Source organism: Triticum aestivum, chromosome 5D, assembly GCF_018294505.1.
Source record: "Triticum aestivum cultivar Chinese Spring chromosome 5D, IWGSC CS RefSeq v2.1, whole genome shotgun sequence".
Classification (NCBI taxonomy): Eukaryota; Viridiplantae; Streptophyta; class Magnoliopsida; order Poales; family Poaceae; genus Triticum; species Triticum aestivum.
This window is the reverse complement of record NC_057808.1, coordinates 43468397-43540485: the sequence shown is the minus strand read 5'-3', so window position 1 is coordinate 43540485 and position 72089 is coordinate 43468397. Positions and strand designations below refer to the sequence as shown.

The following is a 72089-nucleotide window of genomic DNA, read 5'->3' as shown; positions in this document are numbered from 1 at the left end:
CTATCATTATCAACTCTGCATCTTTTGGCTTCAACATTATGAATATGTGTATCACTACTATCGAGATTCATCAAAAATAGACCACTCTTCAAGGGTGCATGACCATAAAAGATATTACTCATATAAATAGAACAACCATTATTCTCTGATTTAAATGAATAACCGTCTCGCATCAAACAAGATCCAGATATAATGTTCATGCTCAACGTTGGCACCAAATAACAATTATTTAGGTCTAATACTAATCCCGAAGGTAGATGTAGAGGTAGCGTCCCGACGGCGATCACATCGACTTTGGAACCGTTTCCCACGCGCATCGTCACCTCGTCCTTAGCCAGTGTCCGCTTAATCCGTAGTCCCTGTTTCGAGTTGCAAATATTAGCAACGGAACCAGTATCAAATACCCAGGTGCTACTGCGAGCTCTGGTAAGGTACACATCAATAACATGTATATCACATATACCTTTGTTCACCTCGCCATCCTTCTTATCCGCCAAATACTTGGGGCAGTGCTGCTTCCAGTGACCAGTCTGTTTGCAGTAGAAGCACTCAGTCTCAGGCTTAGGTCCAGACTTGGGTTTCTTCTCTTGAGCAGCAACTTGTTTGCTGTTCTTCTTGAAGTTCCCCTTCTTCTTCTCTTTCCCCTTTTTCTTGAAACTGGTGGTCTTATTGACCATCAACACTTGATGCACCTTCTTGATTTCTACATCCGCAGCCTTTAGCATTGCGAAGAGCTCGGGAATTGTCCTATCCATCCCTTGCATGTTATAGTTCATCACGAAGCTCTTGTAGCTTGGTGGCAGTGATTGAAGAATTCTGTCAATGGCGCTATCATCCGGAAGATTAACTCCCAGTTGAATCAAGTGATTGTTATACCCAGACATTCTGAGTATATGCTCACTGACAGAACTATTCTCCTCCATCTTGCAGTTGTAGAACTTATTGGAGATTTCATATCTCTCAATCCGGGCATTTGCTTGAAATATTAACTTCAACTCCTGGAACATCTCATATGCTCCATGACGTTCAAAACGTTGTTGAAGTCCCGGTTCTAAGTCGTAAATTATGGCACACTAAACTATCGAGTAGTCATCAGCTTTGCTCTGCCAGACGTTCATAACATCTGGTGTTGCTCCTGCAGCAGGTTTGGCACCTAGCGGTGCTTCCAGGACGTAATTCTTCTGTGCAACAATGAGGATAATCCTCAAGTTACGGACCCAGTCCGTGTAATTGCTACCATCATTTTTTAACTTTTCTTTCTCAAGGAACACATTAAAATTCAACGGAACAACAGCACGAGCCATCTATCTACAACAACATAGACATGCAAAATACTATCAGGTACTAAGTTCATGATAAATTTAAGTTCAATTAATCATATTACTTAAGAACTCCCACTTAGATAGACATCCCTCTAATCATCTAAGTGATCACGTGATCCAAATCAACTAAACCATGTCCGATCATCACGTGAGATGGAGTAGTTTTCAATGGTGAACATCACTATGTTGATCATATCTATTATATGATTCACGCTCGACCTTTCGGCCTCAGTGTTCCGAGGCCATATCTGCATATTCTAGGCTCGTCAAGTTTAATCCGAGTATTCTGCGTGTGCAAAACTAGCTTGCACCCGTTGTATGTGAACGTAGAGCTTATCACACCCGATCATCACGTGGTGTCTCGGCACGACGAACTTTCGCAACGGTGTATACTCAGGGAGAACACTTGTACCTTGAAATTTAGTGAGAGATCATCTTATAATGCTACCGCCGAACTAAGCAAAATAAGATGCATAAAGGATAAACATCACATGCAATCAATATAAGTGATATAATATGGCTATCATCATCTTGTGCCTTTGATCTCCATCTCCAAAGCACCGTCATGATCACCATCGTCACCGGCGCGACACCTTGATCTCCATCGTAGCATCGTTGTCGTCTGGCCAACTATAGCTTCTACGACTATCGCTACCGCTTAGTGATAAAGTAAAGCAATTACATGGCGATTGCATTTCATACAATAAAGCGACAACCATATGGCTCCTGCCAGTTGTCGATAACTGTTTTACAAAACATGATCATCTCATACAATAAAATTTAGCATCATGTCTTCACCATATCACATCACAACATGCCCTGCAAAAACAAGTTAGACGTCCTCTACTTTGTTGTTGCAAGTTTTGCGTGCCTGCTACGGGCTGAGCAAGAACCGTTCTTACCTACGCATCAAAACCACAGTGATTTTTCGTCAAGTGTGCTGTTTTAACCTTCAACAAGGACCGGACGTAGTCACACTCGATTCAACTAAAGTTGGAGAAACTGACACCCGCCAGCCACCTGTGTGCAAAGCACGTCGGTAGAACCAGTCTCGCGTAAGCGTATGCGTAATGTCGGTCCGGGCCACTTCATCCAACAATACCGCCGAATCAAAGTATGACATCCTGGTAAGCAGTATGACTATTATCGCCCACAACTCTTTGTGTTCTACTCGTGCATATAACATCTATGCTTAGACCTGGCTCGGATGCCACTGTTGGGGAACGTAGTAATTTCAAAAAAATTCCTATGCACACGCAAGATCCATCTAGGTGATACATAGCAATGAGCGGGGAGAGTGTTGTCCACGTACCCTCGTAGACCGAAAGTGGAAGCGTTATGACAACGCGGTTGATGTAGTCGTACGTCTTCACGGTCCGACCGATCCTAGTACCAAAAGTACGGTACCCCCGCGATCTGCACATGTTCAGCTCGGTGATGTCCCACGAACTCTAGATCCAGCTGAGTGTCGAGGGAGAGCTTCGTCAGCACAACGGCGTGATGACGGTGATGATAAAGTTACCGACGCAGGGCTTCACCTAAGCACTACAACGATATGACCGAGGTGGAAATCTGTGGAGGGGGGCACCGCACACGGCTAAACAATCAACTTGTGTGTCTATGGGGTGCCCCCCTCCCCCGTATATAAAGGAGTGGAGGAGGGGAGGGGCCGTCCCTCTCTATGGCGCGCCCTAGGGGAGTCCTACTCCCACTGGGAGTAGGATCCCCCCTTCCCTAGTTGGAGTACGAGAGGAAGGAAGGAGGAGAGAGGGAGGTAGGAAAGGAGGGCCGGCCCCACCCAATTCGGATTGGGCTTTGGGGGGCGCCCCCTCCTTGGCCTCCTCCTCCTCTCTCCCACTAAGGCCCAATAAGGCCCATATACTCCCCGGGGGTTCAGGTAACCTCCTGGTACTCCGGTAAATGCCCGAACGCACCCGGAACCATTCCGATGTCCAAACATAGCCATCCAATATATCGATCTTTATGTCTCGACCATTTCGAGACTCCTCGTCATGTCCGTGATCACATCCGGAACTCCGAACAACCTTCGGTACATCAAAACACATAAACTCATAATACCGATCGTCAGCGAACGTTAAGCGTGCGGACCCTACGGGTTCGAGAACTATGTAGACATGGCCGAGGCTCATCTCCGGTCATAACCAATAGCGGAACCTGGATTCTCATATTGGTTCCTACATATTCTACGAAGATCTTTATCAGTCAAACCGCATAACAACATACGTTGTTCCCTTTGTCATCGGTATGTTACTTGCCCGAGATTCGATCGTCAGTATCTCAATACCTAGTTCAATCTCGTTACCAGCAAGTCTCTTTACTCGTTCCGTAATGCATCATCCCGCAACTATCTCATTAGTCACATTGCTTGCAAGGCTTATAGTGATGTGCATTACCGAGAGGGCCTAGAGATACCTCTCTGTAACACGGAGTGACAAATCCTAATCTCGATCTATGCCAACCCAACAAACACCATCGGAGACACCTGTAGAGCATCTTTATAATCACCCAGTTACGTTGTGACGTTTGATAGCACACTAAGTGTTCCTCCGGTATTCGGGAGTAGCATAATCTCATAGTCATAGGAACATGTATTAGTCATGAAGAAAGCAATAGCAATAAACTAAAGGATCAAGTGCTAAGCTAACGGAATGGGTCAAGTCAATCACATCATTCTCTAATGATGTGATCCCGTTAATCAAATGAAAACTCATGTCTATGGCTAGGAAACTTAACCATCTTTAATTCGACGAGCTAGTCAAGTAGAGGCATACTAGTGACACTCTGTTTGTCTATGTATTCACACATGTACTAAGTTTCCGGTTAATACAATTCTAGCATGAATAATAAACATTTATCATGATATGAGGAAATATAAATAAAAACTTTAATATTGCCTCTAGCTAGGGCATATTTCCTTTAGTTTTACCCTCCCACGTCCTCACCACAATGGTAGCATTGTTCATTTGTCAAGGATCCCTAGGCTATAAATAGCCTCCATGTGCATGTGACTCATTCAATCCTATTTGAATAGAAATCAAGAGGAAAGTCACTCCCCCCCTCCTTAGAAGCAAGGTTCAAGGGGGCGGGATTTGAAGTCCGAGGGACATTGGAAGGCTCTGACCATCAGGAGTTGTGGGAATTCAGAAGCAGTCATGTTATAAATGTATCATGCACCAATCACTACTCTTCCTCATATAGGAAATAGGTCACGCTCTCACGAGAAAATTGGACCTGTTCCAATGTCGTGCCACTTTGTCTATATATGACAACCTTTGCTATAAGGCCATCAGACATAGACCCGTTTATATTTCATTAACCATGCTACTAAGAATACCCCTAGTTGAAAGTTATTTCCACAACAACAGTAAGGAGGTAGGACGACCATAGGATCAAACAAATTAATTTGTTTGTCTAGTCCGAGCAATATATTTTCATACTTAATTTTCACATTGACTTTACAGAGGTAAACAACACTATGATACAACAATTTGCCACTTGTGAATAACTTGGTACAAAAAAATTAAATTCTCTCATACGGGACACTGACATCGACTTATAGGAGTAAATACGGTTCAAATTAGGTACGTCTATCGCACCACATCCGCCGATGTGGCTCTGGGCGACACTGAAGACATCATGTGAGATCCATGAGATTGATGTTGTGGTTGCCTTCAACCTCTCCTAGACGCAAATCCTTTGGTTCCTCTCTCGACACAAAAATAAATTTTCTCAAAGTTGTCCCACTCAAATCCATTATCCCGCCGCTGAATATAAAACATTCGTCTCGCTGGCATGGACACATCATTCATAACTCCACATAATCTTTTTTTACTATTTACTGTAGGGCAAAAAACCCATAGCCTTGAAATTTTATCAAAATCAATACAATTTAAATTATTTACAAGGGCCAACAGCCCAAAGAAACTGGAAAACTACACTAATACAACTTACCTTTTATGGTGGGAGGTAAGTAACACCGGGATACATCAACTCCACACCGTGTTGTAGGAGGATGAAACCTATTGGAAGCTTGGAGTACAACTGGAGAGTGTCGAAGGTTTACACTTAGCTAACAATGTGTAGGATTATCAAAGGTGTACACTTAGTTAACAATGAGAAACTTTGACGGGGAACTCTACCAGTAGGCTAGTCACACACCTTTGTGATCTTTTTTTAAACGAGGGCAAAAGATTTCATATATTAATTAAAAGGAGAATAGAGTTTGTTTGTGTTACAACACCCCAAGATACAAAAGGCAATTACTCTCACGGCATGATTAAACCCAACTTTGTTTGCACCTGCGGCCACCCATAGAGTTGTTGTCCTTCTTGATATCCTAAAGAATAACCATTGGTGGCGTGCATTTGTGGCCAAAGACACGAGCATTCCGCTCGTTCCAAATGGCCGATGAGGTTAACATTGCAAGAGAGGCCATGGCCTTCCTGTTAGGAACGGAAGCGTCGGAGAACCCAATCCACCAATCCTTGGTGGACCACATAGGTGGAGCCATGTGAAAGAATCAATGTGTTCTAACTGCAGCCAATCCTTGATCATACCCCAAATCTTGACTGTGAACCTGCACTTGAATAGAAGGTGATCCACTGATTCCAACACTTTCTTACAGAGAGGGCAAAGGCACAGTTCGGCCACGCCCTCTTAGCCAACCTATCCGTAGACCACACTCGATTTTGCATAGCTAACCAAGCGAAGAATTTGACCCTAGGTAGTGCCTAGACCTTCCAAACCGTGCATAACATGAGGGCCCGTGTCAAGCCCATTAACTGGATTTTGTACGAGGACATCGCCGAGTAAAGGCCACTAGTGGTGTGCTTCCAAGTGATGTCGTCCTCCATGTCTTCATGAAGCTGAAAATCATGCAGAGTAGCCCAAAGCTCTAGAAACTACCTGAAGTGCATGCTGGTGAAGTTGGCGGACATGTTTACTTTAGATAACCAAATGTCGTGCTTCAAGGCTTGCCTAATTTTCCAGTTTTTCCTCTTGGACACCTTAAAGATTAATGGTTGTCTTTGGGCTTCCGTCCCATCACCCAGGGGGTGTCCTAGAAGAGTGTGCGAGCACCATTGCCAATTGTGATGATTGTGGAGGCATACAAGAAGTCGTGATCAGCCTCATTGCAAGGGTTACCCGACCCAATCCATGCACTACAAAATTTGCTCTATTTTGCGACGTTTCACTTGTGTCACGAAAAAAAGTTTTTCATCATGGAAAATACCATGGTGACATTTTCGCGGCGTCACCCCCACCGTCACTGAAGCACTGTCATAAGAAAATAAAATCTATATGGTACCACTTCCTCCGCCACGCAATATCGTGTCTTAGGTGACGAACCCAAAATTGTCACCGATGGTCATCTTCGGTGATGGACTAGAATGTCACCTATGATAGGCCAATCTGTCGCCTAAGATCATTTTTGGTGACGATAATCTATCAACTGTGATCGGTCTGCGGGTTTGACCAGTCAAAGATTCTGACAAGTGGAGCTAGCAGTCGCTGATGTGGCTGCCTCCATGTAGGTCCGCCGTGGGTTTTATCGCCGACGCTCCCGTTAGTAATAACTCGGCGTCAGTTTTGACTAGTCAACACTACTGGCATATGGGCCCAGAGATGCTAACATGGCTGCTTACATGTGGGACCAAGCATTGTTTTTCGGTGATGATGTGTTGTTTGACCGGTGAACGATTCTGGCATGTGGGCCCATTGTACTGCTGACGTGGATGCTGGCAGGCAGGTCCATACGTGGGTGACGTGGCTTCTTACATTTATGGAAAACAAAGATGAAAAACAAATTAAGGAGTAGTGCGGGTGCAACAAAACGAATCAAGTAAAATGAGTCCCCTTTTAACTTTTTTTTTCATCCAAGCAAGACTGCTTGTCATTTACTGATTATTACTTCATTACTAACTTTCTAGTTGGCAGGAATGGGACTTAACCTTAGTTGGCAAAGCACAAATCATTTTTTGCGAGGACGAAGGAATACCTTTTGTTTATATATAAAAAATACTCAAATGATAAAAGGAAATGTGGTTCTGATATGGAGGAAATCTTCTTATTTTACGTTAAAGTGTCAGCTTATCTTTAGTGAATAGCATGACTGGAAGAAGGCGGGTGCAGGAGCGCTAGATAGATTTGTGAGACATTAGCCGTTTCCTTTTCTAGGTGTTTGGAGTGTTGTTTCTTCTTTAGCTTGTTGTTCTCAACGAGTAGGGATTCTTGTAATTGGACTTCGAATTTGCATAGCAAAAAATGCAATATGTTCATAGTTGATGAAACGCACATCATCCAATTCATGATTTCAAACAAGAGAACGAGATATTGACTTTTTTGACATCTGTAACTACATTCTCAGATTTCCTTTTTTGATCTCATGACTTTTTATGCGGTCGAAAAATGAATGAGATCAGAAAGGTAGGCGGATGACTTGACCATAAGGTCGGATGTTTTCATGAGCAGTAAGCAGCGGATCTCCCCTTTTCGGGGGAAAGCCGGTGGCCCTTTTAGCGTGTTAATTATTTCGACGGGGCGGCCTTCTTCATTCGGTAGATCCGGTTGAGGTGGGTTTCATTTACCAACGCGTAGGTGGTCTAAATTCCTATGACTGAGTCTTTCTGGCCCTGTGAACATATTTTCTTGAGGGCCTCTCTGACCTGTGAAAAGTGGTAGGTATCCACTAACGGCTATTCTTGGCTCGGCTCCGATACCGCAATTCTCGGACGAGTCGGTAGTTGGGCACTAGATCCCTTCGGACTTGGAGAACGTGTGACACTAGGTCGGGGTTTGCTGAACCAATAGGTTGCTCCTTTAGTTGAAGTATCGGGCCCCTTTTTCGTTGCCTAGGTTACACCTTCGAAATACCCCGGGCCGGGATTTCGCCTTTCTTCTATAAAGCAAAGGTACGTACTCCAAAACCATGTGACACATGTGGTAAACAATACAAACTACTCAAAAAGGTACGTACTCTAAAAGGAAAAGCCTAAGCGACGTGCGCTGGTACATGACACAACATGTGTCCAGTGCATCGAAATGTCACGCTTAACTCTCGCACCAAAGTTGCAACTCCATCCGTCTACGTGCATGTGTTTATATGGATGAGTGTACTGTCGTAAAAAAAACTCTCGCCCAAAGTTGCAAGTCCATCCACCCTGCCTTGGCAGAATGGCAGCCACCATATCTCTTTTCTTTTGTAATGCCAGACGACCACGACCCAGCCGCCATTGGTTTGGGCTAGAGTACACGAGGGGAGAAGCTAGCCAGGGAAATAATATTGTAGGCGCCACTCTCCTTGCAAGTCCTTCTTTTCTCTTTCGAAAAGTTATCACAGAATCATTTGTCGTTAGATTTTGTATGTATACAAAGCCAGCCATACAAAATAAGTGCACGTTGGCCCTCTTGTCCGTTTCATTTCAATAAAATTAACCAACCTAACCAAAATGGTAATCAAACCGGAGGCTAACCAGCAGCCGCATGGCCACGGAGCAAACGCCGACCGGAGCGGGTCGCAATGGCGACAAGACCACGGCAAACTCTACCAGACGAAGACCTTGACCTCCAGCAGTCAATATTTAATGGACATGAAAGCTTCGTACGGGTGGCACTACTTGTAGTATCAACTAAAGTTGAGCTGTCAAAAATGGCCAAAAATACATAAAAACACTTACGTAGTAGTATGTTTTATGGGTTTATCGTAATCGCACCGGTGAGTTGACCTGCTTTCACGTGATAGGCTGTTAGAAATCCATAGGAAAACTTAAGTAGATCAACAACAGGGACATAAATCGTTGTTAAGTAGATCATCAAGAGGGGAAAACATTTGTAAAATAGGGCTACTGACTTAGTATCTACCAGGCTGTCACCTCACCTCCCACTTGAATATGGATGACGCCATGATGTAGTACGTACCACCAATCTACATAGGGTAGCGCATATGCATGTACTTCTTGTTGTTTCAAAATTAAATTAAATAATACTTCCTCCAATCTATATTAATTGTTGCCAATATCTGCATATAAGATTACCACAAAACCTCATACGTATGTAAGACTATTTGTGTTTTTTTGGCGGGGAATATATGTATTAGTACTAGACCATGTGATAGTCTTTTCTTCTTGTTATTGTTAAAAACCATATGGTAGCTGTATCTTTTTGTTCTGAGCAATGATTATGGTTGATGACACACATGCTGCCATTCCAAAAGGCACATGTTTTTGTGAAACCGCACAGTAGGACTACAATTTTTAAAATACTTTTGATATTAAACAAGAAGTCATTTATTCTTAAGTCGTTGCTTTTTGTTCTGATCAATGAATATGACACAATGATACCATTCCAAATGGCACAGCAGCGCAACGCTAGTTGTCATGAAACCGTACGGTGAACTACGATATTTTAATTAATTTTTTGATATTGAATAGGGAATCATTTATCCTTAAATTGTTGTACTCTAACCCGCTAACTATTACCTAAGACTACCACAGCGAGAGTAACATAGATGGTAACATCACACTTATCTAGACAAAATAGATGACATGGCAAGTAATTAATGATGAAAGAGAGGCATCTAGAGGGTGCTTGGATCCAAGAGACTTATTTTAGTCTGACTAAAAATAGTCTCTTTAAGAGGCTAAAGTTCCAAGCACCCATGACTAAAGAGGGGCTAAAACTAGTCTTGAGACTAAAATTTTTTAGTCAGGGTACCCCTACTAAAATGTGGATTAGTCCTCTCTCTCCTCATTTAACTCCTCTTTTTTAACATAGGCGAGTTCCGGATTGGAGGGTTTGGAGGATAATAAATGTTCATTAACTTGATTTTAGTCTCTTTAGTATTTGGATCCAAGCATGGGTGAGGCTAGCAAGTTTTAGTCCAACTACTTTTAGTCATGAGACTAAAACGTATCCAAGCACCCTCCTAGTAACATAGCACATACCAAGACAAAATGTGTCTATAACCTAATAAATGATGAGTTGCATGACACCATACTTATGTTACTTCCCATTATAGAGGTAGTAACATAGACTAGTAACATATGCATCCACGTCAAAAGGAATCATGCATATGACCCAGGTCATCAACTTACCGTCTGACTGCCTTATTTTCACATGCATGCCGCCCTTTACCGTCTCACTGCCTATTTTTTTTTTCATGCATGATGCCCTTTCACATCAACAAAATCACGCATGGTCACCACGACTTCAACATGCCATCTCATCAGAATTAGTCCTCATAATTATTACCAGTATCAACCTAATTATATTCTCTCCTTCACTTCTGTTTATATTATGAAACTAAATACATAAATTACGAAAATATATTCTGGCATATATTTTCAAGTGCTCATCACACATTTAAAAATGTTCGCTCAAAATTTAGAAAATGTTTGTACCATTAAAGATTTACCAGAAATTTTAAAAAATGATCATGCATTACAAAAAAAGTGACATATTGAAAAATATTATACAATGTAAGTAAATTTCGTATAGTTCAAAAATATGTTTCATATTATTCAAAAAAGGCACGCCACATTTACAAAAATCATGCATTTAAAAATATGTACATGAAATTTTTGTAAAATTTTATTCATTGTAAAATAATGTTCGTATATTAAAAAATATTTCTCTTACTATTAGAAAAACCACATCACATATCAAAAAAATATTCAGCATTTTTCATAATATATTTGTGATATTAATAAAAAGGTTTGTATAGTTAGATTTTTTTATCAATCAAAGAAATATTTCAACATGTAATCAATTCTTCACACTTATTCTAAAAATGTATTCCAAACATGCGTTTGCAAAAATGTTAATCATGTATTTTAAAAATAATAAACATATGTAAAAAAATGTTCAGATGTATAAAATAATCTATAATGTGTACGAAAAAAAGTAACATAAAAAATATATTTGATGATATATTAATCATGTATTTAACAAATTTTAAATGTGTATAAGAAAAATGTTCCTTTTGAATACCAAAAATATAAAATGTGTATGAAAAAAAAATAAAAATTTGTTCAATAAAAGGAAAAGGAATAAAATAAAATAAAACCTCATAGAAACTGCTGAAAACCAAAATAAACAAATAAAACTGATGAAAAAATAAAAATAAACAGAAGAGGATAAAATGAAAAAGAAAGAAAACCAGAGGAAAACCTAAGAAAACCCGAACAAAGGGGATATAAAACATTGAAAACCCCGATAAAGAAGACCATCAGAAAACTGGCACTCAGCTCAGTATTGTGCCAGTCCACAAGCACCGCGCTGTAGGTGAGACATGTTGTGGCTCATAGTGGTCGAGAAATAGCATTTAGGCTCTTTGGGGAAAACTACTATTCTTCGCTCGTTGCTTCGGTATGAGCTTGCCCAACTGTGTTGGTTCGGGCATCAGCCTGATTCCACCGATTTTTATTTGCTTTTGTTTTTCTTCTTTTAGAGATTATCATCAGATTCATTCCAGTTTTCACTTTTATTTTTCATCTCCCTTTTCACTTTTAATACCTCAATTTTCCTTTTCAGCATTTGAATAAATTTACTGATTTATATAAAATTTATGAAATACCTTTATAATTCATGTTTTTTTTCTCTAAAACGTAAATGTTTATTTGAATTCATGCACAATTTTTATATCAGTTAATATTTTTTTAAATTCACAAAAACAATAATTATATCTTCTTTCTTACCCAAAAAAGGGTACCGATCCATGTTCGTATTTCTTTTGTTAAGCCCTCAGTTTTTCTCAACGAGCCAATACAAGCGATAGATCGATCTCAATCTTTTTTTCCCACTTGCCTAGCGATCGAATTGATTGATCGATCTTAGCTACCAATCGGGCAGCATAAGAAGCACAACAATCAATCCCAGGTGCTAATCGGCGCAGAAAAAGGTTGATCAAGCATTTGAAAATATTATATATGTATAGAGAAAATGTTTAACGTGTATATAAAAAATTTATATAAAACAACTTGATCATCTATTAAAAAACGTTAATCAGACATTCGGAAAAACATTTGAACAAGTATTTGAAAAAATGATAATCATGCATCTAAAAAATGTTAAATGTGTATAAAAAACTTGTTTACCATTTATTAAAAAATAATAAAACTTTTCGATCATGTATATAAAAAATTGGATTCAAACATTTGAAGAAAAATCTTGGACACGAATTTGCCAAATATTAATCAAGCATTTTGAAATGTTAAAATGTGTATAGAACAAATGTTGACTGTGTATTATAAAATGATCAAAACATGTTTCATGTATATAAAAATGTTAATGAAGCATTTAAAAAATATTGAACAAGTAATGGAAAATATTTATCAAGCATTTGGAAAATGTTAAATTTGTATAGAAAAATGTTGACTATTTATTAAGAAATAATGATTTTCTTTACAATGTATATAGTAAAATTAATCAAGCATTTGAATTTTTCTGAATAAATATTTGAAAAATGTTAATCAAGCATTCGAAAAATGTTAAATTTGGATAGAATTTTTTTTGACTATGTATTAAAAATAATAAAAAATTGATCATATATACAATAATATTAATCAAGTATTTGAGAAAATATTGAACAAGTATTTAACAATATTATTCAACTATTTGAAAAATGTTGACCATGTATTCAAAAAACGTTAATCTTGCATTTGAAGAAAAACATTGAAAAAAAAGAAAAACAATCGAAGAATAACAAAGAACAAAATAAAGAAAATTAAAAACAATGATATGAAGAAAACCGAAGAAAGGCAACGGAAAAAGAAAGAAAAGATAAAACACAATAAAAACACAGAAAAAAAATAAAAAAGGAATAAACTAAAACAGGAAGAACCAGCTCTTTTCGCCTCAAGTAGTTCACGCCCAACTACCGAAGCACGAACCTGATGTTAGCTGAGAGGAGTGAACACTATTTCTCGCATTCAGCGAGGTGGAAGGGATTCCTAGCTGAATCATTGTAGTAATCGGGCCGGCCCATTACTCGCACGTAAAGGAGAAAATGTATAAGAAAAAGCGATGATATAGGCGAGTCATCCCACGTTCTCATAGTTGCAAGCGTACATTGCTAGCCACTCTCACGTCAAATTCCATCGCGCTGCTTACTTGATAGGTTTTTCTAGGTATTTTTGTTTTTTGCTTTGTTTAATTCTCTTTTCTTCGGGGTTTTTCTCCTCTTTTTCGTTTCTTTTGTTTCCTTTCCTTTTTCTTCTATTTTTTCTTTTTTTTTCATTTGTTTCCTCGTTTTTTCTTATTTCCTTTTTTCTTGGGTATATTTGGTTTCTTTTTAGGTTTTCACTTTTTTATTTTCTTTGTTTCTTTTAGTTTTTTTCTCCATTCTTTATTTTTTATTTATGTTTTTCTTATATTTGTTTTCATTTTCACTCCACATTTTCCTATATGTCAAAAACATTTTTTTAATAATTGATCACCATTTTTTGTATGCACGTTCAACATTGTACGAACACTTATCCAATATTTTTCAAATACTTGTTTTACATTTTCCCAGTACTCTTTCAACATTTTTAATACTTCTTCAATGTTTTTCAAATACTTGGTCAACATTTTTAATACTTATTCAAATACTCGCGCAACATTTTGTAACACTTATTCAACACTTATTCAACATTTTTCAAATAATTTTGCAATATTTTTTAGATACCCATTTCACATTTTTTTAATATACTTCTTAAACCTTTTTCAAATACTTGTTCAATGTTTCTAATACTTATTCAACATTTTTCATATATTTGTTCAACATTTTTCAAATACTCGTTCAATATTTTTAATACTTATTCAATATTTTTTTTCAAATAATTGCTTAAGATTTTTCAAATACATTTTTTGAAGAGTGTTAATATATTTTAAAGTATAATAAAAAGTACAAAAACAAAAAAATGATAATAGAAAATAGAAAATATATAACAAAATAACAAGTCGTGGCCTCCGCGCGGCTGGGCCGGTCCATCTGGGGTTCCCCAGATGCGAGGCTTCGCCTCTGTCTCACTTAAAGACCTAAATAGGGGCGCCCGCTGAGAGGCTAGGAGCGCCGCACATCATGCTGGACACCAGGGATCGGTCCCTGGGTTACCCCCCATTTCTCGAAATCAGTAATTATAGAGTACTTCTTTCAAAGATCACTCTCACCTTCTTAGGTTGTGACAAGTGGCGCATTGGGAGTTTTCCCTTTTTTCGTACATCCGTTTATTCAAAATGTTTTATCTCTTCAACCGTGCGCCTAAATCTCGAACCGCTTTTACCATTGGATTCCCCGCATAGAGATATTCAAAATTACATCCCATGTTGATAGGTTATGACGAAATTTTTTGTTCATGAAAATAAGCGGACGAAAAAACCGAACGTAAAAACTGAACTGGGAGCATATTTTCTTTTTCCTTTCTGAAAGAGGCACGGGCATGCCCATCGCGATAAGCACAACCACGCGTCTCGCATAAGCAAAATCGTACCTCTCGCTAAAGAAAAAAAACAGAAAACGTGTATTTTTTCGTTTCGGACTCGCGGAAGAAAAACCGCGCCTCTCGTGGAAGGAAAAATAAACAAAAACGTCCTTTTTTTTGTTTCCGAGAGGCACGGCCGTGCCTCTCGCGAAAGCGCAACCGTGCCTCTCACGGAAGGAAAAGAAAGTAGAAAACAAGGTTTTTTCCGTTTCCGAGAAGCACGACCGTGCCTCTCGCGAAGGAAAAAAAAGCAAAAATCGCGTTTTTTTTGTTTTCGAGAGGCACGACTGTGCCTCTAGTGAAAGCAAAACTGTATCTCTCGTGGAGCCAAAAAAATTGTTTTTTGGCGCAAAAAATAAATTTGTTTCAAAACTTTTTTTATCCAAAAACTAAGGAAGACCTGTAAAAAACCAAAAAGTCAAAAAAAAAAACAGTTTAAAAAGACAAAAAATAAGTGTGGCAAAACGAAAATAAATAAATCCGGAGAGAGTGCCCAGAGCACGACATATGGGGGCGGTTAAGAATGCGTCAAGTGACACGCTCTCAACCCATCGTCAAGTGATCATTGTGAAGCTTCCGAAGAAGCACTAGTCAACTAGTTGCTCCCCCATTTCTTTGCTGATTTTAAGTGTGCGTGTGCTAATAAACCGGCCCGATACTACACGAGAGCCTCTTCCATCTCGCTTAATGCGAGATATATCTCTTCTGCAGTAAGCCTAGCTATCGATCGACTATCCAGTGTAGCGATATAAGCCCGGCCAGCATTAGTGCTAACCCACTCTGCGCCACGCATGCCTAAAAAACAAACCAACCACATAAGGTATAATACATAACCTTTTTTTTTTGCATCGAAGGTATAATACATAACCTGATTTTTGTATTTGTGCTAAAAAAGGTACAGATAATTATTTTTCTTGGATACAGAATCGGTATGTGTACGTGGATTCAGGTTCTATACGTGCATGCTACGGAATTAGTGGTTCATATTTGTTTTTTGCTAAAATGTACTTATATAATTTAAAAAAGTGCCTGCATGCTTTACAAAAATGGTAGTGTAATTTAAATGTGTTGGTGCCTTTTGAGAAATATTTACGTAATTTTTTAAAAACTGTACGTGCATTTTAAAATGTTTGTATAATTTTAAAAAGATTTTATGTATTGAAATATTGTTCACATATTAAAAATATCACCCTTTTTAAAAATGTGTTCATGTAATTCTAAATGTGTTTGCATGTTAAACATTTTATAATTTAAAAAAGGTCATGTGATTCAAAAAATGTTCATGTGTTTTGAAATGAATGTTCATGCATTTTGAAGAAAATGCAATTAAAAGCGAGTTGGAATATGAGGGACGGTGTATGAAATAGTTATAGGGTGTAGCTCGTGTAGGGCGGGCTTCACGTCCAGCTCTACTATATTACTTTTAGAAGTTATAAATATTCCTTTGTGTTTACACAGTTTAATGATAAGTCTGTCGTACGGTGGCTAAGATCATCGTCTTGGGATTGACAACATTCAGATTCAGATCAGATGGGCACCTTAACGATTGTTGGTGAGGGCAGAAAAACAGATTAGTGAAGAAGGGTTGCATTCCTTTTCCTGCCAGCAACAAGCTTCGTCGATCGGTTCTCCCCCTCTTCCCACGTCCCTCCACCGATTCTTTGTCTAGCCTTTTTTGTCGCACCACGCTTTTTGTCCGCACCTTCCTCATATGATAATTAATCATCTTAATTTACTTACCTTCTGAACCAATTTCACTACTCATCAAACTACAAGGTAAATCACAAACACGATTTAATAAATATTTATTTACATAATCACATTAATCACATTAATATGGACAGATAAATCTCGGGCTAACATTTAGGATATCTATATCCCGTTGCAACGCACGGACATTATTCTAGTAAATTTTAAAATCATCAAAAGTCGATGGCGGTTGGTTGTACCCTGCACCCAGCGTGCTAGGATTTCTCTTGCCTCTCGCCGGCGCCGCTGCCAGTCTACCTCATCTCCTGTGGTATTAGGACCATGGAGGCACGGTGGATCCCGGCCCTTGCCGGTGGGAGGGCTTCGTTTTTTTGTTAGGGTTTATTGTTGGGGAACGTAGTAATTTAAAATAAATTTCCTACGCACACGCAAAATCATGGTGATGCATAGCAACGAGAGGGGAGAGTGTTGTCCACGTACCCTCGTAGACCGTAAGCGCAAGCGTTATGACAACGCGGTTGATGTGGTCGTACGTCTTCACGATCGATCGATCCTAGTACCGAAAGTACGACACCTCCGCGATCTGCACACGTTCGGCTCGATGACGTCCCACGAACTCACGATCCAGCAGATTGTCGAGGGAGAGCTTCGTCAGCACGACGGCGTGATGACGGTGATGATGAAGCTACCAGCGCAGGGCTTCGCCTAAGCACTGCAATGATATGACCGAGGTGGATTATGGTGGAGGGGGGCACCGCACACGGCTAAGAGATCAATGATCAGCTTGTGTGTCTATGGGGTGCCCCCTCCCCCATATATAAAGGAGTGGAGGAGGGGGAGGGCCGGCCCTCCTATGGCGCGCCCCATGGGGAGTCCTACTCCCAACCGGGAGTAGGATTCCCCCCCCCCTTCCCTAGTTGGACTAGGAGTGGAAGGAAGGGGGAGAGAGGGGGAAGGAAAGGGGGGGCCGCCCCCACCCAGTTCGGATTGGGCTTGGGGGGGCGCGCTCCCTCCTAGGCCTCCCTCTCTTCTCTCCCACTATGGCCCAATAAGGCCCATATACCTCCCGGGGGTTCCGGTAACCTCCCGGTGCTCCGGTATATGTCCGAACTCATCCGGAACCATTCCGATGTCCAAACATAGGCTTCCAATATATCGATCTTTACGTCTCAACCATTTCGAGGCTCCTCGTCATGTCCGTGATCATATCCGGGACTTCAAACTACCTTCGGTACATCAAAACACATAAACTCATAATACCGATCGTCACCGAACGTTAAGCGTGCGGACCCTACGGGTTCGAGAACTATGTAGACATGACCGAGAGTCATCTCCGGTCAATAACCAATAGCGGAACCTGGACGCTCATATTGGTTCCTACATATTCTACGAAGATCTTTATCGGTCAAACCGCATAACAACATACGTTGTTCCCTTTGTCATCGGTATGTTACTTGCCCGAGACTTGATCGTCGGTATCTCAATACCTAGTTCAATCTCGTTACAGGCAAGACTCTTTACTCGTTCCGTAATGTATCATCCCGCAACTAACTCATTAGTTACATTGCTTGCAAGGCTTATAGTGGTGTGCATTACCGAGAGGGCTCAAAGATACCTCTCCTACAATCGGAGTGACAAATCCTAATCTCGATCTATGCCAACTCAACAAGTACCATCGGAGACACCTGTAGAGCACCTTTATAATCACCCAGTTACGTTGTGACGTTTGGTAGCACACAAAGTGTTCCTCCGGTATTCGGGAGTTGCATAATCTCATAGTCATAGGAACATGTATAAGTCATGAAGAAAACAATAGCAATATACTAAACGATCAAGTGCTAAGCTAACGGAATGTTGATTCAACGAGCTAGTCAAGTAGAGGCATACTAATGACACTCTGTTTGTCTATGTATTCACACATGTACTAAGTTTCCGGTTAATACAATTCTAGCATGAATAATAAACATTTATCATGAAATAAGGAAATAAATAATAACTTTATTATTGCCTCTAGGGCATATTTCCTTCAGTCTCCCACTTGCACTAGAGTCAATAATCTAGTTCACATCGCCATGTGATTTAACACCAATAGTTCATATCACCATGTGATTAACACCCATAGTTCACATCGCCATGTGACCAACACTCAAAGGGTTTACTAGAGTCATTAATCTTAGTTCAAATCGCCATGTGATTAACACCCAAAGAGTACTAACGTGTGATCATGTTTTGCTTGTGAGAGAAGTTTAGTCAACGGGTCTGCCATATTCAGATCCATGTGTATTTTTTGCAAATTTCTATGTCAATAATGCTCTGCACGGAGCTACTCTAGCTAATTTCTCCCACTTTCAATATGTATCCAGATTGAGACTTAGAGTCATCTGGATCAGTGTCAAAACTTGCATCGACGTAACCCTTTACGACGAACCTTTTATCACCTCCATAATCGAGAAACATATCCTTATTCCACTAAGGATAATTTTGACCGTTGTCCAGTGATCTACTCGTAGATCACTATTGTACTCCCTTGCCAAACTCAGTGTAGGGTATACAATAGATTTGGTACACAGCATGGTATACTTTATAGAAATTATGGCTGAGGCATAGGGAATGACTTTCATTCTCTTTCTATCTTCTACCGTGGTCGGGCTTTGAGTCTTACTCAATTTCACACCTTGCAATACATGCAAGAACTCCTTTTTTGACTGTTCCATTTTGAACTACTTCAAAAATTTGTCAAGGTATGTACTCATTGAAAAAACTTATCAAGCGTCTTGATCTATCTCTATAAATCTTGATGCTCAATATGTAAGCAGCTTCATCGAGGTCTTTCTTTGAAAAACTTCTTTCAAACACTCCTTTATGCTTTCCAGAAAATTCTACATCATTTCCGATCAAAAATATGTCACTCACATATACTTATCAGAAAGGCTATAGTGCTCCCACTCACTTTCTTGTAAATACAGGCTTCACCGCAAGTCTGTATAAAACCATATGCTTTGATCACACTATCAAAGCGTATATTCCAACTCTGAGAGGCTTGCACCAGTCCATAAATGGATTACTGGAGCTTGCACACTTTGTTAGCACTTTTAGGATCGAAAAAAACTTCTGGTTGCATCATATACAACTCTTCTTTAATAAATCCATTAAGGAAGACAGTTTTGACATCTATTTGCCAGATTTCATAAAATGTGACAATTGCTAACATGATTCAGACAGACTTTAAGCATCGCTACGAGTGAGAAAATCTCATCGTAGTCAACACCTTCAACTTTGTCAAAAACCTTTTTCAACAAGTCTAGCTTTGTAGATAGTAACACTACTATTAGCGTCCGTCTTCCTCTTGAAAATCCATTTATTCTCAATGACTTTCCGATCACCGGGCAAGTCAACCAAAGTCCATACTTTGTTCTCATATATGGATCCCATCTCAGATTTCATGGCCTCAAGCCATTTCGCGGAATCTGGGCTCATCATCGCTTCCTCATAGTTCGTAGGTTCGTCATGGTCTAGTAACATGACTTCCAGAACCGGATTACCGTACCACTCTGGTGCGGAACGTACTCTGGTTGACCTACGAGGTTCGGTAGTAACTTGATCTGAAGTTTCATGATCATCATCATTAACTTCCTCACTAATTGGTGTAGGCATCACTAGAACTGATTTCTGTGATGAACTACTTTCCAATTCGGGAGAAGGTACAATTACCTCGTCAATTTCTACTTTCCTCCCACTCACTTCTTTCGAGAGAAACTCCTTCTCTAGAAAGGATCCATTCTTAGCAACGAATATCTTGCCTTCGGATCTGTGATAGAAGGTGTACCCAACAGTTTCCTTTGGGTATCCTATGAAGACGCATTTCTCCGATTTGGGTTCGAGCTTATTAGGTTGAAACTTTTTCACATAAGCATCGCAACCCCAAACTTTAAGAAACGACAGCTTAGGTTTCTTGCCAAACCATAGTTCATACGGTGTCATCTCAACGGATTTAGATGGTGCCCTATTTAACATGAATGTAGCTGTCTCGAATGCATAACCCCAAAGACGATAGTGGTAAATCGGCAAGAGACATCATAGATTGCACTATATCCAATAAAGTATGGTTATGACGTTCGGACACACCATTACGCTGTGGTGTTCCGGGTGGCGTGAGTTGTGAAACTATTCCACATTGTTTTAAATGAAGGCCAAACTCGTAAATCAAATATTTTCCTCTGCGATCAGATCGTAGAAACTTTTATTTTCCTGTTACGATGATTGTCCACTTCACTCTGAAAATCTTTGAACTTTTCAACTATTTTCAGACTTGTGTTCCATTAAGTAGATATACCCATATTTGCTACAATCATCTGTGAAGGTCAGAAAATAACGATACCCGCTGTCGTGGGATCATCACGGCAGATGTCCTAGTGCGAGGACTTAGTCGTGGAGCCATCACAACGAGATTAGCTTAAAGGGGTTAAACGGGACAAAGGACACGAGGAGTTTATACTGGTTCGGCCGCTTGCGGTGAAGGTAAAGGCCTAATCCAGTTTGAGGTGGTATTGCTAGGGTTTCAATGACCAGGGAGCGAATACGCTTAGCCTGGCTCTCGATCTGTTGTTTCTTGTCCTAAGTCGCCGCCAGGTCGTCCCCTTATATACACGAGTTGACACCCTGCGGCCTACAGAGTCCCGGCCGACTCATAAAACGTGTCCGGCTCGGTGACTTACCTTACATGCCTTACAATACAAGTCTAGATATACATGACGGTTTATACCGTGGGCCTTAAGCCGCCTTCGGGCTTGGGCCCTCTACTAGGCCTATCTATGATCTGCCATTGTTAATATGCTCTTGGGATTCACTGAGATGAACGGCCATTGGGATGACCCGACCCCTCCTGGGCGGGTCATACCCGATAGTCATATCCCCAACATTAGGCCTCAGGTTGATTTGAACTTGTTCATGTCAATCTTCAATACTTAGAAAAATCCTTCCTCATCTTACTGTGAAATATTGTAACCCGCCATGACGTCATCTCCGAAAATTGTGATAACCCGCCATGACGTCACCTGTGATTAATGCTATACAGAATCCAAATCTTAATAAATCTCTTTCTTTACTGACCCTCCGAAAATTGAGGCGCCCGCGCCGTCGCTTATCCATTTTTTGCCTCCTCGATTCTCGCGCCTGTCGTTTGTCCTTCCAGCCTTATAAATAAGACCTTGGGCTCTCCTCTCATTCTCCCCCTTTTCCTTCTCACCTTCTTCTTCTTCCTCTGGTGCACCAACCCGTACGAACTCCGCCGCCGTCGACCTCCGTCTACGAACTCGACTCCGGTCGCTGCATCACCCTGAACGGACCAGAAAATCACGGCGCTTCTCCGCTGTCCCATCAGCATCAGTAAGCCCTCCTTTCCTTCGCCATAGATCTGTCATTAGGGTTTCAGTGTTCGTCGGTGTTCGTCGCCGCCGCCCTTCTTTATCTTTGTTTAGATCCATGGATTAGATCCAAAAACCACATAAATCTTGCGCGGTAGTAATTTTAGCACATGTTTTTGATACTAGAATATATCCTCATCGCGACAGATCCCCTCTGGGGCACCACTGCTTTTCCACTGCCGCCACTGTAGGTTTCGAATTTATCCCCTTTTTCTGAACAGTTGCAGATCCAAATCTATAACTTTAATTTGTGAAACCTGTTTGTCCAACACTTAGTAGAATTTTACTCTTTGCCAGATTTTGAATACCCGTACCTTTCATGGCGGCTTACACGTCAGGCTTACAATTATTCATATACCATTAGTCCTCACTTAAGCCGCCATTCTGAATGTATACTGTCAGCGTTTAACCTGTGATTTTACCAATTGACTTGAACCGGCAATTTTTCTTTCCTTTAGGCTTTCTTTCTTTCACAATGCCGCCCAAAACAGTCTACACATGCAACTGGGTCCCCTCCATCGTCACCGAGGGCACTTTTAAAGACTTTTTCAAAGTCGGGTATCTACCCGCCAAGAGTGTGATGCATTACCGTGCTCCTGACCCGGGCGAAGAAAAACCTTAGCCGAAAGACGACGAAGTCATCGTTTTTACTGACCACATGAACTGGGGCTTCTCACCCCCCGACTCTAAATTCTTCCGAGACGTTCTGCACTTTTTTCAGCTCCACCCTCAAGACATCGGACCCAATTCCGTGTCAAATATCTGCAACTTTCAAGTCTTCTGTGAAGTATACCTTGAAGAAGAGCCCAGTGTTGACCTCTTTAGAGAGTATTTTTACTTAAACCGCCAGACTAAATTCACAAATGGTCCTAGCTTGGAGCTCAGCGGAATATCAATTCAACGCAGAAGAGACGCCATCTTTCCTTATGCCTGCTTGCCGAGTCACCCAAAAGATTGGAACTAGACATGGTTTTACTGCAAAGATACTTCTCCGGCTGACAAGAATCCACTGCCGGGTTATCGTGTTGAGCGCCTGGACCCAAAACATAACCTTCCTGAAAAACTTACCGCTGATGAACGGAAGAAGATTGCACCTACCATTGTGAAAGTCAAAGCTCTGCTAGGAAATGGGCTAACTAGCGTTGATTTAGTCAGGTGTTGGGTTTCTTGGCGGATCATTCCGTTAATCCGCCGCACCGGCTTAGTGTGTACTTACACTGGTGGTGAAAAAGATTCATTGCGCCACAGCTCCGCACCATTAACTGATGAAGCAATAAATGAAATGGTGAAGTCTCTTCTGAATGAAGACCCGGAAGATTGTGTTAAAGTGGGTCTGGCACCTTTCTGCAAGCTTAACCCGCCACCAGATGTAAGCCTCTGAACTTACTTATCTTCACGTCATCATTTGAATACCTTATTAACTCGACCCTTAATAACCTTTGCAGGCTAAGTCTGACTTTTGGAAAGTGGAGTATGATCACGAGGCTGCTAAGAAGGCCAGGGCTGTCAAAAAAGCCGCTAGAAAAACCGCCAAGAAGACCACTAAGAAGAAGAAGAAACCGAGTGCTTCTGACCTGCTCAAACTGGATGACACCTCTGAGTCGGATGTAGCTCTTGACTCTCTTGGCTCATTTTTCAATCATCTTATTGACACTGAGTATTATCAGGCTGACACGGGAGCCAGCCAAGCAGCTGAAGACGAGGTAACTATTATTTCCTCCGGCTCAGGCCCTTTGCCAAGACAGAAACTTCGACAAGTAACCCGGAAAGTAAGGTTTTCACACCCCTTGGCTTATTTAGATCCTCACTTTCTTTTGAAGCAATAGCAACACGAGAATCGCTGCCAGACCCGGACCAGTGGAGGTGACGAGTTATCCTCCGGCTTACGAACACTCCTGCCCCTCGAAAACATCGAAACGAGGTTCCTTTTTAATTACTCTTTTTGTCTCTTTGGCGGATCTTATCTGCATACCTTCTAACCCTGTTGATAACCTTTAATCAGGAATTTTCCAGCTCTTCCTCTGGCGACTCATCGCAAACTGAGTTGCCGGCTTTCAAAACGGCCCCTGGGTAATAGCAATTAATTTTACTCTGTAACTCTTCATACCCTTATATTTACACTAACTTGTCATAATCCGCTTAGTGGACAAGCAAAGACCAACAAGAAAGCAAAGGTGAATAAACCAACTGAAGCACCGAAAACTGCTGAGCTGGAGCCACAAGTCTCTATTTCTGAAGCTTCTGACAAACAGCCGGACGAACCTGTTATTGTCACTCCGCCTGAGATTCTGGATCCCAGTGTTGATGACACTGCTATTAATCCTTCCAATCCTGCACCCTCAAGCTCACTTAAGCCGTCGGAAAGTCATGATGATGATGTGTTGATTACTGGCACCGGCTTTGTAGAGCCGGGAAATCCAATAGCTTTGGCTAAACATACTGCTAAGCAAGAGGTTATTGAAAGGCGAAAGATGAAGTTTGACGTCTCCCATTATGCACAGCTGAGCAGCAGTGAGATCCTCTCTGGTTATCTCAGCCAAGTACACTCCAGCCGCGATCTTGAAGTTGATATGGTGAAACAAATGCACCAAAAGTATGAGGTATGATTTTTAGCTATGAATAATTTATACATATCCTGCCAGCCCCCAAGTCTACTGGGTATGATCAATATTGAATAGGCTGTAGACTTAGAAGAATCCAGAAGTTTCTGTCATAGAACCCGCCAAGTCCGGTTTAAAATTAAGCCGGATAATTGAGTAGTTTAGCTTTGCGTCCGTAGTCCCCAAGGGCCGGTTTAATCAGCATGAATGAGCTGGTCCTACTTATCATTGTATAAGAAGAGAGAGCTTAACTGCATAGCCCCAATGAACCGGTTGGGACTGTGTACAGCACACCAGGTGCCAAGTAGTCTTGCTTGCAAAGTACGTGGGACTTTATTCATAAGAGCCACTGTCTTGAAAAATTCTTTGACAAACATTAGCCCCCAAGTGTCGAGTGTTGTTGCTGGCAAAAGACTTGGGACTTGTATTCTTGTAATCTTGATATAAATGTTGCTAACTCTATACTTCATATAGGCTGCCACTGCTGAACTGGAGTCTCAATTGAAGATGCAAAGACCCGGCTGGCGACTCACGAAACTGAGATCCGGAAAGCTGAGTCAAAATTCCAGTTTAGCGTGGCTGAGTCGAAAAATTGAAGACTAGCTTTGAAGCAGAGAAAAAGACTTGGGCGAAAGAAAAGACGGCTTTAACGCAACGTGCTGAGAAAGCAGAAGCGGCACTTCAAGAGGTGACCACTGAGCTCACTGGTTTAAAACACCGCGTATCTCAGATGGTTTTAGCTATCTTTGGTGAGTTGCCTTGCCAGTCATCAAAAGTGAATTTCTATTATATATCCCGCCATTTAATCAATCTATGATGTATCCAGGTCCCAGGAGCAGCAACCTCAATCAAGACATGCTTGTGAAGCTTAAAGCTGTCTATACACTTGTGGAGCAGCTGTACACCGGAACCCAACGTGCATTAGCCGCCATCTCGCCAACAGGTCAAGCACCAACTATGCTGATAGATGTTTTGAAGAAACTCTTTGTGCTGCGTGTAAGGTTTGATGAGATAAAACGGTCATCTGCAAGAGCCAGCGCTATGACGGCTTTGAGCCGGGCCAAGACATGGGTACCAGAGCTTGACCCGTCCGAGGTAGCCACTGGTTACCCAAGCTTAAAAGAAGATGGTACACCTTTTGATCAAAAAGATTTCTCGGCTTGCGTAAAGGAAATTCGTCCAATGGCCACCCTGATTGCCAATGACTCAGACCTTTCCAAGTATCATCCGACTTATAACCAGGAGAATCAAAAGATGCCGACTCTGGCTTACAAAGTGATGGACTTAATCCCACCAATTCGTAAGCACACATTTGCCCCTGAAGTCGATCCGTCCGAGCTTATAGATGATGAGGCTGAATTTGAAGCTTTATCTGGCATCGATTGGTCATCACCAACTTTTCAGACGACAAAGGAAGACGAAGAGCCGGCAAAGGATGACGCAGAAAACTCCGGGCAGCAAGGCCAAGAAGATTGAACCGCCAGGCGGCTCTAAACACTTGATCTTTTTGTAAAAAAAACACTTTGATCTCATTCGGCCCATGGAGGCCTGTAATAGGATAGTAAAACTTTGAATCTGCCGTGCCATCGTGCACGTTCTGCTTTGCATGAGACTGTTGATCTACCAATTGAAGATCTGCCACTGATGCTTGTAATATCAGCTTTTTGAGTTTGTTCCTGTATGCAAAACAGATCACAAGTGTCCCACGGTTTACCGCAGGACAGGTCATAATGCCCAATATATAATCAATGGAAACTAAAATAGCTTATAACCAAGACTGGCTCAATTAGAACAAAATATGTCATACCTATGATATTTGATCACACTGTTGGTTTACCAAACCAGCAGAGTAAGGGTGATAACCAAAACTTGAATACTGGTAATTATCATATATTGCCGGCTTATGAACAAAGCCAGGCCGGGTTAATAAACACCGGATATTACCTCATACTGGCAACTTATAGTCGAGAGCCAGGCCGGGCTAATAAACACCGGGTAGTTTCATGCATAAAGCATAAGGCATCATGGCTCTCATCAGCTTTTTAACCATGTATTACTATGTCAAAGGAGAAAAACCTTAAAAAATGTTCAAATCAAACAACAAAAAATCAAGGCTTTCATAGGCGGCCAGGCCTAAAACTCAAGTGCTTTCACGGGCCGCACAGCCACTGAGTTAAACCTTATAAGCCGGACCTCACACAACCAATCATCATTTTAACTTTGACAAGTTCAGGGTCTATATAAGATTGACTTGTCAAAAGTACGACGGGTCATTCCAGGATTACCTAGGTGGAGTGGCAGACTTAAAAAGGCAGGATAACCCGGGGTTTTAGGTGAATACACCTGGCTTCCAAGCCTGGCTTTTAAGCCTATTACAAGGGTCATAAAAACTCTTGTTCTTTAGAACAAAGAGCCCCCAAGCAATATTTTTGAGCTGTGCTCAAGGGGCACCTATGTTTGAGTTGTGCTTTTGCAACAGACTCTCTTTTGTCCCTTTGACCTGGGTAGCAAGCCCCCAAGTTTTTTTAATATATGGCCTATAAGCCGGATCAAAGGGTAATCATAACTTCGCTGTATAAAGCAGAAGCCCCAAGTGACCAAAAACTCGTTATTTAAAGAGAAAACGACAGAGGCCCTGCTTTAACAGGGGTGCCGTCTTTATTATATTGATCATAATATATACATTGTCAAAATATGTACATCAGAAGAGCCATGGCTCAGGTGTAGTAAGGCCGAAGATGAGCAATATTCCACGGCCGGTGGGTCTCCTCCTTCGAATTACGTGAGTCTTTGTGCTCTCGAACATCGATAAGGTAGTAGGACCCATTGTTGAGATTCTTACTGACCACAAAAGGTCCTCCCAAGGTGGGGATAACTTGTGCATACCAGTTTGATCCTGGATAAGCCGAAGCACCAGATCACCTTCTTGAAAAGTTCTGGTTTTAACCCGGCGGCTGTGGTAACGGCGCATATCTTGCTGGTAAATCGCCGAACGAGCCACCGCGATGTCGCGCTCCTAATCTAACAGGTCAAGTGCTTCCTGATGTGCTTTTTCATTGTCAGCTTCAACATAAGCCGCCACACGAGGTGAGTCATGACGGATGTCACTAGGGAGAACTGCCTCTGCTCCATAGACCATGAAGAAAGGCGTGTAACCCGTAGATCTGTTGGGGGTAGTATTGATGCTCCATAACACGGAAGGTAATTCCTCCACCCAACAACCAGGCGTCCTCTATAAGGGAACCATAAGCCGGGGCTTGATGCCTCTTAGGATATCTTGATTGGCTCTCTCAGCTTGGCCATTGGATTGGGGTTGAGCCACTGATGATACATCAAGCCGAATATGCTCATGTTGACAAAACTCTTTTCATAGCACCCTTGGAAAGATTAGTGCCATTATCTGTTATAATGCTGTGTGGAAAGCCAAAACGGAAGATCACCTTCTTCATGAATTGAACCGCTGTTGCTGCATCACACTTACTGACCGGCTCTGCCTCGACCCACTTAGTGAACTTATCAACCACCACCAAAAGGTGGGTCTTCTTATCCTTGGACCTCTTAAAAGGTCCAACCATATCAAGCCCCCAAGTCGCAAATGGCCAAGTGATTGGAATCATCCTCAGCTCCTGAGCCGGAACATGAGCTCGACGTGAAAACTTCTAACAACCGTCACATTTTCTGACCAAGTCCTCAGCATCAGCATGAGCTGTCAGCCAATAGAAACCGTGATGAAAAGCCTTGGCTACAAGAGATTTAGAGCCGGCATGATGACCACAATCTCCTTCGTGGATCTCATAAGAATCTCACAACCTTCTTCAGGAGAAACGCAACGCTGAAACGCCCCTGTAACACTGCAATGGTGCAGCTCCCCATTGACAATTGTCATGGACTTGGACCGTCGGGTTATCTGCCTTGCCAAAGTCTCATCCTCCGGTAACTCACCCCGGGTCATGTAAGCCAAATAGGGAACTGTCCAATCAGGAATAGCATGAAGAGCCGCCACCAATTGTGCTTCCGGGTTAGGAACAACAAGGTCCTCTTCCGTAGGCAACTTGACTGAAGGGTTCAGTAGAACATCCAGGAACGTATTAGGTGGTACCGGCTTACGCTGAGAGCCTAGCCGGCTTAAGTTGTTAGCCGCCTCATTCTTCCTTCGATCAATATGTTCAACTTGGTAACCCTTGAAGTGACCTGCAATGGCATCGACCTCTCAACGATAAGCCGCCCTAAGCGGATCCTTGGAATCCCAAGTACCAAAAACCTGTTGGGCCACCAAATCTGAATCGCCAAAGCATCGTACCCGGCTTAAATTCATCTCCTTAGCCATCCGAAGACCATGGAGCAGAGCCTCATACTCAGCTACATTGTTAGTACAAGGGAACATTAACCGGAGGACATAAGAAAATTTATCACCTCGTGGGGAAGTCAGGACAACTCCAGCCCCCGAGCCCTCCAGCTGTCTAGATCCATCAAAGTGAATAGTCCAATATGTGTTATCCGGCTTTTCCTCCGGCGCCTGCAACTCTGTCCAATCATTGATGAAATCCACAAGCGCTTGGGACTTGATAGCCGTACGGGGCGCATACTTTAAACCGTGAGGTCCAAGCTCAATGGCCCACTTAGCAACCCGGCCAGTTGCTTCCTTGTTTTGGATGATATCTCCCAAAGGAGCAGAACTAACCACAGTGATGTGATGACCCTGAAAATATTTCTTAACCTTCCGGATTGCCATGAAAACCCCATACACAAGCTTCTGCCAATGTGGGTATCTCTGCTTGGACTCAATAAGAACTTCACTGATATAATAAACCGGCCGTTGAACCGGATATTCCTTGACCGCCTCCTTCCTTTCCACCACGATGGCCACACTGACGGCCCGGCTATTAGCAGCCACATATAACAACAGAGGCTCTTTATCAATAGGGACAGCAAGCACGGGCGGCTCAACTAATTGTTTCTTCAGATCCTCAAACGCTTGGTTAGCAGCATCGCCCCAAACAAAATGATCCGTCTTCTTCATCATCTGATAGAGGGGGGTAGCTTTCTCACCCAGCCGGCTTATGAACCGGCTCAGAACCGCAATACGACCCGCCAGGCGCTGAACGTCATTAACGCACACCGGCTTAGCCAATGAAGTAGTGGCTTTGATTTTCCCCGGGTTAGCTTCAATGCCTTTGTTAGAAACCAAGAAACCCAAGAGCTTGCCTGCTGGCACACCAAAGACACATTTAGCCAGATTCAACATCATCTTGTAGACCCGGAGATTTTCAAACGTCTCCTTCAGATCCTCAATCAGGGTCTCCTAATTTCTTGACTTCACCATAATGTCATCTACATAAGCATGAACATGGCGCCCAATTTGATTGTGAAGGCAATTTTGCACACATCGCTGATAAGTCGCCTGTGCACTCTTGAGCCCGAAAGGTATAGACACATAGCAGAAGGCTCCAAACGGAGTAATGAAAGCTGTTTTCTCCTGGTCCTTAACTGCCATCTTGATCTGATGATAACCAGAATAAGCATCCAAGAAACTCAAACGCTCACAACCCATCGTAGCATCAATGATTTGCTCAATACGAGGGAGAGCAAACGGATCAACCGGACAAGCCTTGTTCAAGTCCGTGTAATCCACACACATCCGCCAAGTGCCATTCTTCTTGAGTACCAGTACCGGGTTAGCCAACCACTCAGGATGGAAAACTTCGACGATAAACCCTGCTGCCAAGAGCCGGGCCACTTCCTCTCCAATGGCCTTCCACCTTTCCTCATTAAATCGGCAAAGAAACTGTTTGACCAGCTTAAATTTCGGATCAATATTAAGAGTGTGCTCAGCGAGTTCCCTCGATACACCCACATGTCTGAAGGCTTCCATGCAAAGATGTCCCGGTTCTCACGGATGAACTCGATGAGCGCGCTTTCCTATTTCGGATCCAGATTGGCACTGATACTGAACTGCTTCAATGAGTCGCCAGGAACAAAATAAACCATTTTAGTGTCATCTGCCGACTTAAATTTGAGTGAAGGATCATGCTCTGTAGTTGGCTTCTTCAAAGACGTCATGTCCGCCGGGTCAACATTATCCTTATAAAACTTCAACTCCTCAGTTGCACAAACAGACTCAGCATAGGCAGCGTCGCCTTCCTCACATTCCAAGGCTATCTTCCGGCTTCCATGCACCGTGATGGTTCCCTTGTAACCCGACATCTTGAGTTGTAGGTATACATAACAAGGCCGCGCCATGAACTTGGCGTAAGCCGTCCGTCCAAACAGAGCGTGTTATGGGCTGTGGATCTTGACCACTTCAAAGCTCAATGTCTCCGATCTAGAGTCATGATCATCTCCAAAAGCAACTTCCAGAGCGATCTTACCAACCGGATAAGCCGACTTACCAGGCACCACGCCATGGAAAACAGTTTTTGACGGCTTAAGATTTTTATCAGTTAACCCCATGCGGCGGAAAGTTTCGTAATAAAGGATATTGATGCTGCTCCCTCCATCCATGAGTACCTTGGTGAACTTATATCCTCCGACCTGAGGTGCAACCACCAAAGCCAAGTGACCCGGATTATCAACCCGGGGCGGGTGATCTTCCCGGCTCCACACAATGGGCTGCTCAGACCAGCGCAAGTAACGGGGAACCGCCGGCTCAATAGCATTGACTGCCCTCTTATGAAGCTTCTAGTCGGCTTACATAAGCTAGTGGTGAAGACATGATACTGTCCACTATTCAACTACTTCGGGTTGCTCTGATAACCAGACTGTTGCTGCTGTTGACTCCCCTGATTACTCTGCTGATTGTAACCACCCTGGTTGCCATAATTGCCTTGATTTCCTTGGAATCCAGAGTTAGAGCCGCCGCCGTAACCCGGTCCATGAGATCCGGATCCTGAGCCACCACCCGGCCCATGATCATCTTGAAAAAGATTGGAATTTTTGTACTCCTTCATAATGAAGCAATCCTTCCAGAGGTGGCCAGACGGTCTTTCTCGCATACCATGCCTTGGGCAGGGCTGACTCAGCAGCTGCTCAAGATTAAAGCCTGATCCTCCAGTCCGTGGGGGCGGTTTACCCTTACGACGCTGACCATTATTCTGCGTATTGGTGTTGGCCACAAAGTCCAAAGTATTATCAGCTTTGCGCTTACTGTTGCCTCCCTGATTCGCCGGGTTATGCTGCTGCCCTCTGGTGCTGCCGCTCTTCTTTCCCTTTCCCGGCTTTTCATCATCAGACTCGGGGTCCTTGGTACCATCAGAGTCAGCATACTTAACCAGAGCCGCCATGAGTGTCCCCATGTCATTGCAGTGACGTTTGAGCCGCCCTAATTTCTGCTTCAGGGGCGTGAAACGACAATTGTTCTCCAACATTAAGACTGTTGAATTGACATTGATGCGATCCGATGAGTGCAGGATTATTGAGACCCAGCGCATCTAATGGGTTGTTGACTCACCTTCTTCTTGGACACAGGAGGCCAAATCCACGATTGACATGGGCTGCTTGCACGTATCTTCAAAATTCTGGATAAACCGGGCTTTTAACTCGGCCCATGACCCAATGGAATTGGCTGGCAACCCCTTCAACCAAGTACGAGCCGTCCCTTCCAACGTCATGGTGAAGTACTTAGCACATGCAGCATTGTCAACATCCAGTAGTTCCATCGCCATCTCATAACTCTCAACCCATGCTTCAGGGGGTAAGTCGGCAGTGTAGTTGGGCACCTTACGAGGACCTTTGAAATCCTTGGGCAATTGTACGTTACGTAGAGCCGGAGCCAAACACATCACACCCTAAGTCCTGAAAGTCACACCTGTCTCCACCGAGGTTGTCGGACGAACCAGGGAATGCTGGCGAGGTGCATATTGAGCCGCCAGCTCGGCCTCCCGACACGCTCTTCCATGATGCACCATGTTCTGGGCATTACCCCCACCACCCGCCGAGTTATGTCCACAGGGCGGGTTGCGGTTCCACCCACTGCTTGACACGGCTGGTTCCTTGATATGCCTGCTATAACTTCGACTCGGACGAGGGGTTGAATGAATCCTGTCACGACTGTAAGAATAAGACTGTTGCTGCACCAATGCTGTCTGAAGTAACTCTCTGGCCCTTCGCGCTTCAACCATCGCTGGAGACTCGCCTTCAACCGGGAGGGCCGCCAATCGTGATGCTGCAGCGATCATGTTATCTAAGGGGTTAGAATAATGACCCGGTGGTGTCGGCACGTGCTGCGGTGGGATATTGTCCTGACGAGGCGGGTCAGTTGTGCGCGGCTGAACTGGCGCTCCCGTCCCAGGCATTTCAACCTGGTTTATGACTGGTTGGTTACTGGTCCCTGCTCCGGGCGTGTTAAAGAGATTTCTCGCCTCGTAAACCAGAGGCAGGCGAGTCTGATGCCTCCTCCTCATGACGTCGTTTGAAGCGTTCTGATCCAGCATGAGCCGGAAGGACTCTGACTGAATCCGCTGTGCCTGAGCATCCAAAGCAGCCCGCTCCTCGGCCATCCTAGTGTTTTCTGCATTCAGCTCCTCCTTGGCTTGTGCTATCTCATCACGCAGCTTTGCGACCGCGGCATTATGCTGATCCTGATCCGCCGGGTTAACCACCGCTGTTAACAACACTGTCAGCTTATCCAACAAGTCGGTTAGGACCTGAGCCGGCGGGCGCACATGGCCTCTTGCCCCGGCGGCTGTTGCCGCTGCTGACCCAGAAATCATCTCTGCTGTAGTCGACGAGTGCTGCACGGGCTGCGTACCAGCCATAAAGATCGCAACCCGGTTAGGCGGCTCAAAGGGGTCCGGAATATTGTCGCCATCGGAACAGCCCCCAAGCCGGTCGTCTTGCAGTTGATACAACGACTCGGTCTCACTGGTGGACGACTCGCCGTCCGAGTAGACAACCGTCTCATCACTAGATACCAATCTATCCTCAGATTCCACTCCATGGATGAATCCCATGAAGGCACGATTCATGGCGGGCTGAGCTCGGGCGGGTCTTGCACGCTGAGCCATCTCGACAATGTCGGTGCAGATGTCCGGCTCAGGGCCCGGCTCGCCGATCTTGCCATGAAGACGTGAATTCCGCCAAAGGGGACCCGGTATCCATACTCAATTGAGCCGGCCTCGGGGCCCCAGCCTGTGTCGTCGATGTAGAGCTTGCCGCGACGACTCTTGGTCATCCGGCCCACGGCGTATCCCTTGATCCCTTCGAAGTTGCCCTCTAAGAACTTGAAACCATCGTGCGATAGCCCCACGGTGGGTGCCAACTATCGTGGGATCGTCACGGCAGATGTCCTAGTGCGAGGACTTAGTCGTGGAGCCATCACAACGAGATTAGCTTAAAGGGGTTAAACGGGACAAAGGACATGAGGAGTTTATACTGGTTCGGCCCCTTGCGGTGAAGGTAAAGGCCTAATCCAGTTTGAGGTGGTATTTCTAAGGTTTCGATGACCAGGGAGCGAATACGCTTAGCCTGGCTCTCGATCTGTTGTTTCTTGTCCTAAGCCGCCGCCGGGTTGTCCCCTTATATACACGGGTTGACGCCCTGCGGCCTACAGAGTCCCGGCCGGCTCATACAACGTGTCCGGCTCGGTGACTTATCTTACATGCCTTACAATACAAGTCTACATATACATGGCGGTTTATACCATGGGCCTTAAGCCGCCTTCGGGCTTGGGCCCTCTACTAGGCCTATCTATGATCCGCCATTGTTAATATGCTCTTGGGCTTCATTGAGATGAACCGCCATTGGGCTGACCTGGCCCCTTCTGGGCGGGTCATACCCGATAGTCATATCCCCAACACCCGCCGTGAGTTTTAACACTCATCGGACCGCATATATCGGTATGTATTATTTCCAATAAGTCAGTAGCTCGCTCCATTGTTCCGGAGAACGGAATTTTAGTCATCTTTCCAATGAGGCATAGTTCGCAAGCATCAAATGATTCATAATCAAGTGATTCCAAAAGCCCATCAGCATGGAGTTTCTTCATGCGCTTTAAACCAATATGACCTAAACGGCAGTGCCACAAATAAGTTGCACTATCATTATTAACTTTGCATCTTTTGGCTTCAATATTATGAATATGTGTATCACTACTATCGAGATCCAACAAACTATCTTCATTGGGTGTATGACCATCGAAGGTTTTATTCATGTAAACAGAACAACAATTATTCTTTGACTTTAAATGAATAACCGTATTGCAATAAACATGATCAAATCATATTTATGCTCAACACAAACACTAAATAACATTTATTTAGGTTCAACACTAATCCCGAAAGTATAGGGAGTGTGCGATGATGATCATATCAATCTTGGAACCACTTCCAACACACATCGTCACTTCACCCTTAACTAGTCTCTGTTCATTCTGCAATTCCCGTTTCGAGTTACTAATCTTAGCAACTGAACTAGTATCAAGTACTAAGGGGTTGCTATAAACACTAGTAAAGTACACATCAATATCATGTATATCAAATATACCTTTGTTCACTTTGCCATCCTTCTTATCCGCCAAATACTTGGGGTAGTTCTGCTTCCAGTGACCAGTCCCTTTGCAGTATAGGCAATTAGTCTCAGGCTTAGGTCTAGACTTGGGCTTCTTCTCAGGCACGGAGTTATTATGAAGTATGTTTTTATAGATCGGTTGCTACTGACTGATTTAAAAAATTGTTGGCCTGATCAAATCATAAATCTAATCCAAAATTGAATACCTCAATCGAATGAAAGAACTTTAAAATTAGGTAACATAGAGAATAAAATAATTAAATGAGAGAGCTCCTTGACAAATTTTTGACCCAATCAAAATCGGATGATCCAATTCTAAATTGAAGCCTCAATTAATTGTGAAGCTTTAAAAGTTAGGAAGCATAGTGTATTGTATAAGAAAACTGAATGAGAGAGGTTTGAGATATTGTTGACCCGGTCAAAATTGGGTGACCAAATTCCAATTAGAGACCTCAATTGATTGTGAGGCCTCCAATCCTAGGGAGCTTAGTGATATAGTATATGATGTAAGGTCTAACTTTATCACAAGAAAATATCACAACCAAGAATTCCTTTTCAGTGTTAGCATAATTCTTTTGAGCATCATGTAAAGTTTTGCTATCATAGTAAATAACATCCATTTTACCATAAATTTTCTGTCCTAGAACAGCTCCAACATCAAAATAACTAGCATCACACAAAATTTCAACAGGTTTATCCCAATCAGGAGTTTGAATAACATGTGCAAAAACTAAAGCATTTTTAAGCACTTCAAAAGACTTCTTACAATCATCATGCATTAAAATCAAAGGGAATAGATTTTTGCAGGATAGGGGTTTAGAGATATTAGAGAAGTCCTTAATGAGTCTCCTATAAAAACCAAGAAACTTCTAATTCCTTTAACATCCCTAGGATAAGATAATCTTCTATAGCTTCAATTTTATCTTTATCAACTTCAATACCTCTAGAAGATATTATATGCCCTAAGACAATTCATCTTCAACCATGAAGTGGCATTTCTCCCTATTTAAAACTAAGTTACTGTCCTTGCAACGTTGCAAGACTTTGTTCAAGTTATACAAGCATTTATCAAAAGAACTACCATAAACAGAGAAATAATCCAAAAACACTTTCATTATTTTCTCAACATAATAAGAGAATATAGCACTCAGTGCACATGTATTTGAAAGTAGAATAATCATCTAATTAGCAAAAATGAGTACGTTTAGCTAGCCTGTCAATCATTTAATCGACAAACGGTAAGGGGTAATGATCTTTTCACTTGTTACTTGCTTAGTGGATACTTTGCCACAATTAGATCTGCGTTGTTGAGTCCTTGCCAAATAAGGTTGAGGCCTTGAACATCTTATGGACGTGAGCCCTACATTGGATGGCAAAAGATGCATGTAGTCTCATTGGTTTCCCTATATGCTTTAGAGTTCAGTTCATTTGCGATACAAATACCTCCATTGACTTTCCATATTATCATGTGATATATCTTAGTCGTATGTTTAACTTTGTGAAGTCTTAACTGTAGAAAATAGTGCTGCTTTAATATTACAATAGACAATAGATAACTACCCTGGATGTTGTCCATCTGTTCGCAAATGTCAGTTTGCCTAGGATGGAACTAACGAGTGGATTTTTTAGATATAAGGCACAAGGCCCAGCGAGAATGTTAAAACAGAGTGCAGTTATGCTGGGAGAACCAGCTTACATGAAGTTCTACAAGCTTAAAAGTTTCACACACCACCAGTTAAGGATACAGCAAACGAGATCACACAAAAAGAGGTGTTTGTGAAAGGAAACTGTTGGAAGGGAGAGAAAGGATTGATGGAATTGTTGCGGAATATGATGGATGTATTATTGAGCCTCGAGGGCGAGTATATATTGAGTACAAGACTTGGAGGGCAAGACACCTCTCCTGGAGATAAGGTAGGAGACGGATTACAAATCCTAGACTACCAAATACAAGTATCCCAAATATATCTCTAACAGAACCACGGGGCGGCGGCGCTGCTGCCCGGCAGGGCGATGCAGCGGCAGCCCGATGCTCGATCGGTGGAGAGGCGCGCTGAACTCGGGGACGATCTTCATGGGACCTGCGGAGGCGCGCGTAACCGACGGGCTAGGTCGGTCGCGTGGTGTAGATGAGGCAGATCGCGGCGGCGAGCGGGTGATCAAGCCGATCGCACGCGAGGTCGGGGACGCCGCTCGGTGGAGGCGTGGTGGCGGCGAAGTCCGAGATGAAGCCGGCGGCGGCGGGCGGCAGGGCGGCTATGATTGGCCGCCGCATGGCGCGAGGCCGCCGGGTCGGGGTGATGCAGGAGTCCCGGTCGGAGCAGGGCGGTGACGGCCGGCGTAGATCGACGGGCGGGCCGTTGCGCGAACGGCGGTGGTGAAGGGCCGCCGGGTCGGGGCGACCGGCGGGTCGACGCATGGACGACGCGCGAGGCCGCCGAGTCGGGGCGACCGACGGGCAGACGCGCGAGGCCGCCGGGTCAATGAAGAAGCCGACCAATTGCGCCAGTGTTGGAGTAGAGGCGCACGGGGTCGACGGCGGCGGTGGGTGACGCAAACCGGATCACATAGACCGGAAAACCAAAAAGTAGACGCCGATCAAGGCGACCGGCGAGAGAGAGAAAATCCGGATCAAAGGATCGGGAAAAAAGACTCTCTAGGGCATCCGGCCAACACGGTCGGCGGACGAACCCTAGGTACGGGCGGCGCGGCCCCCGGCGGCGGTCATGGAGGCCGACCGCCCCGGGGGTGGCGCGCGGGTGCGGAAGCGGTGGCGGCTAGGGTTTAGGATCGACTTGCGATAGATACCATGTTGGAAGGGAGAGAAAGGATTATGGAATTGTTGCAGAATATGATGGATGTATTATTGAGCCTCGAGGGCGAGTATATATTGAGTACAAGACTTGGAGGGCAAGACGCCTCTCCTGGAGATAAGGTAGGAGACGGATTACAAATCCTTGACTACCAAATACAAATATCCCAAATATATCTCTAACAGAAACTACTCACATGCCAGATCAGCCTCGTCCCACCTCGCCTCCCCGCCATGCTCGGCCTCGCGTGCCTGGCTGCTCGCGTCGAGTTCCTGCCCGTTCGTGTTACCCGATGTTGGACCTTTCTGCGCCTGGCATCCTGCCACGCCCCGCGGGCCCACTCCTGTGGTCAACTTCGCCCCCTCCCCCTCTCCTGGATAAGGCCTCCCCCTCTCCTGCCATGCAGCTCACGAGCTGTCACAACGGGGAGCCCGAGACCGCCTGCCCCTCGCCACCTCGGCTGTCGCAGCCCTAGCCCGGGCGCGCCAGCCCTTTGGCTTCTTATGCCCATGCCCTCCTCACCTCTCCTTATAGCATGCAGCCCCCCATCGCTCCTCGTCACTGCTTTTCCAACACTCCCAAGAGGTTTAATGCCATGGCGCGCTGCTTTCGATGCTTGGTGCTCGATCACCAAGTGCGGGGCTGTAGAGACCCCGTGAGATGCCGGAGATGCTGGCGGGTGGGCCACACCCAGCATGGCTGTGCTGCTATTTTACCCCCACCCCTCCAGCCCTTCCTCTTGTCAATCACCAGCCCGCTCCTAGCCTCCCCACTCCTCCCTCCTCCTCGCAGGCACCACAAAGCCCTCGCATCACAACTCCACCTCCCAGCCATCCTCCGTCCGCTCCCATGGCCAACTTCATCCCGCTCGAGCTAGCTTCCTTCGAGGATGAGCTCGACCTGTCCCCTGCTCGCACACCCTCCCCCAAGTGTTCTCCTTCCCGGAGCAGACCCAAGCCGCGGAGGTCGACGATGCGGCCGTCGACAAGGAGGAAGATCCGGATGAGGTTGAGTTCGAATCGGGGGAGGAGTCCTCTGATTCGGATGCAACCCAATCCATGTCTTTCTCTTCCCCGCCTCGGCACCGTCGCGATTTCTCCAACGTTTTCATGCCATACACACCCATTGAGCACTTCCAAAACCTCGCTTTCGCCGTCGTCAACCCACCTCATCCCTCTCCCCAAGCTTGCATTCGCCGTGCGCTCCAAACCGGGGGTGGCAACCCTCCTGTCCTCATTAGAGCGTCTTCCTATGGGGCTGGTTTTGTCGTCTACGGCTCGGCCTATGAGAGAGAAATATCCATCCTAAACAGTCCTCTCACATGCCCTCTGAACACAGTCAACCTAGTCCGCCACGAAGACACAGAAAACCGTTTCCTCTTTCGCCTTGGCACGGTTTCTGCCCTCCACATCAAAGACTTCCCTCTCGAGTACTGGTTCACGCCCACCATCATTAACTCTATCGTTCCCTTCGCCTGCCCAATCCAGATTGATCCGATCTACCTGACTGGAGTTGACTACTCCGCTGTCCTTGTCTCTGTCAAATCCCGCACTCTCACCGACGTCCCCCACACCATTCCTGTCCATGGTTTCTCTGGCCTTGGGGCCATCGCCTCGGTTCTTGTCATCCACTCTCAGGAGCTACCACCAGACCCTGCCTTTGCGGGGCCAGACTCTGATGACGAGAACATCAGCGGTGGTGACCACGGTGACCAGGGAGACGGCGGTGACTTCCCTGGAGGCATGGACCCCAACCTCTCCGCGCCCCCCGGCGCCAACAGACGACGGGCACGACGATCGGGTCGTGCAGCTGCCCGGTGGCCTCACCATGATGGTGAACCACAAGCCGCTCGTCTGCGCGGTTCCCCTCATGGCTCGCCCGAAATCCGTGCAAGTCAAGCTCTTCAAGGGCTTCTATGATGTGCACATTCAAGGCGTCGGCGGCGAGCGCAGGTTCTACCGCATCCCCATGAGCCCGACGGGCTCCCCCAAGCTGCTCGTCGCCAACCTCGCGGCCTGCTCCATCGGCTACCTCGACCGGGTGGCAACGGTCGGCCCCTCCTACGCCCCCTTCACGGACGCCGAGGTCATCTGCAACGACTTCCGTGGCCGCGCCTTCACCCCGGGCTGCGACGGCGAGGCGAAAGTCATGCAGGCCATCGAGCGCTTCGATAGCGGCCTGCCGCCGTTCCCTGCTCCCAGGCCATGCAGCTCGAGGACGACACTCTGGAGGGCATGCCACTGCTGCCGCTGCCTCCCTCTTCTCCGGCTCCAACCCCCGACCCCCTCGCGGATCTTCCTCCCCGTGCGGCCTCGCCCAAGATCTTCTTCACCCGTCGCAATGCCCGCATCCGGAAGGGGGAAAACCCTAACCGCATGACCATGCTTGAGAAGGCCACGCTCAGGAAGGAGCAGAAGATGGAGGGGAGGAAGCGGGCGGCCCCGTCTAGCGAGCTTCTGCTGCCGGCCGTGGAGCTCCTGGAGCTCGCCTCGGAGGGCGCGCCTCCACTCCCTCGCAAGGACGCGCTCCAGCTGGCGGAGGCCTGCGGCGTCCCCGAGTTCGACCTCAACCTGGTGCCATCCAGTGACAATGTGTGATAGCCTTCCTCTCTTCACTCTGTGGCGGCGCCCCCACCTACCGGCTCCTTCATGCAACTATAGCTCCTCCAATAGTCTTAGTTGTAGTTCTCTCTGTAGGACGCGCCACCGGCATGCTACCCCGCCTAGTATCCCTTCTTGCTTTCTCTTTCTCGTAGACTCGCCCCCTCTCCTCGCCATGTGCACCCTAGTTCTCTCTGCTACGACTTGTATCGTCGTCTTTCTGGCTATTACCTTAGATTGGTTATTCTATGTTGCCTATCCAGTTATTAATGATTAAGGACATCTCAATTATCTCTTGGAATGTACGCGGTCTAGGTAGACACAAAAAATGTACCGACGTCAAAGCCACCATATCTGCCTCTACGTGATCCGTGTTGTGTTTGCAAGAATCAAAACTCCTAGATATCTCTCATTTTAAGGCTATCTCTTTTCTACCTCCCAACCTTAGATCCTTCCATTCCATCCCCGCCAATGGATCCGCGGGAGGAATTATCACTGCCTGGGACGACAATCTGCTGTCTTGCTCCAAGGTGGTGGACGACCCCTTTTCCTTAACCTGCTGGTTTGACTCATGGGCCGACGATCTCTCCTTTGTGGTCACAAATGTGTATGGGCCTTGCGACCATGCTTTAAAACCCTTGTTCCTGCAGTCGCTCGTTGATCTAAAACCCGACATCTCCTGCCCTTGGACGATCATCGGGGACTTCAACATCACCCTCAGGCCGTCGGACAAATCCTCCTCCCACTTCAACATGAGCGAATCGCATCTCTTCTCCTCAACCATAAACACTCTTCAGCTTCAGGACCTCCCCCTTCTTGATCGCCGCTTCACCTGGTCGAACCAGCAGGATGTGCCCATCCTCGTTCGGTTGGATAGGGCGCTTGCAAACATTCCTTGGGCTTCATATTTTCCAGATACTTCTCCAGTCTCCATTACTCATACAACCTCGGACCACGTTCCTATTTGCCTTTCGGCCAAGACATCTATTCCCAAATCTCCAGTTTTCCGCTTAGATCGATCACTCCTAAACATTCCCCACTTTAAGGAGAGGGTGGCCACAAACTGGGCAAGCGTAGGTGCCCGACATGTCCACCTTGGCGCCGCTGGGATTCTCTCCCTTAAGTTAAAACACACTAGAAACATGGCAAAGAAGTGGCTGTCAAACCGTCGCTCTCCAAAAACCCTAGCTTTGAATTGCCATGCTACTATCAACTTTCTTGACAAGATTGAGGAGGCCTGGCCGCTATCACACATTGAATCGAACCTTAGAATTGCGGTCATGCTATCTCTCCACCGTCACAATGCTGCCATTGCTGTCCACTCGAGGCAACGGGCAAAAATCAAGGACTGCGTTTTTGGGGACGAAAACTCGGCCTATATGCATATTTGTGCGTCCGCGAGACATCGGAAAAATCAAATAAAATCTCTCTCTTGCAATGGCACCACCTTCTCCGCTCACTCCGACAAAGAAGCTGTCCTCCTTCGCTTTTTCAAGAATTTGGTTGGCACAAGCGCCCCCGTGTCCACTTCTTTCGACCTAGAAAGTTTGCTTCTGCCTAACGCGCTCAGCACAACCCAAGCCTCCGACCTCCTGAAACCTTTTACTCTTGAGGAAATAAAGGGCGCCCTTTGGGCCATGAAGGATGACGCCAGCCCTGGGCCAGATGGTTTTGGCCCGTCTTTCTTCAAAACTAATTGGAACCTTGTCCATCCGGATCTCCTGAATCTGATGAACGAGTTCCATGCAGGCACCGCAGATCTTCTGCGCATCAATACTGCCCACATTGTGCTCATTCCCAAAAAATCAGATGCTTCTACGCCTGAGAACTATAGGCCGGTTTCCCTCCAAAATTGCTCAATTAAGCTCACGTCCAAGTGCCTCTCCTTAAGGGCTCAACCCCTAGTCACTCAACTCATCCACTACGATCAAACAGGCTTTGTCATAGGACGTGGGATTGCCGAAAACTTTCTTCACGCTACTGACATTGTCCAAACTTGTTTCAAGCGACGGCTGCCTGCATTCGTCCTTAAACTAGACTTTCACAAGGCCTTTGACTCAGTGTCTTGGACCGGCCTTGCCAACATCCTCAAGGCTCATGGATTCCCTCCGCTCTGGTGCCGTTGGGTGCAGAGCCTAAACACCACAGCCAGCTCGGCTGTTCTCCTCAACGGTAAGCCAGGGCCCTAGTTCCAGTGTCGCCAAGGTTTGCGGCAAGGCGATTCCCTATCTCCCTATCTCTTCATCTTGGAGGCGGATGTCTTAAAACGTCTCATTATTCAGGCCTTTGACTGTGGACTCCTGACTCATCCGATCGATCACGATATGCCTTGCACTGTGCTTCAGTATGCGGATGACACGCTAATTGTCCTCCCCCCTGACGTTGCTCAGCTTCGGACTCTCAAAAACATCCTGCTCCAATTTTCTGAGGCTGCTGGGCTGAAAATCAATTTCCACAAAAGCACCTTTGCCTCGATTCATGTCGACCCCGACCTCTCGGCTTGCCTTGCCGCAATCCTGGGTTGCCGCAGTTGCCACCTTCCCCCAATCCTACTTGGGCTTGCCTTTATCCACTCACAAACTAAACCTGGCTGATTTCTTCTTCATCATTGACAAGGTCGATCGTCGTCTTGCCGGATGGAGGGGCCTTTTGCTTTCCTTGGCCGGAAGGGCTATCCTGGTCCGCTCTGTTTTACGCGCCCTGCCAATCTATGCCATGAGTGTTCTTCTTCTCCCGGTTGGAACCATTCAGGAAATCGAGAAACGCTGTAGGGCCTTCTTTTGGTCTGGCCAGGAAAAAACCTCGGGCGGCAACTGCAAGGTCGCTTGGGACCTCGTTTGTGCTGCTTTCGCCAATGGGGGCCTTGGTTTTCTTTCTCTCCCACACATGAACCTCTGTCTATTACTTAAACACATCTCCAAGCTGCACGACGAGCAAATCTCGGGAGAGACCGGATACTTGATCTCCAAATAAGGCTGGTCGGCCACTAATGATGTGGGCATATCAGACAACCAGCATACCCCGATCTGGAAGGACATCATGAAAGGCCTCGCCCTATTCCGGGACTCTACCAGGGTCAGCATCGGTAATGGAGCCACTACCTCCTTCTGGCTAGACCAAACCCTAGCCTCACAATTCCCGGCCCTGTTTTCTCACTCCAACCGAATACACACTTCAGTGGCACGCGCTTTGACCTCTACCAACCTAAGCTTGGACCTAACCCCTAGGCTTTCTAACGCAGCCGATTGCGAACTGCTTGAACTACGCACTATTTTGGCCACGGTCAACTTGAATTTGCAGGTAGCTGACAGGAGAACTACAAGGGATGCTGGGAAACCTTTCACCGCTAAGCTTGCCTACCACGTGGTTTGGAGGGACAAACCCACAGACACGCTCGCCCCGGCCATCTGGCGAAACTACGCCCCAAATAAATGCCGGATATTCCTCTGGCTTGCACGCAAGGACCGCCTCTTCACAAATGAGCGACGCTTCAGACGGGACATTGCCACTTCGGCCGCGTGCCCCTTCTGCGACCACGACGAATCCATCAACCATCTTCTCTTCGGGTGCCAGCACCTCGCTCCTCTTTGGGAGGAGCTTGAAAGCCTCTGTCCAGATACTCCGCAGGGGCTGCTCCAAGCATGGGAGGGTGAATGGCACAACGGAACTAAATCAACTGTTCTGCTGGCCGTTCTTTGGAATATCTGAAAGAGAAGGAACGCCAAGGTTTTTCGGAACATTCAGCTTGGGCTCCATGATGTTGCAGGCTCCGCTGCGGATGATCTAAAACTTTGGTCACACCGCTGCAATAATGCTCAAAAGAAAATTAGGCTCCGGGACTGGGGCTCCATGTTGTTTCACCTTGCCGGGAGATTATAGCTTCTCGCTACATGTAATTTTGTTTCCCCCCTCTAATCCTCATGTACTCTCTCTTCCCCCCCTGAGATATGTAACACCCCGACGGTTGGCAATAAAGGTTCAGGCAGGCGTAAGCCCGCCGTTGACGCGTCAAACATGGCACTACTCTTCTCCCAACTCCGGCTGTACAATGAAGTTGGTGTAGCACTTGACGAATTTGCTCAATTGTTCTTTCGAGTTGGTCCTGCTGCTTCTGCGCCACCAACTGTCTCCAGTGCAGTAAAAGGTTCATAACTCTGTAAACAACATGCATAGGAGAAGAAACTACTTTGTCACGAAAGATTATATCATTCCTAGTCATCCAAATCAACCATATTATTGCCGCCAACAACATAAGCATGATACTGTTTTTCTTTCTCCCTGGTATTGGGATACAAACCCGATTAAACTCCTCTAAGTTTAAAGGAATATATCGCAAATTTAAACCTTCTTTCACAACACACCAAACAAAGTTAGCCATGGGACATTGAGACATCAGATGCATCGTGTCTTTGAGCTGCCCGCAGAGACACATCCAACGTCTCCTCTCTCCTGGCCAGCCTCGATTATGCAACTCCATAGTTACTTGCGCCAACACGGCCATAAAAAAATTGCTGCTTAGCAGGAATTTTGCCTTCCAAATGCCCCACATCTGGAGCTCAAAACACCCTGTTAACCATGGCTTTATACAAAGATATGGTACAAACAACCATTCTTGGAAAGAGCCCATCTTACACTATCCTCACTATCCGTTAGCTGGAATGCTGGATTTAATTAGCTCTTCCCACTAGGTCATTTAATTCCAAAGGGGTCACAGGACTATTTAAAGAAATATCAATACCCGTATCCAAGATGATCTCACTAACTGTAGCATCTATCTGCTCTGCTCACAGTACTGAAAATTTTGTGCATATTTGGCCCTGAGAGAAACATTGTCACACCAGACATCATGATAAAAGTGCCGCAACTAACAAGTGCATCAACTTTTCAAATAAAGAAAACAAGAAGATATTGGTTCGACCAAACTTTTCACTATGATTGAGCATATGCAGCATCTATGGCTCGAACGATTGATCGATACATAAAGCAGCTGTGATGCGCAAAGAGCATTACGGACAAGAACTAGTGATCACCCTACAGTGGCTTGGTCTGAAAATTGGTGTCTATAAAGACCTATACTCCTTGATGTCCATTCTTCCCCGGGCTCAATACTAGTACAGGACAGGATGTCCATTCGTTCTGACCAGGCCCACGAGGCCATGATAGGTAAGCTTCTATCGGCTTGTTCTGCAGCCATATTGTGCTTCAGTTTTTTTCCCTACGATTCCGAGTTCCACCATCATCATTGAGATAGTGGGCCTTGAGGTTGCTCTGCCCTTTCAAACAAGAAAGGGTTTTCTTGATAGCACTTTGACCGAACAAAATGTTTTGGCTAGCCCATTATGAAATTCTCTTGAAAAAGCCAAGGCACCAATCCAAAATGGAAAAGTAGTGGCTGCACCCACCTTCGGTGCACCCATGCAAGAAAATATAGCAAAAAATTTGAAAAAATTCTGAAACTTTGTGGGAATGATCATCAACAAATGTTATGGGGGCTTGTAAAGTTTGGTGGTCAAATAACATTCGAGAAGCACTCTACAAAAAAGACAAAATTACAAAAACAGCTCAAACAGTACACTTACATTTTGACTAATTTTCAGTGAATTTATCTATTTTGTAGAGAGCTCCTCGAATGTTATTTGACCATCAAATTTTGCAAGCCTCTCTAACATTTGTTGATGATCATTTCCACAAAGTTTTAGATTTTTTTTGAAATATTTTGATATGTTTTCTTGCGTGGGTGCACCGTTGGTGCACCGAGAGTGGGTGTAGAAGAACCACTCTCATCCAAAATATGCCCCTTGACCTTGAGGTTGCTCTGCCCTTTTCAAAAAGAGAAGGTTGTCCTCCCACAAAACGTGCCATAGAGCTTGTCTGGCCTCGAGACTTACACGCGCTCACATCACGCCCACTATCCATGCTGGGGCCGTCGTACAGCAAATAAACTATCAAAATCTATGCATACCTAGAGCTACCAACCAAAATGTGCATTTGAGTTATATTGTGTGTGCAGTTGCAGATACGTTAGCAAGGTTCCATGCATGCATTGGTATGAAAGAACAGAAAAAAAAAAGCCATGCATATGCATGCCTTCCTTTTTTTATAAGTGCACAAAAGTGTATTTAAAAAACATATAAGTGCATGCTAAATGTACAAGGGTGAAATGTGTTGATTTGTTAAAGACAAAAAGAGAGCACAAGCAATATGCACGGAGCATCTCTGATGTGCAAGGAGCATTATCGACAAGAACTAGTGATCACTCAACAGTGGCTCCATTTGAAAATTGGGTACTGTAAAGCCATATATTCCTTTGAGATACCGATGTAACAGCTGAACTAATTTGCCATATACTCACCGGACGGAGGGAGTATAGCCATAAATCCATAGCTAGCTAGCTAGGGTCAGACGATGTTTCCACCAGACAATTTCTCGATATTTCGCTTGCTCTCATTCCGTTGGTGAATTATTTATGTCTCTCATCACTAGCTAATGGACACATAAATCGGCTATCACGTGCAATGAGCAAAAAAAAAAACTAGTGGTCACACCACCATCTGAAAAAACCGGGTCTGTAAAGTCATATATTCATTGAGATGTCCATTATTCTTCCCCAGGCTAAATGCCAAGCTCTACAGGGTATCCTTGCTGCAATGATGGATGCTCCTCTTTTGTTGGACACGTCTTGGAACCTGGTCCTATCTTTTTCTTCATATGCCGTTTCACTCTCAGGCTTTGGAACCTAGTTATTCAGAAATTTCGCATCCACGCCATGGACACGTCCGCATGGCACTTGTTCGACTCTGTTCAGGCGTGGTGGGCGAGCACGTGCGCCGCTTGCATCGCGACCGAAAAGCAAAGGCATCGATTACCATATTAGTATCGTGGGTCATCTGGAATGAGCGTAACGCAAGAGTGCTCAGCCAAAAGAGCGCAACCCCGCAAATTTTGCTCAACATCATTGTCGACGAGGCAAACCTTTGGATCAAAGCCGGGCAAAGAAATTAGGATCTTTTGCAAGAATAATTGCCATGTCGTAACATGAGTGTGTTGTAACAAACTCTTTCTCCTCCTTATTTAATATATGAGGCAAATATTTTCCCTCCGTTTAAGAAAACAAAACAAAAGGGGAGCTCGATCGGCATAGTGGGGCGATGGAGTTACACAATTGCTACTTTAGTAACCTTCCGCTGCGGATTTGCCTGTACGCACGAGTAATTGTCATGCCGCTTATTTGTGTGTGCGTTGTAAAACTCTAAACTCTACTCTTTCTTATTTAATAGAAGAGGCAAATCTTTTGCCTCCGTTTCAAAAGAAAAAAGATGCACATGCAGCAGTAGCTACAGTCTTTTCACTTTACAAAATCTCAGCCGCTGTTAGAGTTGATATACGCTTCAGACTTGATGCTTCTACAAAGTTATACTAAAACAGAGACACTTATTTTGGGACTCTACTATATGTAGTGTCTTGCTACAATAATGCTCGACTAAATCTTAACCTGTCATTTTTCATTCAACGGCTACAAGCGCTAAGTAAGTTAGAGGGAGACATAGCTTCAGCATATCAGACAAGCTGCGCGAGTAACCTTCACCTTGTTACTTTTTAGTTTACTCATTTGTACTACAGGTTAATCCCGGCGTCATATCAGTTGATACAATGTCGGTGGCAAGATATCGGCCCTACCACTTGCAGGCACTAACGACTGCAACTTTTAACAAGTAGAGGTTCTCAGCTCAGAGCTTACTATAAAAAGAGGAAGGCAGCTGTGGTTAGTAATGTAACAGATCCATGGCAAGGTTCTCAGAGCTTAGAGCGCCATGTCTGCTACTCCTTGTGTTTCTTCTCTACTCATCTCTGCGATTGCAGCTGTCGCAAGGGCTCAAACAAAGACGGGTAAGCTAGCTGCCATGCCATTAATAACCCAGCTTCAACCTAGCTAGCAAGTGTTCGTCATGATCCCTCTTAATCTATGTCTTGTCAAAGCTCTTCTCCGAATGTGCTGTCCGGCGCACTGATGTTAGTGACTAGCTTGTATCTGCAATTACTAAAGTAATTTAGTTGCCAAAAACATGTTAAACTACAGCTTACTAGCAAAGCCAAGTTGGTAAGGTCCATCCCATTCATTGCTAATCAGGGGAGACGTTGTTAGTTAATACGTAAACATGTTTTCAGGTATACATCGTCTACCTTGGGGAGAGGCAACATGAAGATGTCAGTCTCGTCACCTCTTTGCACCATGACTTGCTCACTTCCGTTCTCGGAAGGTACCTTTCATAGTACTAGCTAGCTACTCCCTTCGATCCATAATAAGCGTCATCAATTTAATACAAAGTTGCACTGAATCAGCGATATTATACAACATCCTGGCTCCAGTATTATACAACACAACTGCTTCTCTGTATGCTTCCATGTTGTGTTCGGTCATGTTCTGTTCGGTTGGCTTCATCAGCGTGTCTCTTTGTCGGTTGGCTTCAACATCTACTTTAGTTAGGTACTTATTAGGTGGCTTCCTTGGTCTTGTTGAGATTTTCACCTTGTGTTTTGCTTAAACGAGTTTTGCATATTTTGCATTCCACTACGTCCATTTTTATGTGCTTAATTAAACTAGTTGTAGGAGCTTCCAGTCATTTTGAGGTTTCTCCAAAAATAAAGTTGCAGGGAGGGACTATGCTATGGTTAGTCTCAATATTGTAGACTCATGGACTCCTCTGAATGGCACTATGGCAGTCCCATCACTTTCTGCACCTCTCTTTTCTTTTTGAACCAAAAATCTCAAACAAGAATCAAATGCAGAATATTCAAAATAAAATACCCTTATTCTCTAAGTGGTCAAAATTGATTAATATAATTAGAAATTAGTGCACAGTCTCCAGACTTTACTGTGAGAAAGAAATAATACCACCAAATATAAATTGCAAGGTGAGTATCTTAAGCTAGCTGCTAGAAATTAAACTGCATTCGTCAGCGGATCTTAACTGTCCAGGTTAACTAAGGATGACAAGCTTGATAAATGGTAGCTGAGGTGGTGTTTGGCTTATCTATAATTTTGTATGCAGAATTTTTGTCGTCTTTTGTCCCTTCATTTTCTCCTCTATTCTTCCTCCTTAGTCTCCACTCCTTATCTGTTCAAAAAATTAGAACACTACTTGCAGAAACTTAATCAAGCTATTTGCAGAACACCACTCCTTCAAATTTGAACTAAAACCACGACACTTATTTTAGATCGGAGCAATGGGAGTAGTATTATAATGCCCTCCAGGATACAGGATTGTAGAAACATAGGAATAAATAAAGTCATAGAATTATGATATCCCGTCATATGGAATCTTATAAGAAGCAAAAACATGGACATCATTAACTGGCATAATTATGTTTTACTTATTTAGATATGGAAAGGAGTAAATCACCAAGATGCATTGGAACTTTAAATACAATTTTATTAAGAAGTAACCTCACGGTATAACATAAAACTCCTCCAAAATGTGAAGGAAACATTCCTATTCTACAAAGGCTTTCTATATCCTCCAAATTAAATTAGTTTTTCTCAAAAGTTCCTTTCCTCCAAAAGTAGAATTATTATTTCATTATACCATTTCTCAAGTTGGTTTACACAAGTATGTACTGGCTATGAAGCAAGGAGGCGGCTCTCGAATCGATTGTCCACAGCTACAGATATGGTTTCTCAGGCTTTTCTGCAATGCTTACTGAATCACAAGCGAGAAAGATCCAGAGTATGTATAATATATATGTGCATAATTTATCTCTCTTTTGATCTTTCCCTCTAGCTTTGAGATAAGGTGTAGTATTAGTCAATTGATATTTATCGACAAATGCTTGTTGACCATCACTGTGATTCATAAGTTAATAATCACTTGCTGCTTCCGGCTCGGATACAGCACTGCCTGGAGTGGTGAGTGTGAAAGAGAACACAATGGTACGCATGCATACTACTCGGAGCTGGGATTTCCTTGGGCTGTCCATGGGCGTGGACATCAAGCAGGAGCAGCAGCCAAATGAGCTCCTTGCAGCAGCAAACCATGGAGATGGGATGATTATCGGTGTCATCGACTCAGGTGGATGCGATGGCTCGTTCAGCCCAAGGTTAACACAATTAATTGTGTGGGGGGTTTACCTCCAGTCCACTTGTCTTTCATTTCAGGTGTTTGGCCTGAGTCACAGAGCTTCGCTGATGATGGCTATGGACCTCCTCCTTCAAAATGGAAGGGAACTTGCCAAGCGGGTGCCAACTTCAGTGCCCACGATTGCAATCGAAAGCTCATCGGTGCGCGGTGGTATGCTGGCCCTGACATCGACAGGAGATTTCTCCAAGGTGACTTCCTGTCTGCCAGGGATTCTCATGGCCACGGCACCCACACAGCCTCCACAGCCGGTGGCAACGTCGTCCACAACACCAGCTTCTTCGGACTGGCTGCTGGAACGGCTCGTGGTGGCGCACCTCGCGCCCGGATAGCAGTGTACAAGGCTTGCTGGGGTACTTGCTCTACCGCGAGCGTTCTGAAAGGCATCGATCATGCTATCCATGACGGTGTTGACGTCCTATCGCTCTCTCTCGGAAGCACGGACGAAATGGCAGCATTAGGAACGCTGGGTGCTGTGACAAGAGGCATCCCGGTCATCATGGCAGCCGGAAATGATGGACCTACAGAGCAAACGGTGCAGAACTCTTCACCATGGCTACTCACGGTTGCTGCAACCACGGTTGATCGATCATTCCTCACGGTTATCACCCTCGGGAATAACCGACAGTTTGTGGTATGCATCTTCAGATTTGACCATGCGTCATGTTTTACCTCTCTTCCTTCTCACAATGGGATGCTTAATTGATTACAGGCACAATCCATGTATGTGGCAGATAAAGGTGGTGATGAGTTCTCTCAACTTCTGTATTACTTTAATGATAGGTAAGATTCCCTTATAAATATACTCCGAACACCATTTAAATAAATATGAATTTCACCCACAGTGGATAAGCAAGGGGTAACTGTTTTGCAGGTGTGACCCGGACTACATAAACAGCACTGACATACACGGGAAGGTGGTATTCTGCTACACACCAGGACCGGGTAGTGTCTCTGCACCACCCAAGTATGCAGATATTGCAGCGACGGTGCGGAGAAATGGAGGGAAGGGATTTATATTCTCACAGAATAATCTGGACTCTCTTGATCTATATGCAATTAAAGGACCAGCCCTTCCTTGCGTTCCTCTCGACTTCAAGACTAGCTATCAGATTGCTGTGTACTGCAAGTACGTAGAGAAAGTTCTTAGATGTACATGAATCGATTTTCTACTTTCTGGACGTACGCATATTATCATCTCCATTTCAATGTTTACCAAAGCTTTCTCGTTTCCCCTTATAATTATGGCAGTCGCATTGGCATCCCAAAAATAAAGATATCAACAACCCGAACAACCAGCGGAAGTGAAGTTGTTGCCCCAAGAATAGCAGCTTTCTCATCAAGGGGGCCTAGTCCTATCTATCATGGGGTTCTCAAGGTAAGCAGCGCACCTCTAGCTAGCAATCTCTTATTAAGGTAAATAAATTGTTCGATTCAGTCACTACATAGTGTCATTGGAGTCTTCTCTTTCCTTAAAGTTACAATCTACTAAGAAACATATATAGAATTAACTCTACTTGCCTTAATTAGTTGTGCTCCCAAATGAACAGCCTGATATTGCTGCACCTGGGGTGTACATTTTAGCCGCTGCAGCACAAACTGGTGCTTACAAAAGTCTAGGTGTTTCCTACGTCTTTGATTCTGGAACATCCATGGCCTGCCCACATATATCTGGGATAGTCGCTCTACTCAAATCCGTGCATCCTGACTGGTCCCCTGCCGCCCTAAAATCAGCACTAATGACAACCGGTAATTATCTGATTCTCTACATATATAGTTGAGATGTGGAGTATTTATTTATGCAAAGCACAAATAAAGTGTCTCTCTTGCAGCACATACCATGGACAGTCATGGGGTTCCAATAGAAGCAAATGGAAATCGTGCAAAGATCGCCGACCCATTTGATTACGGAGCAGGGTCTGTTAATCCAACCAAGGCAGCTGATCCAGGCCTGATATATGACATCAGTGCGTCAGATTACCTCGAGTTTTTCAACTGTCCACAAGGATTTGGTTCAAATAACAATTGCACACCACCTGACTTGAACCTCCCATCGATTGCCATTCCTGGCCTCAAGACATCTGTGACGGTTGTGCGCACTGTTACCAATGTTGGCCAGCCGAATGCGGTGTACAAGGCATTCTTGGAGCCTCCACCTGGAGTCAAGATGGCTGTGGAGCCAGCAGTGCTGGTGTTCAGCAATGCAAGGAGGATGCAGAGTTTCAACGTTATTTTCAGGGCCACCCGAAGGATCCAGGGCAGCTACACCTTCGGTAGCTTGGCATGGCATGATGGAGGCGCCCACCTGGTTCGGATCCCGATTGCAGTTCGTGTGGTGATTGAAGAGCTCTACTCAGATGCCTCTTAAGTGGGGACGTTACATGCAGTTCGACTGTAAAATAAAAGACGACTGGATCTGTATCTGTGTTTTTTTTTCGGAACTCCCACTATGGCTATGGTGATTAGTGTCCGTTCCTATGGTACGTGAACATTTATGTCAGTGTATTGAAAACTTGACATAAGTTTGTATGGTACCGGCGGAATAAGGAAATCCACCCGCAACTAGACAAGATTTTCTGCCTTGCTGCTAGCAATGGTAACTCCCTTGATGTTAAAATTCTTCAGACTAAGTGAATGGAAAGCATCGCATACAACAGCACTATGATAGGGTTACGTCAGTACGATTTAAAAGAAACCCCGCACAGGGAAGAGACGGAATGCAGAGCTAGTTTTATAAGTCGATAGACTAAAGGATAAGAAAGATGATTCTTTGCGAGGAACAAAACATTTCGCTTTACCGACCCAAAAGCAGCTAGAGGCCTTTTTCTCGTTTCTTGTTTGACTCAAGTACACACAAGACACAACAATGGAGGCCCCTTTTCTTTTCCTCACGTACAGATAATTTGAGGTGTCAATACCATCGAGACGCTGTCGACCTTTTCTTTTTTTCTTTTCTTTGCGACTGGAAGGCACGTAGTCCTTGTTCTCTTGGATCTTGTTTGATGGTGTACAGAAACCAAAAACCCAGACTCAAGGCATACAGAAGTCAAAATGAAAATCTGATGCTTGTACTTTGTAGTGCACTGTTTTGACAGCCTAAACTCTATGACTGTAGTCCTTTTATCGCAGCAATGGGTTGTCGAAACAAATGAAACAAGGTTCCTTTGTGGATGCATGGAGTATCTGATGATGCTCAAGTTTCAAGGGAAGAGAGGTCATTTAGGCTACGGATTAACAGCCTGGGAATTTCCACATATGTAAACAATGTATTATAACGAAGATCTTAGAAACGGGTAGGCCATACTTCTGATTGTCTATATGATATGTTACTCTTCTATTAAAACGAATCTGAATCTAACTTTCATATTTCCTTGAGGGACTATAGATGGGTCGCTCCTGGTTCAGTTAATTGGAAATTCGCAAGCCGGCCCCCGATAAAACTACACTACCATTCAGAAAAGTTGAAAACTGTAGTAATCAAGTCCTGATTGTCAAGTTACCTGGACTGGACGTACGGCCGGACTACCATTGCTTTGCGTGGGAGCAGCTGACGGAATTGGACTGGGCGCCGGTCGCCGGGGACCTGGACTGGGCGAGCGGGCCGTCGCTGCCTCGCCGAGAAGAGGCTGGGCGAACGCCTCACGGGGCTGGCCGTCTGCGCAGGGAGAACGCCGAATGGAACGGCCGGGCGGCGAGCCGGCGACAGGGTAGGGTTCGCGTCAGAAGACACGCGCAGGCGCACGGTCGCCTCACTCTTCGCTTTTTTTTTTCGCGGTTTGCCTGTGTGTGATTTGGGCTGAGATTTCAGGCCCGGCAAGAGTTAGAAGTGGGCTGCGCACCAGGCCAGTTTAAATTTTTTCTAGATATAGGGGTGCCTGGAGCCCAGCTCCGCAGTTGCGTGCACAGGAACAACGTAGGCTGCTTTAAAGGGCAATTTTCCTAACCGGCGCCTGCAGCCGCGTTAACTGGGCTGGCCCATGTATCTGTAGTTTTTTTTTCCTTCTGTTTCCAAAAACGCGAAAGGATTGCATGCAGGATGAATCGATACTGTGACCTCGTGTACTACGGCGCTACACACCAATCACTCGACCACACAACATCATCTGATATTTCCAAGCTTTCGCATTCTTTTATTACTTCTACATTTCCGTTCTTTTTTTCATTTTTTTCTTCTTCCTTATTTTTCAAATCGATGTAAACAATTAAATGTTCTGAACTTATTTTTCAAATTGATGAGCATATTTTGTGAACTTGATTTTTCAAATTGATGATTTTTCTAAATAAAATTATGAACTTTTTTTTGAACTTCTTTTCATTTTTCAATGAACTTTTTCCAAAATCTATGAACTTTTGTCAAAACCTATGAAATTTCTTAGAAAATCAATGAAATTTTTTCAAATACAATGAACTATTTTTCAAAATTGATGAACTGTTTTTCAATTCGATGAACATTTTTATAAAATTGATGAACTTTTTTCTAAATCAATGAACCTTTTTTAATTTTTTTGAACTTTCTATAAAATCGATGAACTTTTTTGAAAACTGATGAACTTTTTTCAACATTGAATATATATTTTTCAAAAACAATGAACTTTTTTCAAAATAGATGAACTATTTTTCATGATGAAATTTTTCCAAATTCATGGAAATTCTTTGAATTCGTGGTTTTTTTTAAATATGCGAACTTTCAAATTTTCTGCACTTTTTTTTTTCCAGAAATCACGTTTTTCTAATTTATATATGTTGTAAATAGCGTGGCTATACTTCTTAAAAAGTTTGCGCCCTAATGATTCAACAAAGCCTGTTTAATATAGCGGTTGGGCAACACGTGCCGGAGGTGGACGTCCTGGGAGTTTTCGTGAGCATGCCACTAGTCTATACTACTATTAAACAATCGAATATTTTTTTCTTCTAAATTTTTTTTTGAGAGTACGTCAAAGGCGTACCATACCTTTATAGAAGAAGAGAGCAAGCGTTATTTACAAGGGTTACAAGAAAGAAAAGAGTTTCCTAAGGGAAGCGCACACCCTAGGGCACCCAACTAACTAGCCTATGCCAACACTCTCACAAAACGAGCCATAACCTCCTCCACCCAAGCCCGCCAGTCTCCATTCTTTAAGCTCCGCGATGATGGCAAGGGCCAGCTCGGATACGGTCTTCTGCTGGTTGATCCGGTGAAAAACTCTGGCATTGCGTTGCTTCCAAAGAGCCCATGTGGTTGCGATGATGACCGTGTCAAAGCCGCGCTTGAATGTTTTTGTGAAGTTAGTCCTTGTGGCCAGCCACCAGTCAAGAAGAGTATCCTCCGGTCTGGGGACGCTACCGCTGAAGCTCAAAGTCTCAAAGATGTATTGCCACACTTCCCTAGCGTAAACGCATTGAGTGAGGATGTGCTCCGCATTGTCCTCATCTTAGAGACACGTGAAACAGGTGGACGAAGCATCCTGGAGTCCATGTCTGAATCTCCTGTCAGAAGTCCAAATCCGGTGCTGAACTGCCAACCAAACGAAGAGTTTGCACTTCAGGAGAGCCCAGCTTCTCCAAATGCAAGAGGCAAAGGGGGCTCTTTCAGCGCCTTGCCAAGACGATTGTAGGTGGACTTTGCAGTATAGGATCCGGACGGGTCAGCTGGCCACGAGAATATACCGTCCCTAGTGGGGTCGCGATTGATCATGCTGATCACGAGATTGAGATGTAAAAGCTGCATGTGGCCAACAAAGTTGACTTCTCCACTGATGTCGTGCAGCCATCGCCCCTCCAAGAGCCCATCCTCGACCGTGCGGCGATTGATCGTACGCGTGTCCACTAGAGCGTGGATGAGCGGTGCGATGTCCTTGACCGCAAAGCCATGGATCCATCAATCTCTCCAGAACAAGACCTTACTGCCCTTCCCCACAATGATGTGCACCATGCTGTCAAAAACCTCCCGAGCCTCTCTGTCGACCGCCATGGGCAGTCCTTGCCAAGGCCTGTCAGGATCCATTCTTCTGAGCCACTCCCATCGAACTCTCAAGGCCAACCCTTGTAATTGTAGATTAAGAACGCCCAAACCACCTTGCCAGGTCGGTTTGCAAACCGAATTCCATGCACGAGGCATTGACCGCCATTCACTTTCTCCTTGCCAGCCCAGAAAAATGAGCGCATCCATTGGTCGATCTCTTCAAAAACCCAAGCTGGAGCCTCCGCGATCATGAAGTGATGTATGGGTTTGGCCGCGATGCCGACTTAACGAGCACCAAACGTCCAGGGCGATGAATAAGCCCTCTTTGCCAGGCTGGGGCGAAGCTCTTGGCTTGGTCGATCATGGACTGCCAATCGGCCCTCGAAAGCTGTCGGATGGCAAGTTGGAGACCAAGGTATTTGCACGGAAAGTTGCCCAAACGACAATGCAAGATGGACTACACCCGGTCTCGGTCGCTAGTATCCCCATGGATCAAGATGTCCATCGACTTATGATAGTTGATTTTAAGCCCAGAGGCCTCCCCAAACACATGTAACACCGATCCGACAAACGTGAGGTCCAGCTCCTTTGGTTTAACAAATAAGACCACGTCGTCTGCGTAGATCGACACCGACTGATGAGCTTCGATGCCCGGAAAATTTCCTATAACACCTAAGTTGGCAGCCTTGATCATGATGCGTGACAACACATCCATGGCAATGACGAATAGCAGGGGAGAGATAGGATCCCCCTGCCTGAGGCCCTTGACATGAGTGAAGCTTCTGCCGGGAACTCCATTGACAATCACTTTGGTGGTGGCGGTCCGTAGGAGAATAGAGATCCAACCGCACCACTTTTGGCCGAATCCTTTGCTCCTCATCACATCCGTCAGGAACGACCAATTGAGCGAATCAAAAGCCTAGTGATGTCAAGCTTCAAAAAAGCGATGTCCGCCTTGCGAGCGTGTAACTTCCTGGCCACTTGCCTAACAAGGAGGAAATTGTCGTGTAGATGCCTCCCACAGATGAAAGCTGACTGGTTGGCCGTGACGATTTCTTTCATTCTTCTGCGCGCTCTCATCGCGAGTAACTTGGCAAAAATCTTAGCCACACTGTGCGGGAGGCTAATGGGCTGAAAATCTCCAACCTCCTCCGCGTCCGGCTTCTTCGGTATAAGGACAATGTGGGCTCGGTTAAGCTTACCGAAACCACGGCCATCTCCAACATAGAGCTTAAGAAACACCGCCATGATCTCATGCTTGATGATGGGCCACACCTTCTGATAAAAGGCCGCGGTAAACCCATCCGGCCCTGGCGCCCGCTCCGGGTGCATCTCTTTGATCGCGTTCCAAACTTCCTCTTCTGTGAATATAGCGTCCAACTCCGAGAGGTCAAGCTGAGCCATATCCAAGAAACCAAGATCGACGTCGACGTCGCGGGCTGAAGCCTGCCCCAACAACTGTTCGTAGGCATCCGAGAAGATCTCCTCCTTTCTCTCTTGCTGCGAGACCAGCTCTCCATTGTGCCTGATGTGAGGGATGAAGTTTTTAGTTCTCCTTCCGTTGGCCACCGCTTGGAAAAGCTTGGTGTTGGCATCCCCTTCACGAATCCATCTCAGGCGAGAGCGCTATCTCTCAATGGTTTGCTGGAGAGAGGCCAAACCCAAAAGCGCGTGCTTAAGTGATCTTCTCAGCCATCTCTCTCTCCAATCAAGTTGACGGGACTCCATCGCTCTGTCCAGTCTGAGGATGACAAAGTTGGCGATCGCCATCTGGATTTTGATGTTGCCAATCTTACGCTGGCCCCAGGCTTGCAGGGCTGAGGCGGTGTTCGTAAGCAGCGCATTGAGCCTCTTCAAAGGGTCAACAGCGTCATCCTCACACACCCAAGCGTCTTTCGCAGCTTGCTCAAAACCCTCCAAACGAGTCCAGCAGATCTCAAACCAAAACCTACGCTTTGGGCAGGATGGGGCAGAGACAAATGAAGTGGCGCATGATCCGAGATATTGGAGGAGAGAGCTTGAAGCAGCACATCCGGAAAGTTGAGCTCCCAATCCACCGAGACCAGGACCCGGTCGATCTTAGTCATCACCAACTGATCTCTTTCATTAGACCAAGTGAAACGCCTACCATGCATGTATAACTCCTTAAGCTCATTGTTATCCATGAACGCCTTGAACTTCCTCATCATGCCCCTGTTAAGGTTGGAATTGCTCTTCTCGTTCGCGCGAATGATCATATTGAAGTCGCCAAGCACCATCCACGGCCCCGGAGACACATCCCTCCTATGCTGTAGTTCAACAAGAAACTGAGTCTTAAGCTCGTCCCCTTGGGGGCCGTACACCGCCGATAACCACCACTCCGAGCCATCCTGGCTATGAACCAACCCAGAGAGGAAATTTGTGTCAAAAGTGATATTACTGATAGTTAAATGCGCACTGCTCCACCCCAAGAGGATACCACCCCTAGTGTCCAACGCCGGCAAGTAGGCGAACCCATAAAAACGATGGTCCAATGCATTGCATAACCAAATACGGGTCAAATACATCTATTTTTGTCTCTTGGAGACATACAAGATTAACCTTAGCATCGACAACGAACTCTCGGACAGCGTTCCTTTTGGCGGGGTTATTGAGACCCCTCACATTCCAACACAACACTTGGGGATTCCAATCCATGAGAAAGGAGGAAACACCTGAACACCCCACCCAAAACAAGCGCAATCAAGCTACGCTCAACACCTCCACAGCACCAGAACACGCATCAGGGGTTGGCGGCACCTCCTTGCCAAACAACGTAGCAATCACCCTCACATGCTGCTCCCTTAGAGGGGAGTCGAAGATCTCGGCTAGCTCGGCAATGGTGTCCTTGTTACCTTCCAAGTCTTCCGGGACCAACCCAAGAGCCTTCATGAGAACATTCTCGGCCTGCGTGGCCTTGGACTTGGTGGCTGGAGCCTTCTTGGTGCTTCTCGTGGCTCTTCGTGGAGTAAACGGCTCGGCTTCAGGCCTTAAGGAAGATTGAACCTCCAAAAGGAGTGGTGGCGCCAGCTTCCGAACCAAGGCGTTGCAAAACCACTTCAATTTGCCAAAAGCGATCGCCTCCTGGGGTGTCATCCCCCATCTCCTCCCTGAACCAATGGTTGCATGGCTCGATGCACGTAAGAATTGCCCAGAACGAGAGCGCGATTATCAGAAGCCGCCACGTGTGCCCGCACGTCCACACACCTTGGAGAAGAATCGCCAATCATATGCGGGCCCTCCTCCCACACCGAAATCTCAACAGGAGCAAGCATCTCGCTGCTGTGGCCGATCACATCCTCCGCACAGGGTCCCACCTTGGCCAACCCCGAGTCATGCACCGCTCCAAAATCGTGAGCCTGGCCCACCGTCTCCAGAACCGGGGCCACGAGGGGCGCGTCCATCGGTGCAGGCGGGATGGACACCGGGCACGACTCCACACGCGGCTCGGGGCGCGCCGATGATGGGATCGACTGGATAGACTCCAGCCGAGCAGTCTCCATCACGGGGCCCATCTGCTGCGACAGAGGAGGTCCGCATTGCAGCGCAGGCTGAACCACCAGAACTCTGCCACCCGTGACATCCTCCCCGGGCCCGGCCGGCAGATGCGGGCCAATAGCCTCCCTCTCTTGATCCTTGACCAGTTCCAATGCTCTCGAACTTTCCTTTGAATCCCTCTGAACCAAAGGTTGAGCACCAGCTGGCAGCACTGGAGAGGCCGCGATACGCTCTGCGCTTCGTCCCGCATGGGTGAAATCGGAGCCGGAGCATTGGCGCACTCCTGATTTGAAATGACAGCGGTGGTTCTGGCTGGCGCCACCGCCTGGCTACCTGTTCCCCCTAGCCGGTCAAAAGCGGACTGACGTGAGGTCAGCCTATCCTGAGGCGCTGGCCCACCTGACGGACCCACGAATTGCAACGGCTCCAGCGGAGGAAGCTGCCACACCACCGGCTCCCCAACTCCGGCAACCACGGCGGCGAACGACCGGCCGGTCACCGCGCCCGCACGGCTGCGCGAGTTATCACCACGCTGATCGCGCACCCCAAATTGCCAGTCACATCTGCGCGTCGACCCTCCTCTGCCCAAATCCATGTCAGAATCAGGCATACCATTCTGACCGCTCCCAGAAGATGCACTCGTGAGAAAGAAAGGCTCCTCGCCGTCGGGGAAGGTGGTGACCGTGGCCAGGTGAATCAACACACGATACTGCAAAGTTTTGGGCAAGAAGGCCTCCCGCTGCTCCTCCGGCTCCGGCACTGCTAACCACCTGCGTGTGGGGATCGACTCCGGATCCGCCGTCCAAGCAATCAGCTTGAAAGAAGCCAGATCAGACCGCGACGAGGAATCCGGCGCGATGGAATCGATGAGGCACGAATCACCCAGCAGTCTCTCCACGACACCCAGCTCCCAAGCATGGGGGGAATCCCTTCCAACTCTAGGCTAACCTTGGTCCTAAGCGCAGCGAACACCGCCTGATTTTCCTGATCCATCGCCTGAACGCCAACCTCTGCCCTCTGAACTCCAGCACCGGCTGCAACCCAACCCTGACTCGGTCCTCTTGCCGCGCAAACACGACAAGGAAGTCCTCCGGCGAGAATCTATGTACGGAGATTCTGTCAGGCGCGATGCCCCTCTTCTCTTGCAGCGCCCAAAACACCAGCTTAGGCGAGAGGTCGGACCGGTCGCCCCCAATGTAGACCACCATGGCGTTGTGGAGTCTGCCCTCGAGCTCGGCCATGGCCCTGGTTCTCCTGACGACGCAGATCTCATACGGCTCCGACTCCAAGTCAGCCGCAACCTCCAAACGCGGCGGTGCGGGATTCGGCCACGCTGCCAACAGACGAGCAGCCATGGGCGACGGAGCAGGGGGCGGTGGAGCGCGCTGCACCGACGGAGGCCTGGACGGGCCCGCACGCAGCTCCACGCGCGCACCAGATGAGCTTCTGGCCACCTTAGCGACAGCATCCCACCGGAGCTCCTCGACCGGCGACGGACTGCGCGGCCTCTTGCACTGGCTGGCGACGTGGCCGGGCAATCCGCAGCGAAGACACACCACCTAATTCGTACAATCCTTGAGGAAGTGCCCCTTCTCTAGGCACTTGAAACAGCGGTCCCTCATCTCCGGCGAGACCTCCGAGCGGCCAGGCGACGGACGCCGTGGGGCCTCCACCGGCTGCCGCTCCTCACGGCGGCGCTTCCAGAGAGATCTCTTGGACGCAGGCGCCGGCTGCCAAGACGAGATCCGCCGCGCCGGGCCACCCTCGAGCCCCGGCCCTGGACGAGCTCTCCGTCGCCGAAGAGGACGAGAGCCCCAGGCCGGAGACGACTGGCCGCTCGCCCTGGAAAGAGGAGTGCACGGAAGGCGGGCTGGAGGCCATGCGGACGCCGGGGATGGAGGGAGGGAGACGCACCACGGCCGGAAGGAGAGGGTGGGTGGCCGCCGTAGCCGGAGTGGCTGGCGGCGGGGAGGTGGACGCCGGCGTCGGAGTGACGCACGGCGGCGCGGCGCACACGCACGCTCTCTCGCTCTCTCGTTCTTCTAAAGTCATCATGTTATGTCTATCCAGGCTAATTTGTGTCGTTAGATTGTCCCATCTAATGAGATCTAATGGACTAAATCTCTACTATTAAAGGGGATCGAACGTCGTGATGGTTCGACCTCGTTCGATCCCCCCTCCCATCGCACGCACGCAGACGCCTCGCCGCTCGATAAAAAGAAAGGAAAGGAAACAACCCACGACCGCACACCTCATCTCCCACTAACCTCACAATCCCATCTCGAACTCCACCGTGCCTCCACTCCCGCCCCGGCCCATCTTACCGATGCGTTCGAGCAGGGCGCCGCCGCCGCGCGTGGCCGCGCGGCCAGTTTTCTTCTCTGTCTATCCGTTCTGGGGGCGCTCGACATCGCCGTGCCGCCGATCTGCCGGCTTCTCCGGAACTCCGTTTGTCAGCATCTTCTCCACCCCTTGGTGATGAGCGGCTGAGCCAAGGAGCGGAGTCAGGCGCTGCCGCGCGTACATGCCGCGTTCGTGCGAGAGTGGGGACGGTCTGACAGGGGATGCAGACTTGGTTGGGGAACAAGAGCACGCGAAGCTAGGAGCAGGGGCCGATCGATGGGCAGCGCGAGGACCTCCTACTGGTTCTACATGTTCCTCTCTTTGCCTATCCATTACAAGCATAGAGGTGAACTCATGGTTGTATTGATAGGTGATTTAAAGAGGAAATCAGTATAAAATCTTTGTTGTCGGAGTTCCCTTGGAACTGCGCAGAAGATGGGGTGATGGATTCAGTGTCAAGATTCAATGAAGATCCATCTGTTCGTGGCCTGCTTGTTCACCCACTACTACCACAAGCAATGTATTTTACATTTCTGGATGCAGCCCTAGAAAGGAATTATGTTTGGTTTAGTTCATAGAAAGATATATCATAAAATCCTTTTTGTTTACATACTAACTGAATAATACGAAGTATTTTAGTTCTCATGGTAATAGACAAGCAACTTCAGTAGTATTTGATTTGAGTTTTTGTTTTTAAGTATATGTTTGGTCAAGATTCAACTTTCTTTATGTCCATGTTTTGCTGGTATAATGCATCATCAAGCTTTGTTTTATATGATGACATTGTGTAAATCAGCATATGGATGAGGAAAGTATTCTGAGCGCAGATGCTCGCCGCCGCCATTGCTTCCGACAATGTGTGAGCCGCCTAATCGAGCGAGGATTCGCCGCTCATCCTAAGAGGACTCGCCGCTCTTCCATGACGCCGCCGCTGCAACGCGGCGTTGTTCCAGCACCAAATCGCAGGTTTTTGCCGGTGCCTATTTACTTGCCCTTCGTTTGCATAGTTGAGCGCAAGCTTCTGGCCTTAATATAGACTTTTGAAAACATTATATTTCATACCTGCACATTACTAGAAACATAATTACACTGCGTAGATTTAGCGGATTTAAATAATACTATTGTCTCAGTAAAAATATATTTTTCAACTTCAAATTATATGCTGGCTTCAGATTGTTTTCTTAAAAACCAAGAGCTCTTTTGGGGTTTGCAGTAGTGTGGTTTACAAGAGGTAGCCATGGTTCTTCAAAAATTTGAAGTGTTAGCAAAAGGAGTGGAACAGATCAAACTGAAGCTATTTTATTTAATATTATCTACTTCTACTTGAACTTTGATGGGAATCTGATGTAACCATCCCGCAATCTGAAAATACTGTATGATGTGCAGAGAAGATTTCTGTTTACATGTAACTGTGCTGAACTCTGCTTATATTTCTCTATGGCCGCAAAGTTCAAGCAGTTGTAAGTAGTATACAAACATACTTTGCTCACAGTATAATCATCTGATGCAATGTGATAGTTCCAGCAAAATTTCTTCACCTATAAATCAAATTATGTTACTTCTCTTTGTGTAAATCTTGGATTTCTAGATCTTATGAAAATGACTTTTTATTTCAGCAAGTGTAATTTGAATTTGTAATCTTTTTAAATATAGATGCATCTTTGCAAATCCAACAAAGTGGTGGGAATATCTACAACATGAAGTTTCTCAAGCTGATAGGGCATTCTTCTGCATGTTTGTGACATGATCATGGTGCACATATATTTAATAGTGAAGGTCTTCGGCTATCACTATGAATGGTTCTGCTGTTGTGTAAGTGATTTCTTAAGTGTTGTGTTGTAACACATTAGAGTAAAAGATTAATTGTGTATGAAGAATAATATTACGGAGTCAGGCAGAATTTGACCTTAGTTCTGACCAAATTAATCTTTATTTGTTTGCTAGGTTGTGTGTCAAACATCACTTCATGTTGTAGTGCATTTTTTCCTTTCAGAATCCACATTATGCAATTTGGCTTTATAAGAAGTTTCACTTTATTATTAGTGGAGAACGGGAGATAAGGAAAGGGAAGGGAAAAACAGTAATTCTAGCAACTAGCCATTGTTCCGTGGCAAAACACAGGTGTTTGTTCTATTATGTTCATCGGAAGTCTTTACGGAGGAGTTGGGTCTGGGTGAGTGACATAGATTTGCTTGAGATCACGAATTCTTTTCTGCTGTTACTTGCATCTTACTTGAATTTTTTTCTTCAAGTTCTTCATGTTTTCCCATATCGTCTGCTCTATAGAAGCTGCTACCTCAAATTAAGTAAGTGCATCCTTCTTTTTTGTCCAAGTTTGTTCTATTCTATTACTCAGAAGTCTGTACAAGACTGAGAGAGTGAAGCATATTTGCTTGAGATTTGAATTATTTTTTGATGTCAGGTTTGTATGCTGTACTGTTTGATTAATGAAAACTGATAAAAGTAGTGGCAAACACTTGATTGAGTAAGCTACTGGATTTTACCAGTCATACACAGTTGTTTCTTGCAATATTATCTGCATGACAAGAAACACCCATATTTGATTTTGCTCTGTGATTGGTTCAAATATCACTTTTTGGGCTAAAGCTGATTGGATACGAGTAGTAGTGTCAACAGTAATAACTTGAAACATGATTTTATCATGGCTCTAAATTTTATTGCTGATGATTTCTTTCAGGATATTTGTAGAGGCTATTTGCACCGTAGTTCAAGGCAGATGATAGAGTACAGGCTAGGCAACTCACTTATATTGGTACTCGTTTAAATGGTTATCTATTCTGCCGGCATAGTTACATGCCATATTAATTTCAGAAGAACAATTTCTAATTTAGTGTTGTGCTTGCATGCATTGTTATGTCTAAAAAGAAAATTCCAAACAAAAACAAATATAAAGTCACAGTTTGTCTTTACACACTGGATAATGAATGTTTCAATCGCGCTAAATTGAACCAAGGCTTTTAGAATAAATTGTGGCCTCTAAGCTTGTGTGTAGTCAATTACTAAATGTGTAATATTAGCACATATTAGCACGACTATTTCTTAAGTGCAGCCAGCCACCAATTTCATTTGATTTGAATTAATATATTACTTATATACTCATTTAGATATTTATTTATGTCCTCGATGGATTGATTTGAACGCCGCAATTTTATTACCCTGTTGCAACGCACGGCCCTTTTGCTAGTACATCTAACCTGGGGCCACAATTGCATGTAGCAATTAGTGTTGGCTGACCATTCTCCACCGGACGAAATTTCCCACGCCACAAGTATAACACACACCTATCCCATCTATCATCATCTCCTCTAATCACGGGAGGGGCCATGCCACAAGTTATCAAAACAATAAACCCTATCCCATTTATCTCCTCTAATCACGGGAGACAAAAACCGCCACTCTGAATCCTGTCTCCTCCCTCGGGAGGCAACCATGGTGCCGCCGCCGCCGCCCATGCGTGGCCCAGTTCCACCATCTCGACCGTGGTTGCAGACGTGAATGCAGATCCGTCGCCGCCCCAGCCCCTCATTCCGTTCCTTTCTTCGCGCATCTGGCGATTCAGTGCTATGGCGGGGGACATTGACTGGCGGCGGCTCGACTGATGCATGTCCACAACAAGAATGGCGCCGCAACCAGTACAAGCGGCATGAACAGAGGCAGGGCTGGGGAGTGACACATGCGTAAGCAACGTCGAGCGCGGCCGATGACGCCAAGATGAGATTCTCCAGATCGTTCTTTCATCTCTGTCTTTACCAATCCTTCTTGCTTTCCCTCTTATCTCTCTCAATGCCACTATATGCAAATTTCGACATGTGCTCTGGTTTGAACCGAGCTTGATTTTTTCGTTAAGATTCAGTGATGGTAGTGTTGGGTTGGGTTGAGGTGCGTCACTACGTTGGGGTGCAGGGCGAAGTTGGCGGAGGTTGGAGGTCGGGTCCGACTGAGGGGGCGGTCGTGTTGGTGTTGTGTCCGTCTGGGTTTTGCGATGGAGAGATGGATCAGCCTGGATTTTCTTATCATCTCTCTTGTCGCCTTCAAGAAGAAGAGGGGATGTCAAGTGGAAGTAGAGTAGGGATGGAGGATGTTGTTGATTTGCTTCGGAACAAAGTGTTTGGTGGTTTGGCTGCTGTTACTGGTACACTATTTACTCTTGTCTCTGGATTACTCGGGCTTGGATATGGTACTGTCAGATTTATAAGCAACTATGTGTTGCGACTATACCCTATGAGGATGCTTGATACAAGCCCATGCTTCTCACAAGTTCAATTCAAGGTTGGTGTTACTCTATTTTTATTATTGTCTCTTTAACAATATTCCAATACTGGGGCAGAAAACATTTACCTATTATGTAGTTCGTTGAAAGATGAATGTGTTGTTTAAACTGTTCTCCCTAGATGAAGGAAGTACAGTTTGCATGTAATTATTTTTACTGTTAGATGCTTATATATATGAGTCTGTCATTTTCAGTCCAGCAAAATCTAAATGAGTTCAAGTTTGCATTGAGCATTTTTCCAGTTCTCTCTCCTGTTAGGCTAATTTAGGTAGTTTTACTATGTCATGCATATTCGCTTCGCGTCCTTTCTTTCCTTTGTGCTTAGCGAATGTAACTGATTGAACTTTCTGTTGTTTTTGGTGTGTCAATAGTTCCGGTTGTATTGCCCGGGAAGCCTGGATGCAGGAGCAATGCTGATGGTCACCACGGTGGTGGGTGGCCGCTGGGAGGCAATGCACTCGCTCGGCGTCATTCAATTCACCGGCATTGGTGGCACCAAGGACGACCACAACCTCCGTGTTGGCGTTGTGTTGTGTGTGCACGCAACGTAGTCTACATTTTCATAGAAGCAGAACATTATATCAGGTTATTCTTATATATGTCGTGCATTTGCTCATAATAAAACAACTTTTTGCCTTTATAAGTTATGTTAATTCTGCATGAAATGGTTTAATGCCATTTAGTTTATTAATATTAATACGATTGTAGTATCGCATGCTTATCTGAGGTCTGGATTTAAGTATGCCACTGAGGTTGAGAGGGAGAGGCTAGCACCTTTTCTGATTAGTCATCTATATATACATCCATTCCTAACAATCATATATAGCCCAATCTATTGTTATCTCTGATTTATTTTCTCAATATTACTAATCAAGCTGACTTTATGTATAGAGCCAGTCCTAACAACCATATATAGTCACATCTAATGTTATCTCTGATTTCTCATGTTAGTATTACAGTTCATGCTTACTAATGTTAGCTTTGCTTTATTAGCATGCATCGGGAGTATTCTTATGCTGGATTACTTCTTTGGAGTTCAAACGAAGCTGGTGTACCTTGGGAGGTGGAGAATAATAAGCTTGAGAAAAATTTGATGATCTTAGTTCAAGAGTTGCTTTGCAAAGGAGAGTGTGGGTATTTTTTGGCTTTATTGCTTTTGTGCTACTATGCAAGTATGCTTGTTCCTGCCATTATAAGGACAAATATTTTTGCAACTCGTAGTTCCTTGTTTTTCTGAACAATCAGAGTTTATGATATTTTTCCTTTGCTATCTTATTGATGATAATGGATAGTTTGCTCCTTTAGACATGGGTTGCATGTGCACACAAACTAGTTTGGTTAGGAATCCACGAAGGATAGGGGTAGACAGAGACATGAGAATATTCGTCCACAACCTGGTTGATGAGAGCCGTCAAATTCTCAGGGATGAGGGCAGCCATCGTCGTGTGACGCCTTCTATTTCCCCCGCTTCTGTCACCTCCATCTCACGAAACCTTTTTTCCTATCTATCTCACCCCTCGCCCACAGACATAAGAGGTGGAGGTGGCGGCGGCGGCGATTTGGATTGGAGCGGCGGTGCGGGTGAGCAAAGACAATGGTGCAGTCTAGGTAGGTCCTCATGCGCTCGCCACTTTTGACCACCCGATCCAGCTGCTACAGTAATTTTTTGGCTATTGGCGGCTAGTCAGTCGTCCGCTTTTTTCACTTTTGCGCCTGCTTCGCGAGAGAATGACAGGTAGGGCTTGTTAGCCGTGGGATCGCGAGCTTGACATGAGTTTTCCTCGCCTTTTGGTATGCGAAGTCTAGGTCGCGTGCTCGCCAATCGCGATCTGAGTCAAAGGAACCCTTAGACACATGAGCCAATCACTATTAGGAAAGGGCTTATAGGTGAACCCAAATGTGTGGTGGGCGGGGCAGGTCACTCACCACTGCTAGTTAGCAAAATTAACTGTGGAGGGTGCCACAAAGCGACCGCGAGAGCTACTGGACTAGTAGTGGCGGGTGGCGTAAATGACCTACCACAAGCACCGATGAGCATGGCCACATGATGAATGTGGTCAGGGGCAGGTGTATAGAATAGCTCGCCACTGCTCTGGAAGGCAACACTGGCGGGCGCACATTACTTCTCGCCATAGTTTAATGCGTGCAACCGGCACCCAAAAAATTGTACAAATATTACCCGTGGCGGGCAACTGCCAGCAACCGCCACAACTAAGTTACCTGTGTGGTTGTCCCTGAATCAAATCGGCTTTGCTGCCCGCCACCCCAAAGTAGCAGTGGTTGGCGAGTTGGAGCGCTCGTCGCACACGACGTACTCAATCGACTATGTACATGCACATGCCCCTCCCCTGCCTCACTTCACTCTCTCACTCTCCCCCATCCCGTCACCGTCGGCTCATCCTTGTTGCCGCCGTTGCCGTCTGCCTCGGTGTCCGCTGCCTTCGTCACCCTCCATTCGCTGCCTCCGTCGCCATCTGGTGCCTCCATCTCCCTTGCCGACGATTCACCCTGTCGCCCTCCACTCGGTAATACATCGCCATCCCCGCCGTCCCCGCATCTCTCTCCGGCTTTCCTCCTCGCCACCCGCGGCCGCGGTCGCCACGCACATGGACAGTCGTGACAGCAGCCACACACACACACACGGAAGTTCAACTAGGGTTAGGGTACATATTTCTATTATTGTGTGTTCATAATAGTTAATGAGTTCAATTTATTCATACTAGAGTTCAATCATAGTTGTAGTTTCTAGTTCTATAGTTTTGAAGGCACACATCAAAACAATTATAGTTGCAGCAGCCACATACGTAACCATCAAAGAGGAAACCCAAATTCTTCATATTAGAGGTCAATTATATAGTCTCGCTAAGTTTTGGCGAAGCGTTGATTCATTTCTGTTTCACCAAAATTAACTGTTCATATATATTATTTCTGTTCATACCGAGTTGAATAATATGCTGTAGTAGATGCCTTCACTTAATTACAGATATACATGCTATAAGTGCTAAAGTTTTGGCGAAGTATTGATTCATTTCTGTTTCGCCAGATTTCTAGAACTTAATGCGTCCATTTTTACGAAGAGGTCATGCCAATTTTCTTGTTTGTTTTTTATTAATATTGTGATGTAGTAGATGTCTTCATTTCTTTACAGGGATTCATACTATAAGCGCTGAAGTTTTGGCGAAATGTTGATTTATTTTTGTTTCGTCAAATTTCTAGTTCTTAATGTGTCCATTTTTATGCAGAGGTCATGTCAATTATTTTTTGTTTATTTTTAATTCAGATTGTGTTGTTGAATATTTCTTCGGTTCTTTCGCCAAATTTATTTATCTACATGTTTTAGGTCATTTTTCCTGAAATGGCGGACAACCGCAGGTACCGTGGTGTTGTCCAGAGGCCCTGGGGAAATTGGGTGCCCAAATCCAAAACCCCATCATTGGCAAGAAACAATGGATCGGCACATTTGACTTCTCCAAGGAAGAGGCACGCTGATGTCTACTGCAGTAACTTTATTCTTGTAGACTCGTGTTGGGTCTTCAAGCATAGAGTTTTACAGAACAGTAGAAATTTTTGCTCAAGCGGATGACCTAATGTTTATCAATCCGTGGGGGGCGTAGAATAAAGATGGTCTCTCTCAAACAACCCTGCAATCAAATACAAGAAATCTCTTGTGTCCCCAACACACCCAATGCAATAGTAAACTGTATAGGTGCATTAGTTCGGCGAAGAGATGGTGATACAAGTGTATTATGGATAGTATATATAGGTTTTTGTACTCTGAAAATAAAAAAAAACAGTAATGTAGCAAGTGATAAAACGGAGCACAAACAGTATTGCAATGCTTGGAAACAAGGCTTATGGTTCATACTTTCACTAGTGCAATCTGTCAACGGTGCTAACATAATTGAATCATATAACAATCCCTCAACATGCGACAAAGAGTCACACCAAAGCTCTTATCTAGCGGAGAACATAAAATGAAATTGTTTATAGCGTACGAAACAACCTCAAAGTTATTCTTTCTGATCAATCCATTTAGCTATTCCTATAAGTGTCACGAACAGCCCTAGAGTTCATATACTAAAATAACGCCATATGATATATATATATATCAACCAACTCTAATGTCACCTAGATACTCCAATGTCACCACAAGTATACGTGAGTTGATTATACGTTATGCATCAAACAATTTCAGATTTATAGTATTCAATCCAACACAAAGAACTTCAAAAGAGCGCCCCGAGATTTCTATCGGGGAAAGTAAGATGAAAACGCACATCAACCCCTATGCATGGATTACCCCAATGTTACCTCGGGAATCCGCGAGTTGAATGCCAAAACATACATCAAGTGAATCAATATAATACTCATTATCACCAGAGGTATTCATATGCAAAACATACATCAATTGTTCTCAAATCCATAAAAGTATTCAATCCGATAATAGTGAAACCTCAAAGGTAAAACTCAATTCATCAGAACAACATATAGAGGGAGGAACACCATATGGTCCAACTATATTAACAAAGCTCGCGGTACATCAAGATCGTGCCAAATCAAGAACACGAGAGAGAGAAAGAGATAAGAGAGAGAGAGAGAGAGAGAGAGAGAGAGAGAGAGAGATCAAACACATAGCTAGTACATATCCTCAGCCTCGAGGGTGAACTACTCCCTCCTCATCATGGTGGCCACCGGAATGATGAAGATGGCCTCCGTGATAATTTCCCCCTCCGGTAGGGTACCGGAATAGGGTTCCGATTGAGTTTTCGTGGATACAGAGGCTTGCGGCAGCGAAACTTCTCATCTAGGTTAACTTTAAAGGGTTTCTGAATATATAGGAATTTTTTGCGTCGATCTCATGCAAAGAGGTGCCACAAGGGGCCCATAAGGCACCAGCGCGCGCCTGGGGGGTGGGCGCGCCCAGGTGGTTTGTGGGGCCCTTGTGGCTCTTCTGGCCCTCCCATGAAGCTTCTAGTGTCTCTTTCCTTCCAAAAATCGTCAAAAAGTTTCGTTGCATTTGAAGAACTTTTATTTCTGCACAAAAAACAACACCACTGCAGTTCTGCTGAAAACAACATCAGTTCGGGTTAGTTCAATTCAAATCATACCAAGACCATATAAAAATATTGTAAACATGGCATGCATACTTCATAAATTATAGATACATTGGATACGTATCACACGCGCTTACGATGCCAAGGCGCTCGAGTACCAGGGGTGAAGGGCCCAACTCAACTTACCTCAGGATGCTTGCACACGAGTGAGATAGCGTCTCCTAACACGAGGATAGTCTCCAAGGCCAAGGAGCAGGAGCACATGAAGGCTGAGGCGCTCATTAGGGCCCGTGAACGTCAGAGCACCGACCCCTTGGTGGAACGGTATCTTCGGGAGGATTCGCATTTGTACGCCATTA

The 72089-nt window shown here is 45.2% G+C and overlaps 2 protein-coding genes and 1 long non-coding RNA gene across 3 annotated transcripts; all 3 read left to right on the top strand.

Moving 5' to 3' along the window:
- Positions 1-48154: 48154 nt before the first annotated feature.
- On the top strand, positions 48155-53215 carry LOC123119321 (subtilisin-like protease SBT3.9). The gene is made up of 10 exons (XM_044539080.1): positions 48155-48339; positions 48619-48710; positions 50080-50177; positions 50343-50519; positions 50606-51219; positions 51298-51368; positions 51460-51714; positions 51837-51963; positions 52136-52334; positions 52418-53215. The coding sequence occupies exons 1-10, from the start codon at positions 48235-48237 to the stop codon at positions 52951-52953; spliced, it is 2274 nt and encodes a 757-aa protein (XP_044395015.1). The 5' UTR covers positions 48155-48234; the 3' UTR covers positions 52954-53215.
- A 10017-nt stretch (positions 53216-63232) lies between these two features.
- LOC123124236 (uncharacterized) lies at positions 63233-64692 on the top strand. Its single transcript, XR_006461019.1, has 3 exons — positions 63233-63351; positions 64039-64558; positions 64638-64692. It is a non-coding gene; the product is annotated as an uncharacterized lncRNA (long non-coding RNA).
- Positions 64693-65784: 1092 nt separating this feature from the next.
- On the top strand, positions 65785-67577 carry LOC123124235 (uncharacterized). Its single transcript, XM_044544896.1, has 2 exons — positions 65785-66675; positions 67048-67577. The coding sequence occupies exons 1-2, from the start codon at positions 66262-66264 to the stop codon at positions 67225-67227; spliced, it is 594 nt and encodes a 197-aa protein (XP_044400831.1). The 5' UTR covers positions 65785-66261; the 3' UTR covers positions 67228-67577.
- Positions 67578-72089: the final 4512 nt, after the last annotated feature.

Coding starts and splice junctions, on each gene's coding strand:
- LOC123119321 (XM_044539080.1), top strand. CDS start 48,235: ATGGCAAGGTTCTCAGAGCTTAGAGCGCCATGTCTGCTACTCCTTGTG. Junction 51,715..51,836: donor CAGATTGCTGTGTACTGCAA/GTACGTAGAGAA, acceptor TAATTATGGCAG/TCGCATTGGCATCCCAAAAA. Junction 52,335..52,417: donor ATCAGCACTAATGACAACCG/GTAATTATCTGA, acceptor TCTCTCTTGCAG/CACATACCATGGACAGTCAT.
- LOC123124235 (XM_044544896.1), top strand. CDS start 66,262: ATGGTAGTGTTGGGTTGGGTTGAGGTGCGTCACTACGTTGGGGTGCAG. Junction 66,676..67,047: donor TCTCACAAGTTCAATTCAAG/GTTGGTGTTACT, acceptor GTGTGTCAATAG/TTCCGGTTGTATTGCCCGGG.